This window comes from Xyrauchen texanus, chromosome 34 (assembly GCF_025860055.1).
Source record: "Xyrauchen texanus isolate HMW12.3.18 chromosome 34, RBS_HiC_50CHRs, whole genome shotgun sequence".
NCBI lineage: Eukaryota > Metazoa > Chordata > Actinopteri > Cypriniformes > Catostomidae > Xyrauchen > Xyrauchen texanus.
Genome location: NC_068309.1, coordinates 21897079 through 21968008, shown reverse-complemented (window position 1 = coordinate 21968008; position 70930 = coordinate 21897079). Strand labels below are relative to the sequence as shown.

Sequence of the window (70930 nt, the reverse complement as noted above, 5' to 3'; positions counted from 1 at the left end):
TTTCATTTTACAAACTCCTTTAAGAGGGCTATATACTTTTGTTGTTTAAGTATTAAAAGCCTCACTTTCTTACATTAATCTAAACTTTAAAAGCTATACCATTTATCCAGAAATCTCAACCAGCTTACATAGCAACCACAAACAAACTTAATCAAAATGTACATACAGAATCACTGTATTATGCTGTGTGAAGATTTTTTTTCAAATATAATAAAAATTGAAATTATTTAAATATCCAGACCCACACCTATTTCCTTTTGAATGATTAAAAAACTGCTTGCTTATGTGTGTGTGTTGTTCTAGCTGATCAGTTTGCATCAGTCTTTGTTTAGTTTTTTTCCTGTGTGCCCTGAAAGGAACAGGATTTCCCATAAAACAGGAGAATAACAATGAATATCCTCACACACATGATTTTTTTAAATGTCGGGTTCTGCACTGACAATGATAATTAGCATTCATTTCTCTCCATTTTATTGAACCGTAATTTTGGATTTATTTGTTTTGTGTCTTGTCAGGTGTTGTGCTGTGTGATGTGCATACACAAATCAATATAATTTAAATGAGACTAATCCAGTTCTTCATGCGTCCTGCTTAGAGAAGAGCACAAAAGAACTTTTTCTCTCTGAATGGGTTTTCTGAAGTGGGCACAGGGGTGATGAAAGGGTCCTCACATGCATGGGCATCACAGTAGGCCATCAAGTCTGCTGCTGCCTTAGAAACCTAAGAATGCAGGATAGATTGTTAGTGCTTATATTAAGCGCATTTAAATATAGGACAGTTATTGATTTTTGATGAAACTGAGGATAATGATCTTAAAGGGATATTCTGGGTTCAATACAAGTTAATCTCAATTTGAGCAACAATGTTGATTACAACAAAACATTATTTCAACTAGTCCCTCCTTTTCTTTAAAAAAAGCTAAAATTTGGGTTCCAGTAAGGCACTTACAATGGAAGTGAATGGGGCTAATCCATAAATGTTAAAATACTCACTGTTTCAAAAGCCACAAGACATTAACCATATGCATGTGAACATGATTTTAGTGTGATAAAATCAGTTACAAACGTTATAATTTTGCAACTTCGTTGCCATGATGATGTAATGCTATAAACATTAAAACCACCGTAATGTTCACCTTAAAAATTTATTTTAAATTTACAGCTCAAATAATGAGTTTCAACATAATAATTAATGTAAGTGCTTTTATACGTGGCACATTTTTGCCTTTAAACCTTCCAAAAATTGGCCCCATTCACTTCCATTGTAAGTGCCCCAATGTAATCTCAATTACTGCTTTTTTTGCAGAAGATGACAGATGATTCAAAATTATAATTTTGTGGTAATCAACATTATGCCACAAATGCTGTAAATTGAGCTAACTTGTACTGAACAAAGAATATTACTTAAGTCAAATATACATTTGTCATATGAGAATTTGTACCATTGTCTTGTTATAATACAGACCGGTCTTTGTCATTGACTCACCCTCATCTTGTTCCAAACCTGTATGACTTCCTTTCTTCCATGTAACACAAAAGTCAGACCGAATGTTAGGAACTAAAAGCCTCTGTTACCATTCACCATGCAAAGAAAGTGAATGGTGACTGAGGCTGTCATTCTGGCTAAGATCTTTTTTTCACGAAAGAATGAACATCATATGAGATTGGAACAACATGAGGGTGAGTAAATGATGAAAGAATTTACATTTTTGGGTGAAATATCCCTTTAAAGTTTTATGAAAGGAAGCATAATTTGAGAAATACTACAGATAGAGTTTATCCTTGACTCTTTATGCTCTTTTTATTAAATATATTTACAATACATTGCTCTGTACCTGCACCTTAATTCATTTGCAAGGTTGAGGTCAATGTTAAAAGATTTTTAAGCTTCAAATTGTACTTGTAGGACATCCTTTACCATTGGGGATTATAGAATTATAACATACCTATTAACCTGATTCTAGATCTTTGCTCACATATGATACAAATCAGTCTTCTGGTTACAGACTGATATAATGTATTCGTAGGCATGCAAAATTATAATTGATCTGATTCTACTTTGCCACATTTTGCTGTTGTTTCACATTGCAACTCTCACCTTGATTCTGCAAAAACTGGCTTCAATCTTCAGCTGTTCTACCAGCTTCCTAGCCTGACCAACGCTCATGGTGCTGTTCACAGGGGTGTCTCCTTTCATCCTGCCAAAGAAACAATTTTTATATTTGGGTGAGTTTTCTCTTTAATAGCTATCTGCAAAATAATAAAACATAATCAAGAGCCGACCAATAAAGGTATCTTTTTTCTTTTTCTTTTCTCCCCTTTTTCTCCCAATTTGGAATGCCCAATTCCCACTACTTAGTAGGTTCACGTGGTGATGCAGTTACTCACCTCAATCTGGGTGGTGGAGGACAAATCTCAGTTGCCTCTGCTTCAATCCACACATCTTATCACGTGGCTCACTGTGCATGAGACTCACAGCATGTGGGAGCTCATGCTACTCTCCACAATCCACGCACAACTTAGCACGTGCCCCATTGAGAGCGAGAACCACTAATCGCGACCACGAGGAGATTACCCCATGTGACTCTACCCTCCCTTGCAACCGGGCCAATTTGGTTGTTTAGGAGACTTGGCTGGAGTCACTCAGCACACCCTGGATATGAACTCACAACTCCAGGGGTGGTAGTCAGCATCAATACTCACTGAGCTACACAGGCCCCCAATAAATGTATCTTGATTAATGCCGTACAATGCTACCACTATTAATATGCTGTTTTTAGCAGGGGTGTGAAAAGTACTCAGAAATTATAATTAAGTGAAAGTATGGATACTGAATGAAAATTGTACTCAATTAAAAGTTGAAGTATCTAGCCAAAAACATACTTGTGTGAAAGTAAAAAAGTATTCACATTCATTTTTACTTAAAAAAGTAAAAAAAAACTTTTCTCCCAGCTAGAGTGAAATCAAGAGAGGAAACTGTGTGAGAGAGGATGTTGTTAAATTCAATTGGTTTGTTAAGACTTTTTACTGTCTCTGACGACTGTGGCATTTGCAACCTGGTCATAGAATCATGTTACAGTAACTACTTTTTTGAAAAATTATTTTTATGTGGCCTGTTGTACGTAACACGGCAATTTCCTGGTGGAATGAACACTAGAGGCGCTGAAACAATTATGAGTTAATTCCCGTTTCACTCAAATAAGGAGTAAAACTGCAAATTATCACTTCATAAACACTTTCTTTTTGCCCTGTTCCTCACACGATGCTATCTTATGACATCTTAACACTTTTACTAGAGCACATGACTTATTTTAATATTTGCATTACATAATCAACTACATTTACAAGCTTGTTGAATTGTTATCAAATTGTGTGGTAGCTTAACTGATAATGTTGCATTTGTGATACAAAGGACCGGAGTACGAGTCCTGAAGAGTACCCGAGTCAACACGTGAGCCCAAAGTTTCATAGAAGCACCACAAAATGACATGGTTGTGTTTTTCATTTCACGTTTGCTTTTTGTGACACTATCGGTTAGGTTTAGGTTTAAGGCTTTGGGTAGGGAGGTTGGTTTTGTTGATTTAAAATCTTTTAGAGCATTGACTAGAGCATTAACCTTAAAAACCTCATCCGTTCGGGAGAACGTTCCACTTGCTTTTAGAGCCACACAGTGGACGTTTCACTTTAGAACTACCCTGAGAGGTGTAATGTAATTTAGCAAAAATGTTGGCACAGTCACCCAATGTTCTTTGTATGGGAGAAGGCACACACAAATTGCGATGTCATACAATTTCAAAATAAGCTTTGAAGAAAGTTAGTAATGTTATTGGTTTAGTGAATTGTTTTCTGAGGTTTGCTACCAAAACTTGCTGTTGAGCAGATGGATGAATTCAATAAAATTCATAATTATTTTTTTATTCAGATTCCATTGTTTTTATTATCATTATTATCATCATTATCATTGCTGGTTTTGTGGTTATTATTAATAGTAAAACAACAATAATAATTCAGCAAATGAGTAGAAATTAATAGATAAGATTTAAATATGAAGGCAATTATAGAAATAAATGGCATGTACACATTTAATTACAAAATCCTTTTGATATATATATATATATATATATATATATATATATATATATATATATATATACATACATATACTGTATATATATATATATATTTGCAACGTGAATGATAATTTATGACTTCATAAAGTTTAGGACAAAAACTGTAAGTGTTTCTCAATTCGTGCTCATAGTTTTGAATACATCACATTCAGTTGGGCAGGCTTGTCACACAAATTTTTAAAATGCGTTCAAGCTCAAATCAGATCCAAATTTCCACCTCTGCAGATGGTCGGAACTCCACACAGCCACCGTGTAACACTGTGTAATGATTGACCCCTGGTCAAATTCAGGTATATGAAATTACAAGTATTCCATTTAAATTGCACTCGAATAAAGTACAAATCTCCCAAAATAATACTTAAGTATTTTTACTCAATTATTTACACCCCTGGTTTTTAAGAAACAAATTATGTGCAGATTCTGTTTATAGTACACAGACTCCAATAGAAGCCTCTTGTATTTTGAAGCTCTCATATACAGTACCTCTGCTTCACTTCCTGTCTTTCATCCCTTGGTATCATTTACTAATGCTTTGCTAAAAGCTGCTGCCCTAGAAAACCAAAATCTCACCTTGGATTGCAATAATCTGATAGCAACACATTTCATTATTCTGAAACCTCAGTGGATTCACTGTGATTTTATTCATTTCCAGTTCATGATTAAAAATAATCATGTACAAATTGGTATGGAATTATTTATTTTTATCCAAAATATCAATATAGCAACCTAATGTGATCTTTAAGTAGCCTTCATTTGAATAGTATTCCAGGAGTGTATTGGGGCATGTCGGCCCCATTTTGCACATACTGAAGGAAGTGCTCACAGGCAAACTGATCACCACATGAAATTTACCATATTATTTGAGAAATTACACACAAAATTCCCCACGTTTGATTGTAATCTGATTAAATGTAATGTGTTTGGGTGGGTTGGTGTGGTTTACAAGGACATTTCCAGTGTCCCCATGATTTAAATCACCTTCATGGGGATATTTCATGGGAATGTTTTTTGAAAATGTAAAAATCCAGAAAGTTTTTTGTGAGGTTTAGGGGATAGAATCTATAGTTTGTACAGTATAAAAATAATTATGTCTATGGAGAGTCCTCATAATGATAGCTGCACCAACATGCGTGTGTGTGTGTGTGTGCGTAAAAAAACTAGACCAAATACATAAATGTCAAACATCACAGCTGCTCAAACAGATATAAGTAATAATTTAGAAGATCAACTAAACCATTGAATATAATGTGGAAAAATAGAAAATGGGAGTAAATTGAGAGCAAGAAGCAGAAAAAAAGACCACAGGGGTGTATTTGTCTATTTCTACCATTCTGGGCCTTTAATATTACCCTCGATCTCCCTTTTCCCCCTTTTCTCCCTCTTTCTTACCCTTGATGTATTCCTCTTGTGGTGATGTCTCTCTCCTCTTCTTTCCTTATTCCTTCTCTCTCTCTCTCTATCTGTCTGTGTTGTTGCTTTGTGCAGCCGGACCGCACCCTCATAGACTGTGTGGATGCTCCCCAGTTCTGTACAGTTCTGTGCACTGCAATTCTGCTACAGTGAACACCAGTCTCTTGGTACATCCACAAACTCCCCTCTGCAGTGAGTGGAATGTGCCAAGCAGAGGGAGGGGGCTCTACTGAAAGTGATATATTATGTGGGGTTGCTCATACCATTTCTACAGCTGCATGGAGTGGATGTACTGTAGGGAGAGGTAAATGTAGTGATGGATTTTTTTTTTTTTTTACTAAAATCTCACAGAATAGATTTGCATTGTAAAAACAACACACTTGATAGCTATATTTCTTTTGATAATTGTCTGTGCTCTCTTGCTGAAGCTCATGAATCAGTGAGCCTTCATTCTCACTACAATGTTACCATGGGAACTGCTGCAGTCTCAGTCTCTTTGTCTTGTACTGTGGCACCATTTTGACTCAGTGGTCTTGCCCTACCTTGGTTAAGATCTAATACCCCCCTCCACATCTTTACATCCCCCTCCCACTCCATTCATTCTCATGTTACATTCACATTGTTACAAATCTGCCCCCTAGTTTCCTTCTGAGAAATGAGAATACACTCTTGTGTGAAATGTTTAACTGGGAAAATAAAAATAAAAATCAGATAAATTCTTAATAGTCCTCACCAATCTTAAACATTAGATGTTTTGATATAGATTTAAGGTGAAGCATTTGTAATTAAAACAAATCTATGTAAATGATAAAAAATTGACATATACTGTATTTATCATATTTAGAATACCTTGCTATAACAATAGGGGAACACCTCATTTGTTTTTCCATCTGTCTGCGCTGTTTTTCTATATAGCTGTTCAGCTTGTAGTCCGAAACGGTTTCCCTCTGGATTTTCCTATGGGCCTTTATAATGGGATTATTTAACGGGACTGGGTGCGTAGGATCACGACCCGGCCCTGCCCTCCGCCCTGCCACATTCCTCCCTCGTTCTCTCAGGCTGGGGAGCCCCTGCCCCCCCCCCAAAAACCCTGTAAAATAAAAAAAAGGGAAAAGGCCAACGCAGAGCGACAGTGAGAGAGAGAGAGGAGAGAGAGATGAAAAAAAAAAAAATCTTACTCGTCAGTTCTCCGATACGCCGCAGCTTGTTCCTCGGCCACTCCTCCACCCTCTATCGGACGACAGCCATGCCGCTCCGGGCGGATCCGAGGCAGTCCTCCAGCCCCTGGCGGACGGAACAGCCCGCCGCGTTCTCGGGGAACAGAAGGGGTCTCCCCCGCCCCTGGCAGCATTTCTCTCGCTCCAGGCGGTCGGCAGCGAGCCCCTCCCCGCTCGCGGTTGGCGGTCTTAAACCCGTCGCGTTTCAGTGGCCGGTAGGCGATTCCTCCGCCCCTGGCAGCGGCCCTGACCGCTCCAGGCGGTCGGCTAGGAGCCCCTTCTCCCCTCGCGGTCGGTGGCCATCGTCCTCGTTCAGGCGGCTGGGCTCCTCGTCCCCCGGCAGATGGCCGCGGCTGCTCCGTTGGGGTGGACGGTAGTGGCGAGAACTCTACTACGGCGTATCCCTCCTCCTTCCCGGGCTTCGGCACCAGTGTAAAGGTATTCAATGGAAAGGAGGAGGCGAGAACCGGCTTTTCAATATAAATAATAGTTTAATGATAAACTTAAAAGAAGACACAAACACACACATGACGGACATGTCCGCTAACGATCTCTCTCCCCCACGACACCCTGCAGTCGACCTTTATACCTTGGAGGCTTGATTAGCCTAATACAGGACCGGGTGCGTAGGATCACGACCCGGCCCCGCCCTCCGCCCTGCCACAGTGAATTTTGAAGCAGTATTGAATTACATACTTAAACACACACACACACACACACACAAACACACAGAGCGACTTCAAAATTCATGTTTGAGGTATGACTATAGTTAGAAAGTATATACAGTAAGCTAAACAGATAATTATGTTTTATCTTAAAGCAAATGGTGAAATAAAGAAAAAAGTAATTAAGACAGACAGACAGACTGAAAAGAAAGAAAAAATAAAGATAGACAGGCAAGAAAAAAGAAAGATAGAAAGACAGAAAAGAATGACAGACAGAAAGGAAAGAAAGACGGACAGAAAAAAGACAGACAGATAATGATATTTGTGCTGGTTATTAATTCTGTTGAGAATACTGATGTATGCTGTCCTTTTTGCAATAGTAATTTTAAAACGTGGGATATAGACTTCTGCGGTGGTACATCCAGAATCTGGTTATTTTGATCCATCTGTACAAATCTATATAAATAAATTAAAAAAACTCAGAGTCAGAGGGTTAGACTCAATCGCAGGTTTTATTGATGAAGGGAATGGGTGAGAGGTGAAACAAACAGGTGAGGTAAATCCTAACACTGGTATGGCATGAACAACAAGTGAGTAAACTTCAAACAGGGTATAGTGACAATGCACAGATGATCAGAACACTCACAACAGTCTTTTGATCTTTGTAGGAAACATTGTAACAAAGAGGAACAGAATGCGTTGCTGGAGGAATACACAGAAGATGAAACATGTAGTAAACTCGGGAACAGGAAACAAACGACAAGTTAAGTATTTAAATGGGCAAGTATAGAAGGGCTAGGGAGTCCGTAGTCTTTGTGAGAACATTGAAGAGAACAGACAGTGACTGAGATTGTCAGCGGGGTATATAAGCAGTCCATGATTGGCGTTCTGATGACGAGTGAGCGCAGTTAGGGAGAGGTGGAGAGAGTACCCGGTGGATCCGTGACAGTACCCTCCCCTTCAGGGACTGCTCCTGAGGGCAGGAGCCTCCGACATCGAGGTCGACCTCGCCAAAGCAGAGCTGGGCGAGTGGGATTCTCCGTGTGAAAAGTGGTAAGCAAGGTCAGATCCAGGATGTCATCTCAGGTGACCCAGGACCTCTCCTCAGGACCATACCCTTCCCAGTCCCCCAGGTACTCAAGATGTCCTCTCTGATGTCGGGAGTCTAGGATGGCTCAAACCTTGTACACTGAACCATCATCCAGGAGAAGAGACTGAGGGGGTTCCTCAGTCACACCAGGCTCTGAGGAAGGAGACAGAGAAGGATAATGAGGTTTGAGGAGGGAGACGTGGAAGGTGGAGTTAATTCTGTATTGAGGGGGAAGTTGTAGCCGGTGTGTAACTGCATTTACTTGGTGGAGTGTAGTGAAAGGACCAATGTATCTGGGACTTAGCTTTCGACAGGGCAGCCAGAACATGATGTCCCGGGCGGAGAGACAGACCTCCTGCCCAGGATGGTAGGTAGACGTTTCAGATCTCCTTGCATCAGCCTGGCTCTTCTGACACCAGACTGCCCTTGGAGATGAATATGAGCTGTGTCCCAGAACCTCTTGCTCTCCTCGAACCAGTGGCTCACAGCTGGAAACAGGGGAGGTTGGAAGCAGAGTATGCACTGGAATGGGTAGTCCAGTGACTGGTTGACGAAGGGAGTTCTGGTTGTACTTGGCCCAGGGTAGGAACCGGTTCCAGCTGTCCTGGTGGTTGTGGCAGTAGGTCCGCAGGAAGCGGCCAATCTCTTGGATCTTCCGCTCCATCTGCCTGTTAGACTGCAGATGATATCCAGAGGTTAAACTTACTGACACATCCAGGAGGGAGAAGAAGGACCTCCATACCTGTGAGATGAATTGGGAACCGTGGTCAGATAAGATGTCTTCTTGGAGGCCGTAGTTCTGGAAGACTTGATGGAATAAAGCTTCCGCAGTTTCCAGCACCGTGGGGAGGCCCTTCAAGGGAACTAGTTGACATGCCTGGGAGAATCAATAAACAATGACTAGGGCACAGGTGAAAGGATCTGATGCTGGTAAGTCAGTTATAAAATCCACCCCAAGTGTGACCAGGGGCGCTGAGGAACGGGCAGAGGAAGGAGCTTACCGGATGGAAGATGGCATGGAGATTTCGAGATGGAACATTCTAGGCAGCCTTGGATGTACCGCTGTACTTCCTGTGACATACGGGCCACCAGTATCGATGTTAGAGAAGCGAGATGGTCCAAAGGTGTGAGGTGATGTATTTTCTTCCCTCGAGGCATGCTGATGGAGCTGGTTTTTCATGGGTGGCCTCTTCAATTTGGTCGTCCAGGGCCTACTAGAAAGGACAGATGATTAATCCGGGAGGTAGTACTGAATCAGGAGTTCCTGTGGGAGGTTCCACAGCATGTAGTTGGTATAAAGCATCCGTCTTGGTGTTTTTGGACCCTGGACGATAAGAGACAGAGAAGATAAAACGTGTGAAGAACAGGGCCCACCGGGCCTGGCGGGGGTTCAATCATTTCTCATCGCTTCTCTAAAGCATGAAGCCTTGGTAAAAGTTTGCAAAACTTAGGAATCTCTGTAGCTCCTTTATTGTGGTGGGTTTGGGCTAGGAGTGAACTGCACTAACCTTCCCCTTGTCCATTTACACTCCTCTGGGACTACTGATGTACCCGAGGACCTGAATTTATGGTCAGTAAATTCACACTTTTCCAATTTCAGGTACAATTGGCAGTCTCTAAGCTTTTCCTGTACAGACACTACATGTTGACAATGGTCGGTCTCATTCAGGGAGTAGATGAGGATGTCATCGATGTAGACATCAGTGGAGATACTCCTAGAACACCTCATTCATAAAGCTCTGGAATACAGAGGGGGCGTTGGCCAGGCCATATGGCATGACCCGGTATTCATATTGGCCAGTTAGGATCACGAAGGCCATCTTCCACTCATCCCCCCTCTGGATATGAATGAGGTTGTAGGCAATACATAGGTCAAGCATAGAGAACACAGTGGCTCCTCTCAGGAGTTCTAGCACTGCTGGGACCAGGGGAAGGGGGTACCGGAACTTCAAGTTGACATCGTTGAGGGAATGGTAGTCAATGCATGGCTGTAAGCCTCCATCATTTTTGGCCATGAAGAAGAACCTGGAAGCGACAGGGGAAGTGGAAGGGAGGATGTAACCTTGTTTAAGTGCTTTATCGACGTACTCCACCATGGCCTTCTGTTCCGGAAGTGAGAGTGGATAGATCCGTCCCCTGGGCAATGGTGCTCCTGGCATCAGGTCAATGGCACAGTCCCGTGGTCGATTAGGTGGTTAGGTGGCTGCTCATTGTGGACTGAAGACATATTGGTATGCATGATATTCCTGGGGAACATCTATCTGAAGCTCACTTGCGGGATTTATATAGAGGTGGCACACACCGACATGGGAGTGTGGGGACCAATAGGATGGGGAAATCGTAAACATCCGTGGAACCACCCTCCACCCCACGCCAAAACCTCTCTGGTAGTCCAAGAGAGCAGCGGAGCGTGTTGTTGTAACCATGGACACCCAAGATGATACGGTGGTGGAGCCCTCCAGAATCAGAAAGGAGATGTCCTCAAAGTTGGTACAACCCACTCGAAGCATCACAGGCAGGGTTCGATGAGTGATGAGTCCCCTTCCCAGAGGTTTTCTGTTTATTAAATGGATGAGGATCGGGGAGGAGCATTTGATTGTCGGGAGTTGGAGCCGGTGGCTGCCTGCTGCCCCAGAGTCAATGAGGGCCTTGACTGAGTGAGAGATATGTGGACAAATCACTGAGACCATAGTAGACAACGGGGCATGTATATCAGGTTTGGTAATAGTCTGATTCACCGTAAGTCGTAAGGGGCGAACAGGACATTCAGCGATCACATGCCTGCTGGCTCCACAATACAAACACAGTCGCTCACATAATCTTTGTTGATGCTCGAGTGGGTTGGTCAGTTACATTTACAGTTGTTCACTCACCAATGAATCACCCGCGGGTAATCCAAAGACTTCCTTGAAGTGCTTGAAGAAGGTTTTCAATGACTGAGTGACTGGACCATCCTGATGCCACAAGGTGTTTGCCCACTGCAGCGTACGTCCGGAGAGTAGAGAGATGATGTAAGTGATCTTGGCTCTATCTTGGCTGGAGGAATACACAGAGGATGAAACATGCAGTAAACTTGGGAACAGGAAACAAACTACATGGTAAGTATTTCAACAGGTAAGTAAAGAAGGGCTAGGGAGTCAGTAGTCTTTGTGAGAACATTGACGAGAACAGACAGCAATTGAGAGTGTCAGCGGGGTATATAAGCAGTCCATGATTGGCATTCTGATGACATGCAGGTGCGGGTAATTAAAACTCAGGGGAGAGTGTGTGCAGTGCCCGCAGTGAGGGAGAGGTAGAGAGAGAGCCCGGTGGATCTGTGACAGTATGTCTGATTTAAATATTTTCATGCTAATATGTTAAAAGGAAGGCACCATTCTTTGTTATAAACTACTTAATGTAGCTGTAGGTTCAATTGAGGGCATTTGAAAAAGCCTAGGGAGTGTTATTGACACAGCCTCAGAAGGAGCAATATCAATGAGCCCGTTTACATGCACCAATATGCCGATTACTCTCTAAACAACACGGGGTAAGGTGTTTACATGGCACACGAAATTGGTGTAATGGGCAAAAATCTACATGTGTCAACCGAGTTATTCATAAGCTGTTTATGGCCTTTACACCCATAAAGGAACGTGGTTTATTGTGTTTACATGACCGCACGTGTTGTCGGCTTATTAAGCATAATCAGTGTAAGAACATGCATGTAAACACACTTAATATTTATTAATTCCAGACACCGTGCCTCCTTATTGACTTATTGATTGTAATCTTGACCAGCCATTTTGGAGATTCTGTTCTTTTCCCATTCGAGTAGATAAGAGCTGTACTATTATGATGCATGTTTCCACAAAAAATAACTGCCTAGCCAGAGATTATTTTATTTACTGGGATAACAACCTCTATCATAGGAGTGCATAATGGTCAACTAGTGTGTTAGGACCAGTGTTGGGTGTAATGCATTACTAAAATATTAATTACTGTAATTAAATGACTTTTTCATTGAAACATGTAAAATAAGGGATTACTCTTAATTTTTCAGTAATTTAATTACAGTTACCTCTTATGTAATTTTTTAAATACTGTAGAATAATTTTAAATAAAACAATAGTGAATTAAATAGAAATGTAACATATAATGTTAAAATGTATGTTTTCTAATTTAATGTAGCCCGCTTCAATTCTTTTGAAATATTGCGACATGTAGGTTTCAGTCTACGGTTCTCTCATTTTATTTGTATGGTGTCCGCAAACCTTGACGTACTGTCGTAACACGCTTGTTGACCGTTAAGCTCTCTACTACGGTATATCGGAATTAGAAAGCGCGAATATATATATTATCGATATATATATATAGGAGATTTCTGAAAAAACGGCCTTTGCCTCCTCGCCAGTGTACCGCCCATAGAATTTATATGGAACCGCCGCGTTATGCTATTCTATGCTAGGCTTGTAGGCTCTCAATTTGATATAAAAGTTCCAGCCGCCGATTGGACTGAGTTGCCTTGAAGTCAACTTTGGCCGTGTAAAGTTAAAAAGCGTTAACTTTTAAAACTCGTCACGAGACGAGTATAATATAAATCTGTAGGTTTTCTAGATTTTTTTTGTTTGTTTTTTTGCGCAATAACTCGTTCGCCCTCTAAAATAGCAATCTAGCTTGGAAATACATGACTGTATGGGCACCACCTATTCTGAAACGCATTAAACTAAGATGAATCGAAACCTCTTGAGGCGCCGTATGTGTGTTGCTCTCACACCAGCAGGGGCGTGACGGTGAAACGCAAACATTTGTTATTGTGGTCTGTGTACATTAAATGACAAACATTCACTTTTGTTTTGCCTAAAATATGTTTTGGAGATCTGCTCCTCTGCCAGGAAATGTGAACTATGCGTCACGCCAACCAATAAGAGGAAGAGGAGAGGAGTTGCGCTACAGTTCGTCCGTTTGATTCTGAAGCATAACTATGTATTTGTCCATGGCGTGTTTTAGAATTAAAGGTGAGCTGTCATTTTCTCCCCTCCTTAATAATGGTGCTTAACAGCAGTTTAATAGCAAGATAAATGCAATGACAGGGAGGTACTGTAGCTCAAAGACACAAAAAATCATATGTGTATGTGTTTGATGTCGTGGGCTTTATTTTTATTTTTTTTATATATAGTCAGCAGCCTATATGTAAACACATTTGTGCTTTTCATACTCTGTGTATTGTTTTGCACAGTTGTCTATATTGTCAGTATTATTAATAGTCCTGTATTCCTAAGGGGAAAAAAATTATATACTCACTAATTAATTTGGTTAGTGGATGTATTACACTGTTATTAAATGCACTGTAATTATATCGCAATTTAAGGGTTAATAAGTATATCATGTTTAATTCTGTCCTGTTTCTCTTGTTCCTTTTTAGGGCACTGTAGGATTTCACCAAAAATAGCTGAAGAATGGAAGAAATGCAAATTAATTTTGTCAGACAAGAAACTGGCAAATCATATACTCAATGTATTAGGATCCAAAGTTGATTTTTTTGTTTTTTAATTTTGGTTTTGGTCATCTTGACCATTTAACCCCCTTAATATTCATACCGTTAATTCTCACTAGATGACAAGTTTTTAATGTAATGATGCAGGTTGGATTTGTAAGTGGATCGTAGTCTGGGGTTGTGTGAAGAGGTTTGTATGTGTGAAGTGGGGCAGAGCCCTTTGCCTGCAGTAGAAAGGCTGACAGGCAGACACAGTGCAGAGATCAGAGGACCCCAGCCCAGAATTGCAGGTGAAGGTTTGGCATCTATGTACGCTGAAATGGGACCATTGCTGCTTTGGCTTCAGGACGTGGCAGCTGTGACCCTGCTGAAGGCACGCAGGACGCTACTAAGGGCTGCCATCCTTTCCTGTGTCCTGGTGCTTCTCCTCTGGGTCTCGGTGTTCCTTTATGGAAGCTTCTACTATTCCTACATGCCCACTGTCAGCTTCTCCACACCAGTACACTTCTATTACAGGTGCAGATACAGCAGTGCTAATCAGGAACATTCCTGTTTTGTTCTGTCAATGGTCTTGCGCATGACTGAGTTCTTAATTAGATCGGTCCAGTGAGCAAATACTGTTGGAGGCATTTCTAGATTCTCTATTGCATATGATGCTAATACCTGAAATTATATGACTGATTCTTGTTGATTTTTTTCTATGCTCTGCTGTTTTTAGAACAGACTGTGATCCTTCTGATTCAGTCCTCTGTTCTTTCCCCATGGCTAATGTCTCACTCTTGAAGAATGGCAAAGACCAGGTACACAATCCCATAATCAGTAAACTGGTATCATACAAGGGTAACATTTTATTAAATCACATTATCATATAACAAAATATCAAACCAAGTAGCAGCATTTATTTTAAAGAAAGCTTTTAAAACAAAACTTAAAAAAAAAAAAAGATGTTTGTTAGGTTTAAATGATAAAACATTGATATACTGTTCAAAATGAAGTAAAATGTTCATGGACACTTTCTGGTTGTTAATCTTGGTAGAAACGTGATGAACTACACCTGTGGTTACTTTATTAGGGCACCTGTGTGGGCACACTAGGGGAACATTTTAAAGGTTATTCTGGGTTCATTACATGTTAAGCTCAATTGACAGCATTTGTGGCACAATATTTATTTCCACAAAAATTATTTGGACTCGTCCCTCATTAAAAAAAAAAAAAAGCTAAATTCAGTTTTACAGTGAGGCACTTACAATGGAAGTGCATGGGGCCATTCCGTAAACCATAAAATACGTACTTTTTCGGGGCCTGGGTAGCTCAGCGAGTATTGACGCTGACTACCACCCCTGGAGTCACGAGTTCGAATCCAGGGTGAGCTGATTGACTCCAGCCAAGTCTCCTAAGCAACCAAATTGGCCCGGTTGCTAGGGAGGGTAGAGTCACATGGTGTAACCTCCTTGTGGTCGCTAATGTGGTTCTCGCTCTCAGTGGGGCGTGTGGTAAGTGGATGCCGCGGAGAATAGCGTGAAGCCTCCACACACGCTATGTCTTTGCAGCAACGTGATAAGATGTGCGGATTGATGGTCTCAGATGCGCACCCTGTTTGAGACGAGTCACTGCGCCACCACGAGGACTTAGAGAGCATTGGGAATTGGACATTCCAAATTGGGGAGAAAAGGGGAGAAAAAAAAATACTTACTGTTTCAAAAGTATAACCACATGACGTAAAAAATCTGCACGTTAACATGATTTTAGTGCTTGCTAAGCTTTTCTGTGTAAAGTTATATCCAATTATACAACTTCGTTGCCATGACGCCGCAGCACCGTAAACACTAAAACATTAAATGGCCACAAAAACAACAGTTTAAACAACTTTACAGCTCAAATAACACACAAGTTTTAACAGAAGAATTAATGTAAGTGCTTTTATAAAATTATAAGCTTCACATTTCTGCCTTTTAAACCCTCAAAAAATTGGCTCCATTGACTTTCATTTTAAGTGCCTCACTGTAACCTTAAATTTTGCTAGTTGACTTCAGTATGAAAGTGGATCATATTTACAGATAAATTAATTAGTCTTTTTCTGTCTTATAGGTGATGATGTCTAATCAGGCCTACAGGATCTCTCTAGAACTGGAAATGCCTGAATCTCCAGTTAATGAACAGCTTGGTATGTTCATGGTGAAAATTACCTGCTATACCAGAGATGGGACAGTCATCTCCTCTGTGGCCCGCTCAGTGAGTGAAGAAAAATACATCTAAACTCACTGTTGTTCATTCTGTTTGGATAATTAATGGCTGATGTTGATTTGTCAACATACCAGCAACTTTCTGTGTTTTAAAGGGATAGTTCACCCAAAAAATGAAAATTCTCTCATCATTTTCTCATGGCATGCTAGATGTCTATAACTTGCTTTTTTTCTGCAGAACACAAATAAACATTTTTAGAAGAATATCTCAGCTCTTTAGGTCCATACAATGCAAGTGAATGTTGATCAAAACTTTGAAGCACCAAAAAGCATATAAAGGCTGCATAAATGTAACCCATACGACTCCAGTTGTTTAATCCAGTGTTTCCCAAATTAATAAATGCATGAAAAAAAAAATTATTTCAGGGATCCAAACTTCTCCCTTTTCGGCAAAATTAGCAGTTTTGAAACCATAATTGGTCACTTTTGTGATTGTGAAGAGCAATGATTCATGTTTAAAAGAGTCGCGTTGAGGGGCTTTCAAATGACACACATCAGCGCTGCAGAATACATTGAAGTCAATGAAGTGACGCCACTTTACACCAAAGAGTTTTTCACACAAATAATGTCTTTGAGAGTACTAAGCAACAAGAAATATTTAAAAACTGTCCAAATTTGTGAAGAGATATTAAATGTCTCATAATTTCTTTTAATTAAGTATTACCTTCTCGTTCACGAATATCAGAGACCCCAGTTATTGAATTCACCAAGAAAACGCTTAGACCTAAACATAAACAAGTAAACTCTCTGCTATCAAAGCAACTGCAAGCTTTTTTTTCTCTCTTCCAAATAAATGTTTTCAATGTTTATTTTGCACACCTCCCACTTTTTTACATGGCAAACTCGTATAATCGCTCATGTGACGCTTTCTGCAACTCTTGTTATGTGGAGGGCGATGCGGCACTTGACGCTGGCATTGAACGGAGTGTTGATGCTTCGAACGACACCTTGACGAAAGAACATTATTGAAACTCAAAATTATTATTATTTGTCTATTATTGTAGTCTTTTCTGATAAAAGCCATGCTCAGCAGTTTAAATAGGCTACTGTAGGAAAATGATACCATAGATCTACTTTGTGTTTATAATTATTATACTGAAGTCAGTAGATTTATTGCTATGCAAGTTTTAATAAAGGAGAAGGTAAGGACGTTATTGAAACTCACTATTATTAGACCGTTATTGTTTTCTTTTTGCATGAAAAATAATGCTCAAACTGAAGGAAGACTATAGATCTGCTTTTGTCTTTTAATGCTTAAACACTATAAATTCTCTTGGTACATTTCGGTCATGAACGACTCAAAATGATTCACTGACTCACTCATAGCACATAAGATGCTCATTTGTCACACCTAGTGACATTTCCAGAAGGGGTCACTGAACTAATCAGTTAATAAAATTGAACAAATTTGTGACAAGCAAGTCACACCAAAATACTAATTTTTGCAGATAATTTTGTACAGTTGTGCAGCTAATTTGATATACTTGAATCACTATCATCACTGGATTTGGTGCTTTTAGCTTATATAAAAAAATATCCGTGGACCAGTGATTGTCTTACCTTTTTCGATCCTCGTGATTTTGCATCCCTGTAATTTGTTGTGGCATTGCAAGAACAAATCTACAAATTAGAAAAGAAGCAAATTTGTTGTGTTTTCATTACGCATGTTGCGCTCTTTCCACCTGTGACCTCACACAGCATAGCTTTCCTATGTGACTTTTTTTTTTTTTTGCATAGCTGAATTTCAAACATTACAAGATACTAAGACAGACAGAAAACATGAACAAGTTCTTGAAAAGGAAAAATATTGATGATGGCTATGTGGGATAGTGTGTGCCATGGTGTTTTTATTCATAAAAATGTGCCATGGCAGAAAAGAGGTTGGGAAACACCAGTTTAATCCATGTCTTCTAATGCGATCCAATTTGTTTTGGGTGGGAACAGACCAAAATATAACTCCTTTTTCACTGTACATCTTGCCATTGCTGTCTCTAGGCACAATCATGATTTCAAGCTTGATTACACTTCCTAGTGTTTTACGCATATACAGACTGTATATTGTGTATTATAGTGAACATTTTAAAGTTTTTGGTCTGTTCTTCTCACCCAAAACCGATTGGATCACTTCAAAAGACATTGAATAAACCACTGGAGTCTTATAGATTACTGTTATGCTGCCTTTTTGTGATTTTTGGAGTCTTTAAGTTCTGGTCACTGTTCACTTGAATTGTATGGACCTACAGAGCTGAAATAGTCGTCTAAAATTCTTTGTTTGTGTTCCGCAGAAGAAAGTCTATCATTATGCATGTTGAATTTTATTTTTGGGTGAACTATCCCTTTAAGAGTTTGGTGGCTCTGGTTAATGGATATTATATATCTCTCCTCTGTTTATTATAGGAGAATTTCTGTTTTCAGACACACATCCAACCTTATATCAACTCTCAATAAATGGGCATTTACCTCAAATTAGCACTCATTTAGTTGTTCTGTGTTTTCTTTCCCATCAGACAATGCTGCACTACCGTTCTAATCTGCTGCAGACCATGAGCACACTGCTATTCTCCCCCCTCCTGCTTACAGGTGTGTCTGAGCAGAAACAGCTCATTGAGGTGGAGCTCTTTCCTGATTTCAGATCAGACCTTGTGAGTTATCCTTTGAATATGTTACAAATCTGACCACAAGACTGACAACAATTATGTGATTATGAGCTTTGAGATTTTTAGTTTTGAGAAATTCTGCATTCATGACATTTCATACAATTCTACATTGTGTCAGTGGTACCTTTCACATATACAGTGGAGTCAAAAAGTCTTAGACCACTACTGAAGATCCTGGCTGTATATATCAATACATTTATACAATGTAGCCAACATACATTATAATACAGTCATTATGTTGATCTGCCCCCACAATACTAGCCTGCCATTGGTGCTGTGATCGAGATTCAGTCCCGCAGGGTCCAGATTTATTCTGTACAGCTCAGGATCCATGCCTACTTCACTGGCATTAGGTATATATGCCATTGTTTGGTTTTATCCATTTATGTGACTGTTAGCCTTTGAGGCATGGTCATATTTTCATTCACATTGACCAAATGTACAGTAAGCAAAGTTTTGAGAAAAATGTTTAAAGCGAAGTGACCATCCTGTAATTTTCCCTGTGACCATCCTCTCGCAACAGATATCTCCTGTATAACTTCCCTGTGATGTCAGCAATCATTGGAGTGGCCAGTAACTTCACCTTCCTCAGTGTCATTGTGCTCTTCAGTTACCTGCAGTTCATCTGGGGAGGGCTTTATCCCCCAGACCAGGTCAGAGTGAGGGTACGCCTGCCTGATCTATTTAAAGGGACAGTTCACACAAAAATGAATATTCTGTCATTTGCTCCCCCTCATGTTGGATCAAACCTGTTTTAGTTTGGAACACAAAAGGAGAAATTAGGCCAAATGTTAGCCTTAGTCACCAATCTTTTTCATTGTATAGAAAAAAAGGCAATAAAGGTCAATGGTGATTGAGACTAAGCGCATACTGCCTAAATCTTTTTTTGTGTTTCACAGAAGAACAAAGTCATTTGAGTTTTGAAAAATATGAGAATGAGTACATGATGACCAAATTTTCTTTTTTGGGTTTCAAATATCCCTCTATACCTTTTCTATCACATTTCCATTGTGTACGTTCCAAATGTCTGCTTATGTCTCATTTATGTATGTAGGTTATGATGGGAGACTCAACACGTCTTCAGTGGAGGAGGGAAGAGGCACGTAAACGCATGCACTCATCCTCTAGCACTCCCAGTAAGAACACAGTTCAGACTTAAATATACTGTACCATATCAGAGCAGCAAAACACATCAATCACTAATACACACTTCTCCAAATGTCCCCCTAGACATGACATATGGAAGAGACACCAGTGGACCAGCAGACCCTTCACAACAACCCAAACAAATGGTTTTGCGTAACAAAGGTTCGCGAGAACATGTCTGACAAAAGGCATCTAAAGACTGCGATGCAGTGGATGCTGCATCTCTAATAGTACATTATTTACATTTCTTATGTAAGCTGATTTTATGCACAATAAGTGCAGTGATCAACATTGTTAGGGAGAAAATAACACAATTAATAACACAATAAATTAATTGTGCCTACTGCAAACTGGAATACTATGTTGAGACTGTAAAAGATCGATGCTGCTCTTTAAACCCTTGAAGTTGTGCTTAACTGTATCTGTACATATATCGATTAGCCACAATATTAAAACCACCTGCCTAATATTGTGTAGCTCCCCATCGTGTCACTAAAACAGCACCAACCCTCGTCTCATAATACCATTCTGAGATGCTATTCTTCTCACCACAATTGTACAGAGTGGTTATCTGAGTTATCATTGACATTGTCAGTTCGAATAAGCCTAGCCATTCTCTGTTGACCTCTCTCATCAACAAGGCATTTCCGTCCTCAGAACTCACAGTCGCTCACTGGATGTTTTTTGTTTTTGGCACCATTCGGAGTAAATTATAGAGATTGTTGTGTGTGAAAATCCCAGGAGATCAACAGTTACAGAAATACTCAAACCAGCCCGTCTGTCACCAAAAAACATCCATGTGATTATCTAATCAGCCAATCGTGTGGCAGCAGTGTTGTGCATAAAATCATGAAGATATGGGTCAGGAGCTTCAATTAATGTTCACATCATCCAGAAGAATGGGGAAAGAATTTGATTTCAGTGATTTGGACAGTGGTATGATTGTTGGTGCCAGACAGGCTGGTTGAGTATTTGTGTAACTGCTGAGCTCCAGGGATTTTTACGCACAACAGTCTCTAGGATTAACTCTGAATGGTGACAAAAACAAAAACATCCAGACAGGGGCATCAGAAGAATGAGTAGAATATAATCTCATAATGCTATTCTGAGATGCGGGTTAGTGCTGTTTTGGTGGCAGGAGGGGGAGCTACACAAAATTAAGCAGTTACTTTTAATGCTGTGGCTGATGTGGCTTATGTGCAGTTATAAAACTCTTGTCCAACATTTGATGAATTATAGCCAAGATAACATTTTTAACATGCATCATTTGGTGAAATTTAATGTAATGCCAAAGAAAATGTACACAAACATCTCTCTGAGACCCGAGCGAGACTGCTATGTCCATTTTACATTTCATTTTTTGATTTGTAACTAGTAACCCCTAATAGAAATGCAGAAAAAGAAATACATTTCTAGAGCAAATACGTTTCCTAAAAATGTATATCAAGCGGAGACTTTGTTGTACCAAAAAAAAGAAAAGAAAAAGACAGTACTCAATATTTGTGTTATTTGCTTAATGCTCAATGCAACATTGATGCATTACATAATTTTAAAGTTTTGTTAATAAATTCAGCAGGCTTATGCATGAATGTGAGACCAAACCTTGCGTTTCTTGAATTCAAGCAGATGGAAGGCTATATCTGGGGCCTATAAAATTAAAATGCAAAGACAAACTAATAATAAAAGTGATATTGTTCAAATATTTTACATTTGCCTTTTTGAAATGTTTAATTTATTAATTAATTTTTTATTTTTTTATAGTTTTAACTGTGGTATTTGTAACAAGACCATAGTAAAATATAGTTATTCACTACCATGCTTTCTATAAAACAAACTATGGCACTTTTTTATTGATAAACGGTAGACCTACTCTAAACACAATATATTTAAAAACAATACATTCAAAATATAAATATTTATAAGTTGTAACAAAAATGTATTATTTTCCCTCACTCCCCTAATGTAGGTACTGTCAAACAAATAAGAGATAGCCAGTGCTGAAGCATATTATCAATCAGAAATGATCATAATTAATTCTAATACAAGTAAGGCCAGCATCATCCAGTTATGCCAACCATGTTAAAATAAAAGTATACATTATAAATTCTGAATCTATGTACTGATTACCATTGCCCTATGTCTGCCAAACATGTTGAGTGGTCCAAACATCATCTGCAGCCTGAAACTCAACTTTTGATAGGAAGTTTGGATTGAATGCACTTGGCTTCATAGTAAAAATGTATAAGATGTTCCCCATTTAGTAAATGACTTGGCTCTCTGTCTGCACTGGTCTCAGAACAGTTCAAAATGCACCTTTTTTCATCCTAACTTCATATAAAGTCTCTAAAAGCAAAACATTTTTCTCAATGTGAAAATGCACAGTAAATATGGGATTTCTATTGAAAACCTTGTGCTATTATCCACTATAATGTATGTTGTGTTTAGCAGCTTGACATTTCAAGATAAATCACTCAAAGTTTTGTTGTAGTTTCTCCCAAAGACAAATTCATGATCAGCACCATGTTGTTTTGTCACATGACTCCGTGGGTTTTAAACTTTTACTGACAGCACATAGTCTTCTGAACTGATATTAGTCTGTTTAAATTAAATTATGCATTGCTTATAGCAAAGCCAAAATACAATGTCCACGCATGTTCAGCGGGGTCGCACGTGGGTAAACAGTATTCTGTTTACCGTCTGCTCTCTGTGGGCAGAAATAGTGCAACATTAAATGTGCCAGGCACTTTTTTGAGTAAGGCACAATCTATAATTGCTTTATTCTATATTAAGAGCCTTATTTGCATTTCCTAATTGCCATTTTTACTGAAAAGATTGACAATGACTTAAATATGCAAGGCACAGAGTTATATCAGTCCAGATTGCACCTGGTTAAACAGAATTACTTGAATATTATTTGGTGCAACCTTTTAGTGAATTGGCCTCTATGTGTTTCTGTAGGTGAGCTGGACACACCTAGTGTGATTGGTACAGATGACCTGATTGACCTGCAGGAAAATGAAGCTGGTAAAAATATCAACTTGAATCATTAAGAATAACATATTTTCTGGACCAGGTCAATTATCAGTGCTCAATGATTAATGTTGCAATGTCTCTTCCCTGCTCCCTTAAATAGTTCAGGACTCTTCTGACACTCCCATTTTCCTTGCATCCCCTCATATTGCAGAGGCCAGTTTGAGTGAGGAGGACCCAGATCATGAGCAGAGGGAAGCAGGAATGGGGAATGAGACCCAAGAAGAAAGGACAGCCCAGCCACAATCCTCAGACACCAGCCTTAGACAAAGGCAGGGACCCAAGATGGGGCTCTGACCAGTGTGGGCCAAGCTCTGAATTCAACCAACCAATCAATGCATTCTGTTACAGCACAGCATTATGTCACTTATACATCTAGCTAGCGCATCCACTGGCTGATGGGCACTAGCAAGAAAGTGCAGTTGAGACGTTCCCTCTGCGATGCAATGTATTATTATTTATAAGAATTGTTTGGATGCATTTAGAAATAAATTTACCTTATGAAGCTGATGTGAAACTCCATAAAGAGAATTTCCTGCTCTGCTGCTTCCCTTAGGAATACTTCGTAAAGGACGTGAAAGGCAAATTTTAGAGATCTGTGATGCCTAGAGTGCAGCAGAATGCATACATTTTTTCTTTGCAAAACAGCCTCAACCATATTGTCTCAATCTATTTAGAGGAAGTCACATATATGGGATCTGCACAAAAGTTTATGTTTTAATGTATCATTACTGAGGTTTATGGTTAGGTTACGATATCTACAGTGTAGTGTAAAAAGCCTAAAATTCTGATATTTCGCATTATACGAACATTAAAAGTTGGAAGCAGTTTCACATTAGGAAGGGTATGGAAGGGTTTTTTATTTTAATATTTATGCAAATTATATAGTTATATACAAAGTTATATATATTGTATTGATACTCTAATAATCTGCTTATTATAACTTGTGCTTTCATGTGGCTTCTTTGAGTACCTGTTCATGGGTTATGTTTCAAAAAGTTCATGAGTTATGTTTCTTTGAGGGCTTTTTTTTTATGTTTGTCTAATAAATCACGTGAAAACTATTGCTTTTCCATTGAGTTGCATACCACAATATATACTCATTACAGACAACAATAGGCGGCGATGGTTGCCAGTAATAGAACGTTGCACCAGGGGTTCGAAGAAGAACCTTAACGCACGCGCGTTAACGCGTAACCGATTAAGACATTAAACCTTGCTAACAAAGAATCTGTGTTCCAGGTTCTAAGTGTTTCGAAACGTTTATCTTAAGTTCTTCCGATTTCGATTAATTTTCAAAAGAGGGAATCAACGACTGAAAAATCTGTTTTTTTTATTCAGAATAGCCTAAATAGGCTTCTTAAAATATGGCGACAGCAGACGACTCGCACTATTATAATGGTGAGTTTGAGCTGTTAGCATTCTCGTTCACATTAGTTTGTGTAATCTAACATTACTGTTATTTGATTGTTTATTCGCAGTTTTATTGCATCTCGTATTCCGTTTTCTCGCTCTCGGGTTTGTTGTTGCTTAACGTTGATTTGTAGTTTACATAAGCAAGATTTAGCAAACTAGCTTGTGTTTTGTTGGTGCGTGCTGTGTGTTTTTATGAACAGTTAGTTTAGACAAATAATCGTGCTCTCAAATGATTATTAATGCGTTTCGTTTTTTATTCAGGGATTTAGCTTAAGACTGAAAAGTCAATTTAGTAGCCAGACTAACAGGCCTCGTGTTGCAGTGGTGTGGCTTGGTCACTTTCAACATCTCTAATATGTTTTTAATAAAAGGAACACGAAATCTAGAATCAGTTAGGGGAGTTTAAACGTATTGTTGCAAATTTAGATTATCTGCCATTTACACCGTATTCAATTGATAAGTAGTAGAATGGAGTGCTCCGTGACCAACAGGCACGCGGGGGGCATCAGGAGCAGAGGCCGATGTTGTGTCGAACTCCGTTTCCCCGTCGGAATCTGTTTATCCCCAGCAAATCTGTATGGGGGTAAACAGTATCTGATGGTAACATTGTCCGCTGTCAAAATGCGTTCACCCATACCTAACAACACCACAAACCTAAGCCTAACTGTTCCTTACCCTACCTACCTACCTACCGTACACCACTCTACCTACCATAACCTATACTACACTACCTACTGTTACCTACACTGCACCACTCTACCTTCCATAACCTATACTACACTACCTACTGTTACCTACACTGCACCACTCTACCTTCCATAACCTATACTACACTACCTACTGTTACCTACACTGCACCACTCTACCTTCCATAACCTATACTACACTAGTGTGAGATGTGTTAGTTTAATGACATTAACCGTCAAAGGAGAACTGACTTGCTGGTAACCATTTGATAACTTTTAATTTATAGGAAAAAGAAACAAACTTATGGAGACAAGAGTTGTATGCTCTTGTTGAGGAAATTACTGCAAGGAAGCTTGATAATAATATCACGTCGGAATGTAAAAGTCTCAGCTTTCTAATGTTATAAATATGTTTCTGTGAACACTATAAAGATGGCGGAGAGAACGCTATATGCAGCACATCCGTTTGAATGGCATGATTGGTCACCACATTAATGAGATTCAAAACAACATGTTTGAATTTGCTGATAACATTTACATGATTTACAAGCTGAAAATAAAAATATAATTAAACACAAAAAGTAAAAAAAAAAAAAAAAAGTTTTTCGGTCTAAAATAATTTTTTTACGTAAACAGCCCATTGCAACTTCAGACTCAACATGATAGAACACATCACATTTAAAACAACTCAGTACATTACATTTTTAGAATTTAAGACCACGTTTAGGATATCCTAACTTTAAGATGTTATTTATGACTATATATATATATATATATATATATATATATATATATATTTATTTATTTATTTATTTATTTATTTTTGAGAATTTGAATGCTGCTTACGTTTTTTTTTTCTTGAGAAAAAAGAAAAGAACATTCTTAAGAAGATTAATTGGGAATACATAATATTCGTAACTTTTTACTAAAGTTACAAATTAAGAAGACCGTGGTAGTTAAGAAGAAATTTCTTAAGAACATTCAGCATTTTGTGAATCTGGTCCTTGATTTGGGAAACTGCTACACATACAACATCAAATCCTTACATGTATTTATTAGTATGCCAGAAGCACACCTTCAGTTTCCGTTAGTGACCAAGCAATGGCATCAGCACTGGTTTGATTAGGGATTAAAGCATGAGCCCTTTGTTTGTTAAAGACACATTATAACACCTTTGACTAATTCATCTAACTAGTCTCCTGCTGTCTTTCAGAGCATGATGACCGCGTTGGAGGACCAAAGCATCGTAACCGGAAAGGCAGAGGCCCTTTCAGAGCACCCATGCACAGTGATCAGATGTCCAGACCGAGGCATCGAGGGGGTCACAGTGGGGGTGGAGGGCCTGGTCCCAGGTCAAGATTACAGGATGATGATGGAGATGTAACTATGGCAGAAGGCTCACAAGACTCCCAGCGTAGATTGTAAGCACTGTATTGCATGATTATAAGTAATTGTTAAGGTACATGTCAGGAATTTAGATGATTAAAAAAAATGTTTATTACAGTAATCCATATGGGCGGCCACAGAATCGGCGTGAGGATCGTAATCGTAAGGGTGGACGAGGAGGAAATGGAGATAGTCGGGGTCACAGAGGTCATGGATCCAGAGGAGGAGGAGGAGGTGGCGGTGGTGGTGGTGATGGAAACCAAAAGAATTGGTTTAAAATAACTGTTAGTACATTAGACATAATTAATAAATTAGTTAAAGCTGCACTACGTAACTTTGTGCTCTCTGTTGACATCTGTGGTTGAAACTTAAAATTGCAAGCACTTTGCAGAACAACACTTTGCAGAACAACACTTTACGTAATTTGTGTTTTGGCTCGGCACTGCTCTTCTGGTGGATGAATCTCATGATTTGAGCTTACCTGGACATCGCCTTGTGTGATCACTATTGGGAGATATCAAAGCTGGAGTCATAATGTGCTATTTTCATGTTGATATAATGTTATACAATTAAACATTTTCAACTGGAATATTACTTGCTTTGAAGAAGATAAGAAACACTCCTATTTACATATTTTGAATGAATAAATTTACACTTATAGCACTTTTACATAGAGAACAGGGGACTCCTCAACAACCACTAGATACTGGTATATTTTAATATGATTATTCAAGTGTTTTATCTAACATTCATGTTTGTATTGTACTACACATCAATTTAAGAGATGAAACTTGTGATATGGCTGATATGAGTTCAATAGAAGACTGTATTATATTGTACAGCCTCAGTTGATAATGCAAGTGAACCGTAATATTACAATAGTATGCCTATGCAATGCACCGCTGTAAACTAAAAACCTAAAATGAGGATTTAATAATGATGGGGATAAAATATACTTTATTAAACATGAAAATAATATGCTTAAATGTGCAATATAACAATTACAAGAAGTCAATTTCAGAAGTCATAAATATTAGTAAACATGTCACAGTAACTTCACCGGACAACGTAGATGATTCACGAGTGGATAACACATGAGTAATGTTTGATTTATGCAAGCATGACAAGTAATAAAGCTTCAACAACCCTACCTGACAACAAATCGAATCATTATGGCAGGTTAACAACTTCGCCAAACAGATAACCGATAAACATCCATCTAGACTGCAACGATACTGTCCTGAACTGTGTGACTGACTAAATTGAACATAGATTCTCCAGCTGGAATATGAGACAGCCAGTGGTACTTTCCTGTTTTTACTGACATGACTTAATGATGCAAGGATGAATGTCATGATTTCATGCCAAATCCGATCTCAAAGCTCAAATAAGTTTTAAGGGCTTACCTAGAGAATCAGGGTAAGGTAAGACACTGTTTTGTTTGTCTGATTGTTTATGTACTCCATCAATAATGACAATTTGTTAATTTTTAATTAACAACTCTTACATAGTGCAGCTTTAAGCAGTTAAAATTTTGGCTTTTAAAGCATGTTTATAACATTTTCTTAATGGAATAATTATTTGTACTTTTGACCCTAGATTCCTTTTGGGAAAAAATATGACAAAAATTGGCTTCTGCCAGCGCTTCAGAACCTCTGTTCCATGCCATTCCATGCAGTTCATGTAAGTAACTCTTGTTGTTAAAGCACTATTTCACCCCAAAATGAAAGATCTTTTTCATGAGTGAATGAGAAGCTTGTTCTCAGTGGCTTGCGTGTTCATGCTAGAGCTTGAGTTGTTTTACATAAAACATTTCTGTGAAAAAATAAAAATAAATATATATATATATATATATATATATTTTTTATTTTTTTCAATAAGTATAAATTTAATATTTGCTTTGCATAGTAACATGCGCTATGCCATAGTGTGCTAAATGTCTTTGTCCTCTCTTTTTTTTACTGTCACAGTATCACACAGATGGCAACAGGGCCCAGTTTTACATTGAAGATTCCACAACTGCTAACGCTTTGGTTAAAGTGTCTCGGAAAATAACAGACAAAGATGGATACAAGGTAAAATATTCATCTTGACTACACCAGAATTACCATCAAGTCAGAAAAGCAGTTGCACTACTGTAGCCATATATATACTAAAGATGTTAATATTTTTAAATTTATATAGACCTGATTTTTAAATAAATATGAAAATTGTATGTGCAGATTGGGCAAATGTCTAGTGATTGTGAGTGCAATTTTGTCTCATTCTCTTTGATTGGTAGGTGTCAGTTCTTATGAACAGCTGCCCGCCACCCACTTTGATTAATGTTGATCTGAAGCCTGAAGATCTGGACCATCTGAAGGTGAGTGATGATTCCTTACTGTAATCTAAGAGAAATATGAGCCTAGAGGTCACCGGAACATGCAAATGCAGATTTATCAGGTGAATTCAATATAATCCCATTTATTTACTGGGGTTCATCTACGTATATGCAGCAAACCTTTGATTTTCTTTAATGCTTGGAGCAGTTGTTCTAGTTTTTGACTGTTTCAGTGTTAGTGTCTACTCTGAAATGACTGATTTAATATACTATAACTGACTGTCCTCTGTACTTTTTTCTGTTACTTTTATTTTTTTATTAGCAATGCATGGCAAAGCGCTTTGATGGATCTCAACAGGCTCTAGATCTAAACAACATCAGAGTTGACCCAGGTAAAACTTTCCTACACCCTTCTTCCTCCAAAAACAGCAACTTCTATTTGATTAGTTAAAAGGATTGTTCACCCAAATATGAAAATTCTCTCATTTACTTACCCTTTGCCATTCCAGATGTGTATGACTTCTCTATATTCTTAAGAACACTTTGTCGCTGCAGGTCGCCAGTGGCTGGTGGTTAGATCTAGTAACGGTTTATAAATGACATTCCCAGATGCCATTCCATTGCTGTTGACTGCGAATCAGTTTTCTTGCCGCTAAAAACAAACATTTTGGAGGGAAAAGACTAAATATAAATGGAATCAGTGACCAAAGATGAACAAGAAACAAGGCGTGCTCTTTGCCATAGCGGCTGTTTATCTGTGGCGAAAATGCAAACGCCGGTCTGTCTGGGTCCACAAAACCATTCAATCTCGGAGTCAGCACGGTGAGCACCACCGGCTGGCGCAAGAGCTGCGGATGGATGAAGTCGGGTTCCAGCAGTACTTCAGGCTTGACAGGACCCTGTTTGATGAGCTGCTGCAGAGGGTGGGTCCCCTGATATTCCATTACTGCAGGAGCTGAGAGAGAGAGAAGGATCACATGAGCTTCTCTCGTATTGGCTGTCGCTACCGTAAGTCGCTCTTCATTTGAATAAAGTTAAACTTGTCTCAGATTTGTTGCGTCGCTGGACACGCCCACGTCTGTTGCCAACGGTCGCGCGACAGCTCGTGTCGCCGGAAGTCGCTGTGCTCTCATTGAAAATGAATGGGATGGTGTCGCTGTCTCGTGCAATGTCGCTGGCAGTGTGTACGCAGCTTAAGAAGATTTTAAATTTATTTATTTCAGCTCTGTAGTTCCATACAAGGCAAGTGAATTGTTACCAAAACTTTGAAGCTCTAAAAAGTACAAAGGCAGCATAAAAGTTATGCAAAAGTCTACAGTAGTTTAATCTCGGTCTTCAAAAGTGATCCAATCGATTTTGAGTGAGAACAGACCAAAATACAACTTCTCTTCCACTATAAATCTTGACATCAGCAGTGTCCTTGACGATCATGATGTCAAGATAGATTACACTTCTTAGCATGCTCTGCGCATGCGGCAAGCACTAGGAAGTGTAATTGAGCCTGAAGTTATGATCGTGCCTAGAGACTGCAATGGCAATATGTACAACTGGATTGCTTCAGAAGACATGGATTAAACCACTTGAGTTGTATGAATTACTTTTATGCTGCCTTTATGTGCTTTTTGGAGTTTAAAAGTATTGGTCACCATTCACTTCCATTGTATTGACCAACAGAGCTGAGATATTCTTCTAAAAATATTTGATTGTGTTCTGAAGAATATAGAAAGTCATACACATTTTGTGTGGCTTGAGGGTGAGTAAACAATGAAGGAATATTAATTTGTGGGTGAAATATTCCTTTAAGGGCTGTTGCTCAAATGTTTGTCCTTTTCTGTCAGATTTGGTTTCTCAAAACATTGAGGTCACATTGAATAGAAAGAACTCCATGCAAGGGGTCATCAAAATCATTGAAGAGAACATTCCTGAGGTACAAAATGAAGAGATTCTACTCCTACATGATTCCCCAAAAACATTAATTCTCTCAAAGCTCAGTTCGTTATTTAAATAATTTAAAAATGTTCCCCATTTACAGCTGTTGTCACTCAACTTGAGCAACAACAGGTTGTTCAGACTTGATGACTTGGCTGATATTGTCAACAAAGTTCCCAACCTGAAGATTCTCAATCTTTCACACAATGAGGTATGATTTTGCTCAAATAAATCTGTTAATTTATATTTCACTAGAATCTTCTCCAATATAACACTTACTTTGTTATGTCCTCATATGTTTGAAGCTCAAAACAGAGCGAGAACTTGATAAACTGAAGGGTCTGAAGCTGGTGGATCTTTCATTGGGGGGGAATCCTCTGTGTGGCCACTTCAAAACCCATGCGGACTATGTCAGGTCAGTCTTCGCTGCAGTTTGTTATCTGTGCAATACAAGACACAATAGCAGAGTATGTGTGTATGAATGTATTCATGTACACATGCACAAACACATACCCCTTGTAGTTTACCTCAATAGACCCACCTTGATAAGAGTAAACAAGACTTCTGAGAGGGGGTGATAATGGCATTTTTAAAGATAATGGATAGAGTACCAATGTGATGCAATGTTTTCAATACCCCTTTAAAGATTTGACCAGTCCACCAATAAAGTGTATGATTTTTTTAGATCTGTAACTGGTGCCTAAATTCACCCAAATTCTGCATTGTGCTTTGAGCATAGAATTGAAATTCATCAGCTCATCTAGAGTTATACAATAAAGGTCAGGCAGGAGTAAGGATAAGTAAGGAGAGTCCTAGTATCCTTCATTTATTTAAAGACCACATGAAATCAAAATTGAACATTTCTTAATTGCATCTGGTCAGAATAATGCACATTATTCTAAAGAAAAAGTAATCAGTCTCTAGTCTAAATGTAATAACTTTCTCTGCCTCTGAAATTACCTTTCTGCTGAAGGCTGTCTAGGTGGGAGAAAATATCAATCAATAATATGATTTAATTAAATATTTTGCTTTGTTGGTATAGCACACCCACTTTACATGATATAATCAAATCCTATTATATGGATGAACCCAAGCCCTCCTTTACATTATTTTGAAGTTAAATAGGGTTAGGGATGGAAATCATAAGGTATTTAACGATTCCGGGTCCTTAATGATTCTTTTAGTACTTTTTGAGGAAGAAATATGAAATGCTATTATGATGGCATTTACTGCTATCAGCAGCCTGTTGCTAAATGAGATTAATTCAGATTTCATCAGAACAGATAAAACTAAATTCTTGCAAATGTGCATTTACATAGACTTTTTAACGTGGCACAGAGGCAGCACAAATGCAATCCAACGTCCTAACTATATGTGTAAAAAATAAACATTTTATTTTTTATATATAATTTTTTTTTTATAATAATACCACAAGCTAATTTAATAAGCATCTTTAACTAAACACCGACATATGAACAACCAGTCAGTAATAACCCTGGTTTAAGTCTCAAAAGTCTTAATATCCTATAACACCGTGACAGTTCTTTTTCAAACGTTTAACCATTGTGCTGTCACATTAGTGTAGAATTGCGTGTGTGCATTCCAGTAATTTGTTGTAGCAAGACTTGTCTATCTTGTTGTTCTTTGTATTTTTCAAACTTTTGCTTTGCTTAATCTCATTGTTGCCAGCATTTCTCGTCTATCCATCTTGATTCAATCACTCATTTGTTGGCCCTGTAGCACTTTTTACAGAATGCAGCTCATCAACACCTTTTAGAAGATACATTTTAGCATATTTGAACCCTAATTACCAGTATAACAGAAATATAATAAAAAATGGATGTAGGGAGCAGCTGTAACATATGTGACCTCCCAGAATGTCCATGGATAAGTTGGCAGAGAAGAAAAAATGTACCCCTGGAAATGATGCACTTTAAGTACATGTACTTTTAAGTACTCCATCTTTGTAAAATGCTGGGACCCTCCTCTCTCCACCCACCCTGCACTGCGTCTAACACCTGGAGCACGGATGCTGAGTGGCCAGTGAGAGGCTGGTTAGCCAAAGACGGGTAAGATCCCACCTTTTAACTCCGGGACAACCTAAGGCAGGCACAGCTGCAAAACTGGCCACAGCAAGTGAGTTGGAGATGAAAATCACAACCAAGGGGAGAAGAATTTATATGTCTACGAGGAGATACCATGGGTGGAGAAGGAGAGGGAAGGTTTTAAGAAAAACCTTGTCAGGCACTGCTCAGAAATTGAGCTTTGGTGCATGGTGAACAATGTTATGAATATTCAGAGAGCAAAGGCAGTTATATTCTCTCTCTCCCCATTTCTATATTCTGAGATGGAGGATAGTTGGTCAAAGTGTAAAGTGTGCACTGTGACTACATTCATGATCCTTGTCCTTGACCACTTTGGAGGAAAAACATCAGATCATCAATTCTTAAAAAAAAATCCAATCATACTGGAGGAGGATCACAGGAAGCAAGTTTCAAATGTCAATTTCAATGTAGATATAAACAAAATAAAACCGACTTGGTATAAAATTACAAACATGAAAAGGTGTCTGGGCTCAATTAAAGCTTTAATTATACTTGTGAATAATTTCCCTGCTATTCTTACATTTAATAGTAGGGTCCAAATTAAGTAGGCCGTAAAACCAATACACCTTTTTAAGCTTTGCATTCTTATTTATGACTGTGTTCTGTACAGAGGCTCAGGGTTCAACTTTTGTACTTTTTGACATTATTCTGGTCTGGCCTTTAACTGTATATCTGGTCTTTGACTTTCTCTCTATGACTGACCCCTGAAATCTTAGCACCTGCTCCAAATGCTGCCAGAATTTTTCATGTTTTAATCCCATTGTATTCACAAATCAGTCGTAAAAGCAGGTCAGAGAAAAAACAATCGCATCTTAGTTACCTGTACTATCATGTATTCCTCTTGCAATAGTCATCTTCATCACTCTGGTGCTGCATTCATTTATAGATATTGAAATGCACTGTGAACAAGCAATGTCAGTTTACCTTTTAGTTTTTAAGAACTCAACGTACCAACAACTGTGGATCTAAATGTATCTATGCCGATGTCCTTCATTTAAAAAAAAAAAAGTCTGTAGAATTTTTGCAGGGTATTAGGGCCTGGTTATATCAAGAACATCTAGTCACACTAAATCATATTTATCCCGCCTCAATCACCAAACTCCCCTTCCATTCAGTACACTCCCGAAAAGCACAAAAAATACTGATTGAGTGATAGTGTGAGTTCAACAACCTACAACCCCTCACAACACCCCACCACCCCCCTTTCCTTGCCCCAAACTTTGCCAGCCTGCATGTGTCTATTTTGGCCTGAAGGGGGGACCGGTGGTAAGTATTGAGGATTGGTAAGTACCATGTTCCTGGGGGGATGGAAGGGATTTGAAACAGGATTTTGGCTATGATTAGCTCATTGGTGCCATGGCTCAATGTCCCAGATTTTCATTCTCACAAATGCAAATACTTTATTAATTACTTGAAATGGTTTTCACATGTAAATTTGGTTAAAACCTTAAACGTTTGTAGAAAGCTAAATTCAATGAATTACAGTACATTGTCAAACTGCTGATGAATAATCATCTGTAAGTAAATGTTTATCATAGGCTGTTCTGATGGGCCCACATTTAATATATTTGTTTTGCACTTAAAATGGACCTGCTCACATATTGTTGTGTCTATGTACATGAGTGTTTGTGTGGGACAGTCTCAGAGTAAAAATGAATCCATGATCTCAAATGTGCACTGTACTAATTGTCTTTCTTGTGTTCTGTCTTTGTGATTGTTGGACAGTGCCATTCGGGAACGATTCCCCAAGCTGCTCAAACTGGTAGGAAATACACTGTTTATCTTTTGGTGTAACCAGAATTTGAAGTAATTTGCGCATTGACAAGTGTTCATTATGCATCAGATAATTTGTTTTTGTCTGTTTAACGTCTAAACAATAGGATGGACACGATCTTCCGCCTCCCATTGGTTTTGACTTAGAGGTTGCTCCCGCTGTTCTACCCCCTTGCAAGGTGCTTGAAGTTTCAAACCACAGTGTGAAACTAGTTTGATCATATTTCCTATATGTGACACCCACACTTTAATACTCTGAGCTTATCCTCTTTTTTTTACATTGACCACAGCCTAGTTACTTCTGTTCAGAGGACATCAAGAGCATTATCCTTTGCTTCCTGCAACAGTATGTATTCTTCAGCATTTATATCGGGCACCAGGAATGAGACTGATATATTTCAAAATTCTCACGTATCTGAACTTGTTACTGTCCTACAGGTATTACAACGTATATGACTCAGGAGATAGACAGCCCCTGCTGGATGCCTATCATGATGGAGCTATTTTCTCTCTCAGCATTCCCTACATCGTGCAGAACCCTTCAAAGTACAGTACATTTTATCCCTTCGTTATCTCTACCGCTGTTGACTCCTATTGGGCGATATGATCTATACATCTTATCTGTATAAACTAATACCGGTTACCTTCTTTTTGATTTGTGACTTCCTCTTTTTGTTTGCAGGAGTAGTTTAGGGGAGTATCAGAAAGACAGTCGCAATATTAGGCGCCTGAAAGACCCCAGTAAGTAATTTTATGATGTCACGATTCATTAAGCATATTGACCAAACTACTTTAGTGGGTTTTTTGAGGTTTAAAGCAAACTCTGAATTCTGTGTAACGGTTGTGCTGTTTTGTCTTCCAGCTTCACGGCATCGTTTGCTGAAACATACACGATTAAATGTGGTGGCTTTCCTCAATGAGCTCCCCAAAACCCAGCATGACATTGCATCCTTTAATGTGGATGTCAACATCTACACAGTGAGTCAAACTCTCAGTTTAGCTCACTAGCTTTATCTTTTGACATTTTGATTTGTTGTGATTTCTAATGTTTCTTTATTTCCAGGCAACACTATTGGCATTTACAGTCAGTGGAGTTTTCAAAGAGGGTGAGTTCCTCTCTTACATAACATCTGTATCTTCAGGTTCTGATCAGTGATTTGAGATACATCCTTATTTATTTTTTTCTGTCCTTTTTAAGTGGATGGCAAATCCAGAGATTCATTCAGAGCTTTCTCTCGGGTGTTTATTGCTGTGCCTGCTGGAAATGCAGGGTAAGATTTTGAATGCCGAATTCTTGTTTCATACAATAAAGTTGTTAAACTACTACGTGGGATATCTTTGGCTTTAAAGATGCTTCATTGATCATGTCATCAGTCTTTGTTGTAACCTATGTTTAACCCCTCAGTTTGTGCATTGTGAATGATGAGCTGTTTGTTCGGAACGCAACTACGGAGGAAATTCGGCGGGCTTTTGTTGCTCCAGCCCCTACACCATCCAGCAGCCCTGTACCCACTCTGTCTGCCCCCCAACAGGAAATGCTTGCTGCCTTCTCCCTAAAGTCTGGCATGAACCTGGAATGGTCTCAAAAGTAAGGATTAAAGGCCATTTTATACTTGCCTACTCTGTAGGCTCATGGTTTGCATTTCTGTCAATCATTTTGCACGTCATCATTGTATTGCAGTTGTAATGAATTATTGAGGCATAATGCATTTTTATGCCATGTTGTTCATGAGTTTTCAGTTGAGGGCACTATTTTGTTGCTATTTTTAACAACCATTTTTGAATGATGTCATCTCAAAGCTCATTTTGATATCTTTGGTGTGTTGGTTTTGGAAAGAGGGGGCATGTCTCACCCAACGGTTCAGTCTCATGGAAGTAAAATGGCATATACTGTATGCTTGCTCTTGTGTTTTAATACATAAATATTTTGGCATACTTTTGATGCTCTGTGCTGGAAAAAAAAAAAAAATCAAATGAATAACTACTCACTTGACCAACAACAAGAAAATGGGTGTTGTTTTAAAGCATAGTAGCTGGATTTTTCAATGCATATAGGCAATTTTACCAACTTTTTAACAGGTGCTTTTTAATTTGCATGTGTTCCTGTTTTCATAACTTATCAAATATATTTACTCTACACCATACTGTCAAACATGCGGTCAAGACATTGTGCAGATCGGAAAGTTCTTTGGTAGAATAAATCAATACTGTATCACACACATACAAAATAAATATAGAGTAAAAGTTGCACTTTAGGCTATAGTGCAGGCATGTGACATAGGTTTGTTGCAGAAGTATAAATTAGCCTTAAATTGCTCAAACTGTAATGCACTACAGTAGAAGACATGTTATATCTACTGCTTGATTTATAAATTCATGTTTGTTGATTTGCATAATGATTACTTAATTGTGTATTGGCATGAATCCATATTTTGAATTTAGGGCTATTAAGGACAGACCATTAAGACTTTCTTGTTGTTTCAGGTGCCTGCATGACAACGATTGGGATTTTGACCGAGCTGCACAGATTTTCACTGGGCTTAAGGTACTCCAGCATTGCCTTTTTAACATTGTTCCAAAAGTAAATCTGTCTAATGCAGACAGTTTAGAGAGAATAACAAAGCATTATTCATCATACATGTCTATTTTTATTTACAGGCCCACGGGAAAATCCCAGACGTTGCTTTTGTAAAATGAAGAATGATTGTTTGAGTTTTAATTGTGTTGTCATGTCTACAGATGTGACTAATAAAGTACTTGTTAATTACTTCTATTTGTTTTAAAATAAATGTTACATATGTAATTATTTGTAAGTGTATATTACTGTGGCTGCAGCTGAGAATATAAAACATTCAGTGTAACATCTCTCTCTCTCTAAAAACAAACAAACAAAAAACAACTACAATAAAGCCAAACACATCAGAACTACATCATAGGAGCGCAAATAAGCTGTTACCTTGTTACCTTTATATGACAAGTAATCCTTCGGAAATGGTTCTAAAAAAAAAACCAAATCACTCAATTGGATGCATTGGTATGCAAAAACTTTATTACAGCTAGGTTGTAACAGTTAAATCTTGTAACAGTAAGAGCCAGGGAATTGTGTGATATACAACCAAAAGTGCATTCAGAATTCACCCAACCTCACTCACCAAAATAAGAAGAACTAAACTATTGCTCCCAAGTAAACAAGTCAGTTTCTCACTATGGATTCATCACAGCATATGTAATAGTGTTGTTCTCTGATGAGTTTTTCCCATTACACTGTGTTTTTGGAATGACAATTGGTCTATGAAATGTGTGTCTTACTGTTAAGTCTACATTTGTTTTTAAATATCCCCCAGAAAGTTTGAGGCCAAGCTGCAGGTCAGGCCTGTCCCATCAGGCTCCACGTTGAGCTTCTTGACCACTCCATCTTCAATTAGCATGGAGTACCTTCATGCATACAAATTACATCAGCACCATTCTTGTACAGACAATTCAGGAGAACTGAACGTTTTACTTCCAAATGAAAATATAAGTGTATCTGAGTAAGGATCAAATTAATGTACTGTTCAGCATTTCTTTCTAGTTATCATTTGGCTAATCATCTAGATTCTAGAGGGAAATCGACCTTTGCTTTAACTGTAGCTGTCAAAACTTTACATTTGATGTTTGTCAGAATTCAGGAAAATAATCTCACCTTTGAGACCTCAAATTCCCAAGCACCTCCATCAAATGATCATTGTCCAGAAAGAGATCCACTGCCTTAAAAGGATAAGGACATGCCGTCTTGAGGACAATGGTCTCGCAAAGCCAGATTACATAATTTTCCAGTATAAAATGTTAGGGAACAGCCCATGGGTGTGTCGTCTGAGGCTGAAACTATGACTACGGTTTGTTCTGGGCTGGTAATCAGAAGGTCACTAATTTAATCTGAGCCATGGTCATCACAATTGTGCCCTTGATCAAGACACTTAACCACAGGATGCTGCACAGACATTGCTCCAATAACAGCTGTAAAATTTACTTTGGATAAATGACGAGGGAGGCTTATGATGGCGCTTAAAGCAATTCTCACCTTTGTAAAAGCTCCAGTGGGGTCAGCCAGCATCCGCACCTACATTAAATGGATCAAAATGACTAAATAGATAAAACATTCTGCCTGTCAAATGTCAAGAGTTAAAATTATGCTAATTAAGGGGAGAGTATTTGGCCACCTTGCCATCTGCTCCACTCTCCTTGCCCCAGGCAGACATAACGAATACATCATTGACAGAGATGCAAGCAATCTCCTGCACACCTTTGGCCTTCAAATCTGCAGCCATCTCTATAAACCCTGGGAGATGAGTCTGAGAAAACATGAGATTGTTATAAATATGCACTGGAATTTCTGCACGAAAAGAAACACATGAACACTCAAAACATTGATTTAAAACAGTTTAACAGACTTGGATGTTTATGATAAACAACATACATCTAGAATTGTGAGCATAAAAAAAAAGCATGAAAGTTATCCATACGACTCTAGTGCTTTAATCCATGTCCACTAATGTGATAAAGTCGATTATGGATGAGATAGACAAAAATATAACTCCCTTTTCTATGGATAGCATGACAGCAGTCTCTTTGGCAATCATGATCCATGATCATGAATCATGACACTTCCTATAGCACCATCTAGCCCCCTGTGGATGCCTCAACAACTAGGAAACGTAATCAAGCTAGAAATCATGATCGCCAAGGAGACTGCAATTGCAAAATGTACAGTTAAAAAATAATTTTGATCTGTTCTCACCCAAAATGTATTTGATTGCTTCTGAAAACATGGAGTCTGAAGGATTACATTCATGCTGCCTTTATGGAGCTTCAAAGTTTTCACCTACAGAGCCAAGGTACTCTTAAAAAAATCATAGTTTGTGATCTGCAGAAAAAAATAAAGACATACACGTCTGGGATGGCATGAGGGTGAGAATATTATGAGAGAATTTTCATTTTTGGGTGAACTGTTCCTTTAAGGGAGGGGCTGAGTTTAGGTTTTGTTAATGCCAGTGGATCATATGTTAGTACCTTTGAACATCCAGGAGTGAATGCCCCTGGAACGCCAAACAGCACTCCTTTTTTGCCCTTAAAGAGGTCAGACATTGAGAGCTTATTTCCTGGGTCTTTCTCATGGACCTCTACAGCAGGAAGACGTTGACCAACCTTAAAGAGATTAAAACAGCACAAATATTGCAAAGCAAAACAGATTAAAAGTTAATCAAACCGTTTCATTTCTGAATCAATTATTGATTTATTGGTGAGCACAATTATTGGTGAGCACAATTCATTGCCACAGCAACACAACCACAGACACAAAGGCTCTGTTGACAGCAACTGCTCCAGTCAGCTGTGTCCAGTTTCAGAGATCATGTGCTGTCATTCACCAGCAACATATGTAAAGTTTTATATTTTGTTATGCCTGAGTTGTGCTATGGCTTTAAGTCTACTAATGTTGTTGGGTAAATCTTATGGTACAACAACAATAACAGCACGTATTACTTTCTCACAGTCATTGGTCATTTTACAAAATTATTATAATGGTTAATAAATATTAAACAAGTAATCTTAAATTATCTTTGTTGTTTTTACAAATATATATTTACATTAAGATGAACGTCTCACATTCACTGTACGCGCGTCAGCTGTTGTATTGGTTAAGGGGCCGTTCACGTCGAATACATTTTAACGCCTCGCTAATTCTTGATTGTTTGGCGCAGGAGAAGTGCATTTTTAAAGGTTAAAATTAACTTTAACTCGTTGCGTTGAGTCAAGCCTTTATTTATTTATTTTAATGTAAGAGCGCGTTCGGTCTGAACGGCCCCCAACGCACACGTTAATATCAAAACTGGATAGACAGCTTTATTCATTACAGTTGAAGCGTTCTGGTTGCTGGTTTTGAGGCTATGACTTCATGTAGTGTGGGTGTCAGGACTACCAGCATATAGTTTACTTCCTCAATAATAAACTCTGGTGTGACGTCTGATCGCTAACAACACATATTTGAATAGCCTATAAGTCAGGAAAACAAAATCGCAACAAATATCCGCCTCCTAATTTTAGACACGTAATATCACAACCAACATAAAAAAAATAATACGTGCTAATGACATATGAGCATTAAAATATTAATGACCGCTACACTATTCAAGAAGTGATGCTTTTATTTTAAAGGACACCGTGAATTAGGCGAAAAGGTGTCAAGGTCACGCGCTGACGAATGCATGTTTAGTCAGATTATTTATGGTTTGATTGTTTTCTTACCTGAATCGGCATGCTAGTGATGTGTGTAGAGTGTAGCAGTCTAATGCAGAGGGAGGCACGGGCGCCCTTCTGAAGCATCGTAGAGGAAATCATTGGTTTATATCTGCCGAGACTGGCACAAGAGAGCAACACAACAGCGCCTGCAGGAAAACAGTCATCCAGCCCCCTCCTCCACCTCCACCTCCACCTTCCCCTACCCGTTCAGTAGGCTAAAGATGAGATAAAGCGACGACTCTTTATTATTAACTTTATTAACTTAATTAGGATAATATCACTGTTATTATCAACGCAATTAACTGATGCACTATCTAATTGTTATTCAAGTTAAAACTAAAAAAAATAAATAAAATAAAATCATGTTGAAATCACTGACTCCTCCCTCACTGTCTGACTGAATGACGTTATTTTTTCATGACTTTAATCATCCAAAATCTCCCTTTTTTATGCTTAGGATACAACGGGGACAAAGTCGCTTTTGATTTTATTTTCTCCCAAAACACTTTACACTGCAAAATATTCCTGAACCATGAGATTATTGCGTGCAGTGTCTAAAGTTTGATTTTGAGGTAATTTGATTTAATATTTCATGATTTTTTTTAAATGTTGCAAATGTAGCTCATGAGAATACCTAATATTATCATCACATATATTTTTAGTCAAAATACTTATTTATCATTTTCGTATCATAAAGCACATTGTTTTTATTAAGTGTGGAGAATTAATTTGTCATGAAAATGTTCAAAGTGGGCTCACTTTAATTGATCCAATCACAGTGGAGATTCATTTGTTTATACAATACTTGAGATGTTATGAAATGCCAAATGTGTTTGAAACTAATAGAAAATGTTGAACCCTTTTATGGAGTGGTTATTTTGAATAAGTATTATATTAAATCTTGTTGTCTCAAAAATTATTTGGGTAAGATGAAAAACGTTGCACTATAACTATTGTCAATTTATTTACACAATATAATTTCAACCCCCCTGGGGGCCTTTTACCTCAAGTGTGGGGTAAAAGTCTCCCTCACCACCTTAATAAACAAACAAAAAAAAAAAAAAAAAAAAAAATATATATATATATATATATATATATATATATATATATATATATATATATATATATATATATATATATATATATAATTTTAATCGAAACAACCTTCTGGTATTATTTATTTTCACACAAATTATGTTGCTCAATCAATATTCAAGAAAAATGTATAAATGTTTAAAATCCTAACACACAGAAAAAAAGCTAATGAAAGCTAAAGGATCCTTAAGCTGAGCCTTTAGACCCATTATTCCCCTTTTTATTTTTGTCTGTACTGATATAATTATTGTTCTTGTCTGACTTTGTCTGATGTGCCTATTCTTGCTTACTTTTAGCCCCATTAAGACAGATATACAGTGACCTCAAAAGGTTTTTGGATGCTTTTGAACACTTTTTTTGACACAAATAAAAAAATAAAAAATCACAAAGCTCCAAAAAACACAAAGTCATCCTAAAAGTAATCCAAAAGACTCCAGTGGTTTAATCCATGTCTTCTGAAGCGATCTAAACGATTCTGGTTGAGAACAGACCAAAATTGTACTCATTTTTCACTGTACACCTTGACTTTGCAGTCGCTAGACACAATCATGATTTCAAGCTCAATTACACTTCCTAGTGCTTGACGCATGCCCTGAGCGGTGGATGGCGCTATCGGAAGTGTAATCAAGCTTGAGATCATGATGGCCAAGGACACTGCTGTCAAGATGTACAGTGAAAAAAGAGTTATATTTTGGTCTGTTCTCATCCAAATCCAAATGGATTGCTTCAGAAGACATGGATTAAACCACTGGAGTCTTATTAATTACTTTTAGGATACTTTGTGTTTTTTGGAGCTTCACAGTTTTGACCACCATTCACCAGCAGTGTGTTGACCTACAGAACTGAGTTATTCTTCAAAAAAATCTTAATTTGCGTTCTGCAGAAGAAAGAAAGTCATACACATCTGGCATGGCATGAGGATGAGTAAATGATGAGAGAATTTTTGTTATTGAGTGAACTGTTCCTTTAAGTCACACTTTGAAAGTTTGAATAACATTGCTTATAACAAAATATTAAAGCAAGCTGCATCGACATCAAATGATATTGGCCTTTTCTGAGAGCTAAACATTTCTAAACCAGGTTTTCCAATTACTGATGAGAAGGTGATTTTTAGTGGATGTATGAAGTCAGATTCCCTTAGGTTTACACAGGTGTCCCAGTAGATTAACCACAGGTGTAGTTCATCACATTAACTATGGACACATTCTGCTATGTTTGCCAAAAAAATAAAAAATAAAAAAATAAAAAATATATATATAGGGGCCTATATATATATATATATATATATATATATATATATATATATATATATATATATATATATATATATATTTAACAATATATCTATTATAATGCAAAACCTAACAAACTTCTATTTGTGAAGTGTTTTTCTCTATTTGTGTTTTTTGCACTAAAATCTAAAAATCTTTTTGAACTTAATGCCAAATGGTTTGTTAATTTTTAAGTTATATTATGCAAACACAATGACTCAAGAATAAAAACAGAAGCAAGACACGACATGCAACAATGCTTTTCCATTCACTTTGTTTGTTTGTTTGTATAATACAAAACAAATACTGTAGCCTAATAATGAGAGCAATGGATTGGGATAGTTTCATAGGAATATCGCATATTTCTTAGTCATATTGTTTTTTTTATTTTTTATTTGTTAATCTGTAGTATCTGTAGTTTTAATAACGGTCCCTCTAACATCCCCTTATCCTCTAAAGTCCGGTAAACCTTTCTGAAACATCACATCAATGAGTCTCTTCGCCATATCTTGTTTTGATCTATTGTTCAGCTACTATTTTATTATTATTATTTATTTATATATTATTTATTATTGTGCTATTTACAATAACCTGTTGAGAAATTTTTTACAAAATAGTATTATATTAAATATACAATATAATTACTAACTAAATAATTGATCAGCCTCTTTCTATTTAATGAAGGCCTGCTTAAAATAATTTTCAAAACAAGGTAACAGTCTGTCATAAGTGGCCACACGGTGGCGCTGTTTCTTGGCTGACCAACCCCCGTAATTGTTTTACGTCAGTGTAGTATACAATGTAGCCGCAGGGGGCGGTATATAGGTAAAAGTATATGCGGTCGTATGGCCAGTCACTCAGGCTGATATTTATGCAAATAATATGGATACATCGCTGAGTGCTATTAATGAAAGGTTTTCACCACTTTCAAGCATTGCCTACAAGACAATAACTGAATGCACCAGAGATTTCCTATGAATGGTGTTTATTAACTGTTTTTTCTCTTACTAATGGATACATGAGCATTCCATCTAGTGGACATTTGTTTTAAAGACATTAGAGGACAGACAGGATGACAAAACGACATAGAAATCCAAGGACAAGTGATGACATGTGCCAATTTATTACAAAACACATTGACACTGACAAAATGTTAAAATACCTCTATTGTTCCTGTGGTGGTTTAGTGTTTGCCTTTTCTTCAGTGATTCAATATGAAAAAAGTGTTGAAATAAGTTACTAATGCAGAACAACTGAGGTTTAAAAAAAAAAAAAAAAAGCACATACATTTACAATCATATGACTTAAACACAAATACCAGAACAATAATATTAATAAACATCCGCAAATTGAGTAAAAAATAGATTTTAATCTTTTAAATACAACAGTTTTGAATACAAATAATGATTTGTTCTTTACTGTTTGTATTACTATTGACTGTTATCACTAGTGTTACTTTGAGGTTTGATTTACAGTATATCAATAAAAACGTCAAAACAAAAATTTTGGTAAATTCTGGTATTGCTCATTTACATAAATACACACAGACACACAAACACCAAGCCATGAATTTAATTTATCCCTCAATCATGTTACACTCTAATTTCAACAGACAAAATGGCTTTTTATAACGCTTAGCCTTATCAAAACACTACTGTAATATCATTATTATATTAGTTATTATTGACACAAACATCGACATATTTTACAGCTGTCTTTGAATGGACCCACTCATCCATGGTTATGTACACATTCCATGACATCCCAAAACCCAATGAGGAGACATTAACTCCTGTGTACAAAAGAGAAAAACATACTGAAAAGGTTAAAAAAAGAAAAGAGCAGCTAATATATATATATATATATATATATATATATATATATATATATATATATATATATATATATATATATATATATATATCTATATATCTTTCTTTTAGCTGTATAAATTGAATTGAAAATTAAACTGAATATATTGAAGATTGCCAAAGTTCTCTTAACAGACAGACTTGGTGGTATGTTTGTAAAAGAAAGAAAGAAAAAGGAAAGAAAAAATGAGAATGTTTTGCAGTCTTCTGTAACACTGTGTTTGTTTTAGTACATTAAATCTGCAATATTGCAAGAACATTTTTGCAAAGAGAGAGAAATATAACTTCTACTGGCAAAGTTAGTATGTAAATCACAAAAAGAGAAAGGAAATCTAAAAATAATTCAGTACAAAACAGACATTTCATAAGATTCTCCCAAATGGATTGCTTTATTTCAACACCAAACCTGAGGCCAAGCTTCATGGTGGATATATGGAAAATAAAAATAAAATTCAGCCAGAAATAGATATTAACCAATTCAAAAAATATTCTAAAGGCCTTAAAAATTTTTTTTGAGTAATAATCTGCAGACCCAGATTTATCCTAATCTTGAGCTGAAAGTATTTTTAAATAGAGATCAACCTTGGATTGTTCTTTTCAGTTCAGAATGCGATTTTATCTGTGGCCTGATGCTGACGTATATTTGCTATTAGCTGACGTGCACATACAATCATTGCTGCTAACAGTATGCAGTGAAAAATCACCCTGAAGATGTGGCGTCACCTCAGAGGTCCAACTCTGTAGAACATTGGTTTTCATTTCTGTACTTAATGTGGTAAGAGGCCAAAGAGGCAACTGGCTTTCCTCCTGTTTTTTAAACGTGTATAATAAATAAAAGGTAGCGGAGTTGCAGCACTCTGAATGGAGTATGATTGCATATAATACCAGATAACTGTCTGCAAACCAACAGCAACGAACAGACCACACAAAGCAGTAAAAACAACAACCATCTTTAAAGAACCAAAAAAAAAAAAAAAAAAAAGTCTCAAACTGAGGGCTCAGGTTGACCGCTTATAGCGAGGCTTTCCAATTTGAATTAAATGTTGCTCTGAGACGCAGAAGCTTTCAGTATGAATATCACACAGACTTAAAACCTCCTGGTTTAAACGAACCGACAGAGGTCGTCCTGCTGCATCCAGGTATAAATGGAGGATTAGAGTACGGAATATTTTCTTCTCACCGAGGAGTAAATGAAATTGTCTTTCAGTCCCTTGAAATGTTCCAGAATGCATTTGAGCTGAGTGACTCCAACAGTGATGGCTCAATCTGTCACTAGCAGGCCAGTGTCATATTGTCATCTGAAGAATTGAGGACATCATCGATGCGAAGAGGTCCCACAGAGTCTTCTAAATTGGAACCAAATGCAAAACACTCACAGCAAAACAGCAAAAAGTACAGTAGTAGCTTGAGCTAGCTGACCTACAAGAGCTAAAGACTCCTCATTTACCCTGATTTAGATGCAAAATCGTCGGTTCAGTTCAGCTCAGCATATGCACTTTGCATTTTATGTACCCATAATCTCTCATTCACACAATCCACATCTAAAACTGAAGATGGATAATCTATTGGAACAACTGGCAAATCAACAAAGAACGAAGGTGTAGTATGAAAACCATTCTCTACAATCCTAACGCAATGTCCTTTTTTTTAAATAAAATTGTCTTTGCAATGAGACTACACCACTACTAAATTGCGCTTCCAAGCAGGACATGGCAGGCCAGCTCAGTGCAGACATTTTTTAAATGGCTGACATCAAATTAATGATATGAAATCTTTAATATTGCTTTCCATAATATTAAATGTTGCAGTATATTTGCTTGTAGTACCAGCAGTAAACTAAAAGAGTAGTTTGTGTAATCGCTCCTGTAGGTCTTCACTTATGTTCATCAGTTTTGCATATTAAACCAAGAAAAAAAGCTTTTGTAGTGGGACCAAGTTAAATAGCACTTGTAGTATGGCGAGTGCATAATAAAGACATTAATAACTGTACATAAGTGCCTTTTATGCACATTTTGAGGTGGAAATGAAAGCTTACTGTATTAATTATTGTAACTTGTAGTGCTGTGGTTTCAGACACGCTGTTTTGCGCATGTCTCACAGATTGTTTCAGTGGCCAATAAGTAAAGATGGGAGATATCACAGCGATATCACTGAATCAACTGTTCTTGTGATCCCGTGAAGAGTTCATATTGCTGCAGTCTCAGTAGGCGCTCTTGGCACGTGAATTTCTCTGAGTTTACAGTAATGGTTAAATTCTATAAACACTTACTGTATCTTGAAGAAAGAGGATGGCCATGAAGTGAGAGAATGAATTACACATTGTCAGTGGTTCCCCTAACACTGATAGAAATATTATCTTTATCTGAACTGACCCAAATGTTTTCTTTTAAGTTTGCGTGAAATGGTACCTATTGAATATTTTGATAGTAAAACCTAATGAAGAGGAGAATTTTTTGTGAAAGACCATTCCTAAGGAGTATCTCAATTTATTAGAGGACAGCTACAATTACACAAAGTGACTTCATATTCTTCGTATTCAAAAAAATTTCTCTTTTGGCTTTATTAGCCCTTTTTTTTCTCCACAAAAACAGATTTTGGGCTATCTTTTGCCCATTTTCTTCATCCTTTCTCTCTCATTCATTCATTCATTCATTCATCTATCGGAGTTTCTTCTCTTCTCTAGGGTGAGTCCATCATGGCCTCAAGCATCTCCAAGAAGAGCTTGTGCATTGGCACCCCACCGCGGGTCTTGATGCTGTAGAAGGTGGTGAGGGCCCGGCCGGCAGTCTGCCTGAGGAGGGGCAGAGTGAGAAGGAGACGTCCGGCACGCTGGGGATCATCAGGGCGTCGCTGGACCTCCAGCTCCAGAAGAGCTTGGTGTAGAAGGTCCCTCAATTTCTGCACAGCTTCCATGTCCTCAATGTAGACTGAATCTGAGAGAATAGAAGAGAGAGAAGACTATATTAAGGTGGATGTAGAGTAGGGATGTACACGAGTAATTGATTAATCAAGTAGTCGTTAGGCTTTAAATATTCGACTAGTAATATTTTTTTCCTTTGCACTTTTGCCAGTCATGGTAACAATGCTTTTATCCTCTAAATCTTGCCGTTTCAACTCCATGCATTGGGTGCTGCTGTAGACACATAAACTCACTGAGCATATTATTAGAAATACTATTGTCCTAATAAAGAGCCTGATGTCGTCTTCTTCATAACCCATCTGCCTCAAAGTTCGACGTGTTGTGCATTCGAATGATGTTATTCTGCTCACTACAATTAGTGTTTATCTGAGTTATCGTATTCTTTCTGTCATTTTGAACCAGTCTGGCCATTCTCTGTTAACCTCTCTCATCAACAAGGCATTTTCATCCACAGAACTGCTGCTCACTGGATGTTTTTTTTGTTTTTGGTACAATTCTGAGTAAACTCTAGAGACTAAAAATCACAGGAGAACAGCAGTTACAGAAATACTCAAACCAGCCCGTCTGGGAACTAACAATCATGCCGCGGTAGATCACTAAGATCAAATGTTTTCCCCATTCTGATGGTTGATGTGAACATTAACTGAAGCTCCTGACCCGCATGATTTTATGCATTGCACTGCTGCCACATGATTGGCTGATTACATAATCACATGGCTAAGTAGGTTTACAGGTGTACCTAATAAAGTGCTCAGTGAGTGTACAATCATTTATAAATGCAAAGTACACACAAAAATAAACATTTTAATAGTGAATAGTGACTGGAGTGAAGAGTGACCGGAGTGAAGAGTGACCGGAGTGAAGAGTGACCGGAGTGAATAGTGACACTTACAGTATGACAAAAAAAAAAAACCTATGTACCATTTGTGTAAATGTGTTAGCCTTCATATTGACAGTTTGTATGTGCATTATTCTGATGGTGGCTATTTATTTTTCAAATTGCCGTTTATGTAAGGTCTGTGCGAGTGTGTTATTTTTTAATTATCATTTTGGAATATAGATGTTGTTATTGATGCATATGATGTAACATTTCTTAATAAAACCCAATAAGCTATACATGTCACTCTCTTTATATTTAACTTATATTTTACATTTCAAGTAATACACGTGTTAAGAGTATTCAACTACTAAATGTTATTAAATGCCTGACTGACTACCGTAATTTATCTCTCTCTATTTTTCTTCTTTTGGAAAGCAATGTGAATGCAAAATTAAGAGTTGCTGTGTCAAATAGTTTACTTCTGCGTTCCAAACCCGGAAATGTGAAAAGGGTTTCTGTTGGTTTCTATATCAGCTATATTCTATATCTATATCAGAGTGCTTATGTTTTTTCAAACATTCATTTTTGAATCTAGATGTTATTCATGAATCATGCATATTGCAAATTTTTTTCAGAAGAAAAACATAGGTTGTTTAAGTTAGCTTACAAGGGTGACATTTGTAAATAAATCCAAATAGGCCATAAATTAAAATTAAAATAATCTACATTTCAATATATTGTTCTTTTTTTGTGTTAGAGTACTACCATAGTGTAGAGAGCAAGTGGTCAGACTGTTGGTGGGGGTTCATGTTTAGCATGTATACACAGATATGTGAGGCGTAAGGTAGATATCTCGGGCGTGTTCTTTACAAAAAGCAGGATCCAAAACATGCGACTCCTGGTATTTGCATAACAAAGAGATTCTGTGGGTAAAGCAGAGACGAGGGTTGTATTTACAGTTTACAGTAATCAAAAGCTCCTTGGGTCTTTCCGGTTGGGGGGAGAAATTCGTACCACCGGGCAGTGACAAGACTGGTAAGTTTACAATTCAAAACAGAAAGGGGTCTGGTCTTAATTAGGTGAAATATGACTCAGGTCAGTCTGGTTTTACATCAGAGGGTAACCATAATAGAATCAGAATGAATGAGTCATTAATAGGAAAACATTGAGTGCAATAGGATGTTCACCTGAGTTGGTAAGTGCAATGGCCTTCAGCATGACGAACTCCTCACGGTCCAACTGCAGGGCCCTGAAGCGCCGCGCAAGCTGGCTGATGGCGGCATTGAGTTCAGTCAGGCCAGCCACACGAGACATCTCCTCATCCAGCACAAAGTCCTCTGCAAACACCACCTCATCCTCACAACCAAGAGAACGGTAAGCCACCCCCAACACCAGCACCTCCAGCCACACCGACTGCAGCACAGACATCTGGTCTGCCAGGGACAGGGAGAGGAAGCCTGGATGGGGGATGAAAAAGAAAGACAGTGGTTAACGGTATACAGTATGTCCACTGGCACATAAGAAATCCACTCAATAACACTGAGGTCTTTAAAATTTGTGTAAAATGTGAGGTTATCTTCAGAATGGTCTATGACTGCTTTTAATACACAAAGTCATCACACTGAAAAAAAAATGTAATCAGTAAAAATATATCAAGATTCTCCTTTTAACAATACACATTTACTTAAGACGACAACTTTTATGCTTCAAACAAATAATAATTTATTGCGACATATATGCGAAAGGTCTGGTCAGATATTTTCTACTGGAAAATAAGACCGCAAAATGATAAAGAAAATTATTTGCAGTGCATATATGTGCGTGATTACAGTTGTAAACCAAAGTATATATGAAACTGTGCAGACTAAATATTATGTAACAATACGGTTTAAGCACTTAATATACCAGAAAATACAGCTCTTTCGTCAGATTTTGAAACGCGTATTAAAGACATTGCTGCCTTTTCGCTCTGACCACTTGCCCCCTCTGCTAACAATCCTAGTATCCCCTGCACAAGAGAGAGTGAATTGAAGACACCCACTCATCTCCTTGCCAGTGGACACATGCAGTAAGCGACGTGCAAAGAACAGGATAAGAGTTGATGATTACTACCCAGACACAACAGCCACTCACAATTGTGCTCTAAAATTGGAGCTCTTGAAAATAGCCTGAGACTGACAAAAGCAGTTGATATTGTGCCTTCCAAGGCAATGCCCTGGACAATACTCGTTGTGGACTTGGACAGCAATTAGGAGAAAAGACTTCCACATTCTGACTCAAACTCAGACTCACCCTCTCCCTTCAAATATAATGTTTTCTTTAGGGATCGGTTCTCTTCAGACAGGTGTGATTGATTAGCACTTTTCTGCACTTTCAGGAAGTACAGAAAAGTGAGTACCATCAAATATGAATGTCCAACAAGCTCTAACGGTGTTTTGAAAGCTGCCCTTTTCACAGCCAATGGAAATGTTAGCCTGTTATCAGCACATCCGATCTGTTATCCCTCCCAATTCCATCCTGTTTTTACTGGTGAAAAGGTGACAAGTAAAGGAGGTAACAAAACCAGGAAGCAACACATTTTCTAGTAAAAAGTGGCAGTATAACAAATACACAAATTACTATTTGATGAACAAATTTAATAACAAAAGAAGAGAGGATTTTTAACATTAGTACTATTAAACCAATTGTTCTAAACCGATGGGTCAGAGGTCTGTTCTGATAGGGTTACACACAGTAGGGAAAAAACAATGCTAAAAATGTAATACAATGTTACTAACCATAATCGTGCATTAAGCATTGCAAAATTATTAGGCTTTTTAACTTCTAAAATGGAGAAGAAAACATTTCCCATTTCTTTTATTTTGAATGTCAGATTGTGCAAATTCACCTGTCACTTGGTAGAAGCTCACTAAATTATGTAGATGTCAGCATGTTGCATTAATACTCAGATTACATTAAATAAGGGTTATGGGTTTGGTCTTGTGTTGGGTCGCCACTGTCCAATGTACAATATGAGTCCTGAAGCAAAACCAGTAGAAATCATTAGACTACTTAGTTCTATTGGCCCTTAAAAGCAACTGTGACTGACAGGCATAACCAAATGGTAGCTTCACCGTTGCTTAACATCAGTAACAGGACAGCGAGTAACTCGTAGATCGAAACAAGAATAGCCTCCTTGGCACGGTCTCCTTGCCAACCCTCTTGCTGTTCCTCATTTTGTTCTCACTTACCAGGAATGTGCTTGGCCCAGCCGATGATGACAACTAGTTCCCGGTCAGCCAGGTCACAGAGAGTGGTGAGCGTGCGCTGGGCCGTGTCAGGCTGTAGGGGGTCTGGCATAGCAAACAGCTTTTCTGGCTCCGCCACCAACAGATGAGACACAATAATGCTGGATGAACCTGAGAGACACAGTATTAACTTTATTCTGTTGAACGGTCATTGTAATTAGGAAACAATTATATTATGACGATAAGGAATGAGCATGAGTGGGGCCTGTGTAGCTCAGGGAGTATTGACGCTGACTACCACCCCTGGAGTCGGATCCAGGGTGTGCTGAGTGACTCCAGTCAGGTCTCCTAAGCAACCAAATTGGCCCGGTTGCTAGGGAGGGTAGACATGGTATAACCTCCTTATGGTCGTGATTAATGGTTCTCGCTCTCAATGGGGCATGTGGTAAGTTGTGCGTGAATCATGGAGAGTAGCATGAGCCTCCAAATGCTGGAAGTCTCCGCGATGTCATGCACAACGAACCACGTGATAAGATGCACGGACTGACTGTCTCAGAAGCGGAGGCAACTGAGACGTGTTCTCCGCCACCTGGATTGAGAGGCGTAACCCCCCCACCATGAGGACCTACTAAGTAGTGGAAATTGGGCATTTCAAATTGAATGGATAGAAAAATACAAATATATTAAAATAAATAAACAAAAGGAATGAGCATGAGTACCCGAGTACAACAAATGTCATAGTGATGATCGATCATGAAAACCATAATTGCAAAATTTTGAGATGCTTTTTTAAAAGCTATTGTAAACTTTTTTTCACTTGATATGCCATCTTAAAAACCAGGGACTGAAAACAGTTCAAGCAACAAAAAACGGACACCAAACACAGACAAAATCTTTCACAGAACGTAACTGGACATGGAAACGCAGTCCCTTTCAATTGTTCTGGAGTAAATACATAATTTTTAAATGCTGGCAACTAGGGACTAAATACAACATGTATTTCACTTTGGTTCGTTCTGAGCAGAAACTGTATTTTTTAGTTCCGGTTCAAGCGTTCTGCAGCCTCCTTTCCTATTGGTAACTGGTACAATGAAATAAAAGAACAGTTAATAAAATTCTTTTTAAAATGACAATACTTTGTGCTATGGGTGGGTAATGCACCAGCTGCAATATTGCCAGATCTCTAAAGATAAAAAAGGGACCTGGTCTGGAAAAACATGCTCAAAATTAGTGAGTTGTCTCACCCAATATAAGCAAAAATATGATATTTTTCCCCTTGTGGGGGAATTATCAACATAGCAAGCATAGTATACAGTAGCCTATATAAAATAACGTCTTTTCAATAAATGTATTCTTAATATTAAATATATGCCAAAAAATATTTAAAATACATTCGGCCATCTAAAATCAATGAATAGTCTAAATCTCTCTCACCTGCATACACGCACACACTGCATGGGCCGTTTGGACAAAACACCATCTTATGTGGGACAAATTATTTTTCTTAATTATTTAATAACTGTTTAATTATTTTATTTTATTTTAATTCATTGTTTTAAGTACAGATCTGCTTCATCAAATCTGTATCAATGCATTATATTTAACAATAATTCAGTGAAGACTAGGAAACAACTGAGAAATCTGAGAATATTTTTCCTTGCATTTGATTAATCATGCATGTATGTATATGTAGTAATTATATATAATTGCATTAAAGGTACATAGGCTATACAGTAGCCTATGTAATATAATGTATTTTCAACAAATGTATTCTGAATATTAATATATCCCCAAAAATAATAGGCTATTGTTATTATCTGTTCTTTTATTTCATTTTATCCGGTTACCATTTGGAAAGGAGGCTGCGGAATGCCAGAATGAAAGAATACAGTTTCTGCTCAGAATGAACAAAAATGAAAAACATTTCATTTTCAATCCCTTTTAAAAACACAGCACTCATGTACTGAGATGCTGAAAAAAACAGCAAGATGCAAAGGCCAAGGACATCTGTCATATGCATCTCTATAAAGACCAACCTAAAACATTTTTTTAGCACAAACAGAACTTGCTCCACCTGCCTGAGTAGATTTATCTTTCGAGCACTCGTGTAGTCAAAATATCCAAAATGCACATCACTAGTTATGAAATCATTTTAAAACATTACATTTAATTACCTTTCTCTCCCTCCTTCCTTAATGGTACTGGTGCACTCTGGTACGTGGCATTCTCCACCTCTGGACGTCTCTTGTATTTCTGCCGGCCGCCTCTGACCCGGTCCAGACGAACTCCTATGACAAACACACACAATAAAGAGAGAAAGAGGATTAGGGCATTCATTGGCATTGCCTTTGGATATCACTGTACATTGTAGAGGTACTTAGGTATTGTAAGACAGAGAGAGGATTGTTCGTGTTGGCCACCTCACCTTCTTTGAGCATGCCTACTTTGAGGCACTTGGTGAAGCGGCATGCCTGACAAGCTTTCCTGCGGCGCTTGGTGATTTCGCATTCATTGGAGGCTGGACAGCTGTACTCAATATTGCCTAGAGTGGATGAAGGTAATGATGTTAGACAAGCTTTCATGGACTCAAATAACATATGTTCACCTGCTATTAAGATGTGTTTTGGCCAATCCTAGTCAGATCTTTATACAATCTGTAAATGGCACCAAAGATACAAATGGCTGCTTTGACTCAATGACAAGTGAATCTGTTACACAGTATGACATGCTTACCCTGTATGGTTCTTTTGAAGAAAGCCTTACAGGCTTCACAGGAAGCCACTCCATAGTGGTACCCGGAAGCCACATCTCCACACACCAGGCATAGCCTTTTGGGAAGTGTAGTTAGGGCATACTTGCAGCGACCACCCCCGCTACCTGTAGAGCCCTCCTCGACTCCATCTGCACCCTCCTCCTTAAAATGGCATCGTAGTGCGGGTGTGTACAGTGGCGGGGAGTAGCGTCCAGTGCCTTCTCCTCTGGATCCGCCTCCTCCACTTTGTGAGGAGTCTGAGGAGGCCCCTCCCGGGCTGGTCCTCCCACCAACACCTCCTCCTCCCTCGGGACTGCTGGGTTCAGCCTTTATGTACAGGTCGGAACGTCGCTCTCTGGAAGACATGATCCCTGTGAAAAAGTGGAGAAAAATGTGAGACAACAGGAAGAAGAGGGACCTTTGCTTTTTTAGCTTCATCATCACTTGAAGGTCATAAAGACTAAAACAGGATGTTTAAGTGACAGGATCAAACATAAGCATTTACTAGGGATGTACCAATACCATTTTAACCTCATGGGATCCCATGCACAAATGCGTGGAAGTTGTATTTTGGGCTTCGCTATACGCAACACATAATTTAAATTCATATAAACCCACTGATCTCAGTCATGTGAAAAAAACAACATCGCCAATAAAACTACACCTGGTAAGAAATCGAAGTAGGTTTTTGAATTGAAACCTGTTGGAGTCAAATGATTTGTTTCTAGTTTCATCCAATATGCAAATTTGACAATTTTAGTGATTTATCACGAAAGGCTATGCTGCTAAACGCAATGTACACTAATGTGTACTTAAGCAAATTTAATTTACTGGGCATTACCATATTGAGAATCAATGGGTAAATCCAAATGCTGAAATATTTAGTTTTCATAGGCTTTTATGGAGTTAGGATAAAAATAAGGTGCATTTAAAATTGTTCTGAGACCAGTGCAGACAGGCACACTGGAGGTTAAGTATTTTAATATGTAGTCCATTCAGTCCAAACAACCTTTCAAAAATTCAGTTTCAGGCTGCAGATGCTGTTTGGATCACTCAACATGTTTGTCAGACATGGGGTTATGGTAATCAATATATTGATTCACATTAGAATGTATAATTTTATTTCAGTCCTGGAAACATAAACAATTTGATAAAAAAAGATAATCAGACTTACTTTAGCTTAATTTTACTATTGCTACTATAACTATTATCTAAAATTTTACAAATGAGTCCCACTCCACAAATGTTGCCATCAATTTTTAGGAAAACTATTTGCTCTAGATTTTTTACTTGTGCATTAGGTGCTAATAATTACAAATCAAAAAGGGAAATGGTAATGCACACAGCAGTTACACTCAGGTCTCAGGAGGTTAATAAGGAGACAATGTATAAGGTCATAATCAGTTTATGATATATGTTATGTATGACCTTGTCTTGTTTTACCGTTGCCCCTTTGTTTTCCATTTTTGTCCCTTTTGTTATTCCATAGTTTTGACTGTTGTCCCTTTTGTAGCTCCACAGTCTTGTTAGCGTTCGTGTTTTCTGTCATTGTTTTCACCTGTCCTCATTAGTTTGCCATTTGCTTCTGTTATCATCTTGTTATCTTGTTTTGAGTTCTGTTTGTTCATTGGCCCCTTTGTCCCTTGTTCATGTATTTATACCCCGGTTTTTGGTTCAGTCCTGGTCTATTGTTGAATGTTTGTGAATGTAGTTAGCCTGGTCTGTGTTCCCTGCCTGAGTTCTCTGTTCTTGTTTATTTCCCCATTGAGGGCTTTTCTTTGTATTTTGTTAGTAATAAAGTAAGCTGCATTTGGATCCTCAACCTTCGTCTGCCTTCATTGCCTTACATTCGTGACAGAACAATAGACCATAAACATGGATCCAGCGGTGTTACGAGCAAGCAGCAAACTGCTTAGCCTCATGCAGGGAAACCGTCCGGTGGAGGACTACACCCGCGATTTCCTCGCAATTGCGGATGCCACTGACTTCCCAGACTCCGACCTGGTAGTGTTTTTTCGGGCCAACCTGAGTTGTGCGCTCCAGGAACGGTTGCCATCGACGACGCATGGCTGGACGCTCCAAGACTTCATTGAGGAGACTCTGCTGGTCTGCGCTTCACCATACACTGTGGATGTCATCGAGGAGAGCCCTGCCACCCCTCCCACGGTGTTGGTACTCCATTCGCCCGTGGTTCGTCCCTTCATGCCTGCCACGGCCAGCGAGCCAGTACGGTCCACTTCGTCTGCCCGGAGGAGGGGGAGAAGACAGGCTTTCGCCACCCGGCTCACGCCGATCACGGTGAGCGAACCAGTACCCACACATCACTGTGAGCGAGCCAGAGCCCACGCATGTCACGGTGAGCGAGCCTGTAGCCTCCGATGTCAGTGAACCAGTGCCTGTAGCCTCCGATGTCAGTGAACCAGTGCCTGTCGTCATCCCAGATGTCAGTGAACCAATGCCTGTCGCCTCAGAGGTCAGTGAGCCAGCGCGGCCCTCTTCGTCTGTCCGGAGGAGGGAGGGAAGACGGGCTTCCGCCTTCCGGCCCTCGCCTGCCCCGGTCTGCGAGCCAGGGCCCTCGCCTGCCCCGGTCTGCGAGCCAGGGCCCTCGCCTGCCCCGGTCTGCGAGCCAGAGCCCTCGCCTGCCCCGGTCTGCGAGCCAGAGCCCTCGTCAGCCACGGTCAGCGAACCCAAGCCAGCGCATACCACGGCCACCCAGCCAGAGCCTGTCGCCTCAGAGGTCAGTGAGCCAGCGCCTGTAGCCTCGACCGTCCCTGAGCCAGCGCCTGTAGCCTCGACCGTCCCTGAGCCAGCACCAGTAGCCATGACCGTCCAAATGCCAGCGCCAGTGGTCGTGCCCGTCCAAGAGTCAGAGTCTTCCAGGGCTCCTCTCGAGCCTCCCAGAGCTCCGCCTCCCGAGCCTCCTACGGCTCTGCTCCCAGAGACTCCAGAGCCTCCTACGGCTCCGCCTCTCGAGCCTCCTACGGCTCCGCCTCTCGAGCCTCCTACGGCTCCGCCTCTCGAGCCTCCTACGGCTCCGCCTCTCGAACCTCCTATGGCTCCGCCTCTCGAGCCTCCTACGGCTCTGCTCCCAGAGACTCTAAAGCCTCCTATGGCGCCACCTCCCTCGGCTCCGCCTCCCGAGCCTTCCAGGTCACTGCCTCTAGGGCCTCCTCCCAGGCCCCCTGACCCCGCCCCTGACCCTGTTCCTGACCTGTGGCCTCCTCCCGGGCCCCCTAACCCAGTCCTTGTCCCGTGGCCTCCTCCCAGGGCCCCTGAACCTGTTCCTGTCCTGTGGCCTCCTCCCAGGCCTCCTGACCCAACCCCTGTCCTGTGGCCTCCTCCTGACCCGACCCCTGTCCTGTGGCCTCCTCCCAGGCCTCCTGACCCGGCCCCTGTCCTGTGGCCTCCTCCCAGGCCTCCTGACCCGGCCCCTGTCCTGTGGCCTCTTCCCAGGCCCCCTAACCCTGTTCCTGTCCAGTGGCCTCCTCCCCGGTTCCCCAAACCTATCCTTGCCCGGTGGCCAGCTCCCAAACCTCCTGAACCTATCCTTGCCCTGTGGCCAGCTCCCAGGCCTCCTGAACCTATCCTTGCCCTGTGGCCAGCTCCCAGATCACCTGAACCTGTCCTTGCCCTTTGTTGCCCCCCAGGACTTCCTGCCTGCCCTCTGTGCCCCCCTGGACTGCCTGTCTGCCCCTCGTTGCCCCCTGGACTGCCTGTCTGCCCCTCGTTGCCCCCTTGGACTTCCTGCCTGCCCTCTGTGCCCCCGGTGCCATCATTTTGTTTTCTGTGGGTTCCTTTTTGTCTTTTGATGTTTTTTTTTCTTTTAGGATCGTCTGGGATCTGATACTTAGAGGGGGGCTATGTTATGTATGACCTTGTCTTGTTTTACCGTTGCCCTTTTGTTTTCCATTTTTGTCCCTTTTGTTATTCCATAGTTTTGACTGTTGTCCCTTTTATCTAAAACTATTAATAATAACTATTATCTAAAATTTTACAAATGAGTCCCACTCCACAAATGTTGCCATCAATTTTTAGGAAAACTATTTGCTCTAGATTTTTTTACTTGTGCATTAGGTGCTAATAATTACAAATCAAAAAGGGAAATGGTAATGCACACAGCAGTCACACTCAGGTCTCAGGAGGTTAATAAGGAGACAATGTATAAGGTCATAATCAGTTTATGATATATGTTATGTATGACCTTGTCTTGTTTTACCGTTGCCCCTTTGTTTTCCATTTTTGTCCCTTTTGTTATTCCATAGTTTTGACTGTTGTCCCTTTTGTAGCTCCAGTCTTGTTAGCGTTCGTGTTTTCTGTCATTGTTTTCACCTGTCCTCATTAGTTTGCCATTTGCTTCTGTTATCATCTTGTTATCTTGTTTTGAGTTCTGTTTGTTCATTGGCCCCTTTGTCCCTTGTTCATGTATTTATACCCCGGTTTTTGGTTCAGTCCTGGTCTATTGTTGAATGTTTGTGACTGTAGTTAGCCTGGTCTGTGTTCCCTGCCCGAGTTCTCTGTTCTTGTTTATTTCCCCATTGAGGGCTTTTCTTTGTATTTTGTTAGTAATAAAGTAAGCTGCATTTGGATCCTCAACCTTCGTCTGCCTTCATTGCCTTACATTCGTGACAATATAAACCAATCAGCACACGTAGATTTCTGCCCATTACTGATTTCTCTCCATTCTTATCGGCTTATCTAATGTGCGCAAATGCTGCGCGCAAACATTGTGCACATGACTGTTTACACTTTGACGTCAAAAGGAAAGAAATCTTATTATATCAAATCTCATTTAAACTGAGGTCTCTTATGTTGCTTTTAATAAGTTTATGTTTTTATCGTTATCAGAGTATTGTTGCTGTTTTCAAGTACAGTGAGACTGATGATTTGAGGATAGTGTGTGTAATATTTACACGAATGGTCAACTCCACTATTAATACCATCAAAAGGAGGACACTAGCTGATCAGCAAGGCATAAAAAAGAGCTTTATTTTATAATTTTTTACATAAAACTATCTATTAAATAAGAGATAGACCAGGTGGCCTAATTAGTTTAGTAAATACAGAAGTCAAGTCAAGTGGTTTTTATTGTCGTTTCAACCATATACAGTTAGTACAGTACACAGCAAAACGAGACAACGTTCCTCCAGAACCGTGGTGCTACATAAAAACAACAAAGGACCAACACAGGACCACATGAGACAACACAACGAAATAAAATACCTATATAAAAAACCTATATATACCTATATAAAGTGCACGTGCAAACATGTGCAAAAAGTACAGGACAGTACAACAAATTTCTGACAATGAACAGGACAATAGACAGTGCAGCGCCGACCAGTACTCAGTAGTGCAAAAAGAAACTCCTTTTTAACATCAGTTTCATGCATAACAATAAGAGCTCATGCTATTTTCACTGGGTTTAACTCGTTATAGCATCAGTTCAGTGTTACATACATGATCTATACAGTTTGTTTTAATCAAAATGATTGCACTCCCTTTCATTTGGTTGTCGTGCATGAGCGAACAGACAGCAATTGAGTGCAGCAGAGGCACTGAAGTGTAAGTACCCTATGCATTTTCACTTGCAAGTAGAGTTGCCAGTTGCATTTTTTTTTTTTTTTTATAAAACTAAAATTAACCAATTCACTACAATTAATCAAACTTCCAAACATTCTAGGAAAATACACTCGCTCATGAAGTTATCTGCTCACACACAGCAGCTCTACACAGGTAATGCATATAGATGCCTTTAATCTTGATATGTCTCAGATTTTGTTCTGCAGCAGGTGATTCACTGCATAGTAATATTAATATATATACATAGGCTGCATTTTAACAAGTACGAGTACATGAACACAGTATTGAAGCTGATACAAGAATTGGTATCATTGCATGCCTAGCAGTTACAGTTCAGGAACAGCGGGACACACATACTGTCTGTCAAACCTGGCATTCAAAGAGAACAGGATGGTTGTCAGAGTAGACACAGCAGGTGTGAAGTGAAAGAAATGACTTAACATGTACATAAACCAGACGGTAACAATGACCTTTCAACGTTACACGTCCCTAATCGTTTACTAAATATTATGCTTACTGTACAAAGAAAACAGAAAGCATGTTATGCATGTAAAAAAAAAATAATTATAATAAATATAAATTAACTTTAAATATTGCTGTGCAAATCCACCAAAACTCAAGATCAAGACACTAGATTCTTGAAGAATCAGCTACAAGGCAACTTGTTACATAAATTAAAATGTATAAAACTGTATCAAAAGGGCTCTCCTAGTGAGCAGACAGCACATGTGCATGGCTGAATTCTGCTCAAAGTCTGTCCATAATCCCAGTGCCACAGCCTCCTCCCAAACCAGATTAGGGTCATTAATCCAGGAGTGAGGAGAACCAATCCTCTAATTATACACCAAAGAGATGCCCTACTATGGCCCCCACAGTTCATGAGCCCCTCTCAGGGACAAAATTACATATGATGCCATTTCTGAAATGTGCTGATTTTACCATTTTAATTATTTAGCAAAGAGCCCACCCCATTAGCACATACAAAATTACCCAAATTGCAGAATGACTGCCAAGTAGGGAACGCAACCAGCCACAATAGCAGCTCCTCTTGGTTGTGGATTTGAACAAATTTTGGGCTGCTAGTCATACAACAAGTCTACTGTACATACCCTGTCTTGTATTGTGGCCATGAATTGTCTCCATTCACCTTCATCTGTCCTCAACCCACACAGTATCTAAATGGGGACATAACATGGACTTCTATTGTTTTTATATAAAGCAATCTATAATTACTATAAACTAACCCTAACCATATATTATTAAGCAAAGACAGACCACTTCTATTAAAATGAATGGGAGAAATTGGAATGCCCAGCAGTCAACAGATGTAGAAAGGAAGTCCCACCATAAACGTAAAAGAGACAATCACCTTTTAGATACAGGCATATTTTACTGCTCAATCAACTCGAGAACGCACATGTGCATTAGCTTTTTTTTTAGAATAATACGAGGTAAAGAAGAGCAATTTATGATTCCAATGTTTTCATATTTTACTGCTGATTTGAAATATGTTATTTGATCGTAATCTTGACCAACCATTTTAGAGATCTCTGTCTTTCCCCATTCATGTAGAGCTGCTCTTGTATGCCTCTTGTTTACAAAACAATCGCTGTCCCAGAGCGTTCCAAAGATGGCCACCAGTGGACTGACTTGCTAGAAAGACTTTGTGGTCTATCCGGAGACCTGCACATGGGCGGGTACCAGCAGGTACCCGACGGGTGAACCACAAATTTTTTATGTAACGGATGGAAAAAAATATATATTGTATATATATATTGTATATTGACTGTGAGTCAAATAGCCAAGGCTATTTTTCTAAATGTCAAATAATGTTAATCCTTCTCATCTTTTTTCAGTTAATTGTCACTATAATGTTATGCAACGTGTCTATTTTTCCTAAATGCTCCAACTCAGAGTGCCTAGTGTTAGTTTGATTGCTTGAGTGATGTGAGCAAATAAACAATTTTAGTCTACCCGATGAAGGCCCTAGTAGATTTATTTTAATGCAGGTGCGGTTCGGATTGCGTGCCATTGTTAAACGGGTGGGGTATGGAATTCAATTTGTGCTGCTGTCGGATAACGGGTCAGGTGTTCTTTTAAGTACTGCAGGTGCAGGTTTACAAAACCAGAAGTGTGCAGGACTCTGGCCCTTACCCATACCTTAAACCTTAATCTTTTAGCATTATTAGAATACTAAAAATTATTATTTAACTATTTCATTATAATTTTTTTTTAATTAGGACATTCCAAAATGACCCCAAATAAAGGTTTGGCTTACTTGCTGGTACAAATTTGTCCAAAAACTATAGCGAAGCACGCACGCACGCACGCACGCACGTGCACACACACACACACACACACACACACACGCACACACAATTCCCCTTTGTGATATATTGCAACTTTGCCCAGTGTGCAGAATGCAACCGTGCTGAAATGCCTCCAAGTCAATTGTACTTTCTGCAAAGCACATTTGGTTCAAGCACTTACATAACACCTGAACTTTGACCTTAAGCTATACACCCCATCCCAACACAGATGCACCCTCTACTAGAACAGAAAGTTTAAATGACAAATATGGGACAAAGGAGAAAACTTTGTTTATTAATTGAAGTAAAACCACAGGAATAGTTCTGGAATTAACCTTTAATTAATTCTCATCCCTTAGGTTTGGCTGTTTAAAGAGTAATGAGAAAAAAAAATGCTACTGAACCTAGTAATGATCATATGACTCCAGTGAGGTTCAGGCGGGGGTGTGACTAATTCAAACAGCGATCTCCAAATCCATCTTCAAATGAAAGAACCCGGAAGAAAGAACTATCACGTACAAACATATGCAAATAAGGGAAACCCACAAAAATATGCGTTAACTGATTGCGTGGCACTGCCAACGACCGTCATCATACACGTGTGTCTGTGCGGCAGGGGTTCACGCGACCCTCACCGACGTGCCACTTCCGGTTCGGATCATCATCATCACACAGTGCCAAAGGATTTTAAACTGTGCAATCGTTTGAAATTTAAAACGTGAAATCGGTGATATTTTGTCCGCTACTTTGCACCTTTATAGGCAGTGTCAAACGGCTTTCTAGACGTCTATATATAGCTTTTACAGCTTAAATGTATTCGCAGTTTGTCACAGCTACATTTCAGAAGCGTTTGATGTCCAATTATTTGCCACTCTTTAGAACCAGCCAAGCTAGCTTTGCCAAAATGAGCTTAGCTTTCGCTAACTTACCTTTATATACAGCTAAGATTTATCCCACATCCTCCACACCTCTTTACCGATGTAATGTACCCCCTCCAAAATAGATATTTATTGAAGTCCTGGCTTTTTAAAACAGATTTGTTCTTCCATAAACATGGCTAAATAGGCAGGTTTAGTGAGCAGTGCTGCTGTTGCGCATCTTTGAACTTCACTTTTCCCCCCAACAAACGCGAGTCATTGGCTGCCTTCAGGAGGGAGGAGAGTTACTCTTGGGCAGCCACACAAACAAGCTCATTTTTACAAAATGTATTAAAATAATTAAGGGAATTGATTGATAAAGACAAAACCCTTTGCACTGCAGACAGATTATTCAATAATACAGTAAAAGTGAAGAGAAATTAATGAGCCACTGATGAAAGTAGTGTATTTGTCTTGTGCTTGAGGCATTTATGTTAATAGGCTTGATGTAGCCTACTCATAAACAGAAAAGGCCAGACCGAGTCAGAAACTTAAAATATAGCAATTATAAACATAACAAAAACGGTATTGTAACACTTACCAATGAGATTACACTTATTAATCTTGGTTAATGTTAATTACAACATATACTAATACATTTTTAACATTAAAAGTTGTATATGTTAACATTAGTTAATGCATTATGAACTATCAATAACAAATGGTAAATTTATGAATTAACCAATATTAATAAATATTGCGAAAATTTTGCTCATTGTTAGTACATGATACCTAAAGCATTTACTGATGTTAACAAACAGAATCTTTTTGTAAAGTGTTACCAATTATATGAAATTAAAGACTGATCCATGCTCATGTACATTGATTTGTCTTTATACTTAAGATGCATAACTGCTAACTTAAAATCCTCAACAGTTTAGCAACAATTAGCTTACCTTTTCACTCGAGTAGATGGTTTTACGTACACTGAAAATCTCTCTCTTTTGGTGTCAGAAGACTACAGGTCAGTTCAAACTGGGCATCAGGAACCCTGCCAAGAAGAGAAAATTAGTGAGACATTAACCAATTTAAGAGACTGAATAAACATTCAAGTGCACATTATAGATGTATTCCAAAATAAGGCCTATCAGTGCCAGCCTTATTAAGCGACACTAATAGCACTGGCCGTATATACAGTATGCACACCAATAGTCCTATGGAACCTTTTAAAATTGATGCAAGCGTTGAAGAAAAGGCATGGAGACATAGGAATGTGAATTTGTCCATTATATGTCAAGGAACTGCCATGCTGATATAACTAAGACTTGCAGTGCAGGTGACCAAGTTTGAGTCCCCCTTTTGCCATTTTCATTCTTCTCCCCATATCCGTGAAGTGCTTCTACAAGCTCAGACCCAACAAAAGTGCCTCTGGTAAGTAACCTCTAAGTTTTTTCATTGAAACCTGTTTGGGTCTAAAGAGTAGCATCTCTAGTTTAGTTTGATTTGTTTCTTTAAAAAGAATTATTTATTTTTCGAGCTTAAGCGCGATGATAAACATGATGTACACACATGTGTATTTTGGGACATTCCCCAGAAAAAACATGTTAGTTATTTTGAATTACTTTCCATATTAACAAATCTGTGGGTTATTTCGGTTCATTTTAAAATAAATGTTGTTAAATTTTATTTTGTTATCACTGTACAATACAGTTCTCTTCATTAACATCAGTGAATACATTTCTATATATTCAATGTGCATTTTCACATGAGTTCATCAAAAAGTTGAAAAGGCTTTATATGGAGTTAGGATGAAAATATGGTGCATTTCGAACTGTTCTGAGACCAGTGCAGAGGGGCAGCACACTGGAGGTTAAGTCATTCACTAAATAAGGAACAAGGGAGCATCATATAGCTTTCTATGCAGCTAAGTTTATTCACTCCTAAAATCCAACCAAAAGTTGAGTTTCAGGCACCAGATGATGTGTGGACCACTCAAAATATTTGGCAGACATGGGGAAATGGTAATCAGTACTTAGATTCAGAATTTATAATGTATAATTTTATTTGAACTGTATATTTTTTATTAAAATGGTTGGCAGTAACTGGACGATGCTGAATCAGAAATATTTATGTTAAATTCTCATGTATTGTCTGTAAAATCTCAAAAACATGAATAACGTACACTTCTGGAAACATAAAAACTATTTGATGAAAACAAAATCAGACTTTCTATAGCATGGTATTATTTAAAATAATAATTTACAACTTAGTCCCGCTGTCCACATATGTGGACATCAATTTTTAGGAAAAATATTTACTCTAGCTTTTCTTTTCTTTTTTTTTCTTTGCTTGTTTATTAGGTGCTACTAGTTACAAATCAAAAAGGAAAATTGAAAATGCACACAGTCACACTCGGGTCTCAGGAGGTTAATTTGGCAATTAAATTATTTCTTATTAATTTGCACTGTCATGGAATTTTATGAAATATATGTATTAATTTGTGCATGTGATTGGTGTTTGATTAGTAAAAAAAATATATCTTCTTCCATTTTTGTATTCTGAAGCAGTTATGCCTGTGCTAATAAACTACAGTTGATATATTTGTATTTTTAGGATTTATTCTTTTGAATACATTTTACTTTTTAGACTTGTTTATTTGCTCAATTTTAAGCTTTCTTACTTATTGATGTTGGGTGTGTTTGGTTAGGTGTACCTGTAGGCAGGGGGCCCATTTTGAAAATCTACTAGGGGTCCCCAAACTGCTAGGGCTGGCTCTGAGGCCCATAAATGATATTTCTAATTGTATCAGCAAGTCTAATGGCATAGGCACAGTTTCCTAACAAATGGCTAAATTATAAATAAAAGAGAAACCAACATTATCCTGAACCATGTCTTGAAACTAAAACAAAATTAAATGCCCAATAAAAGCTGTGCACGTATCCAAAATGTATTTCACAATGCCAGATTGAATCGAGACAACATTAATGGTAATAATGGTTTCAGCATTTGGACTTGCATACTGATTTATATCTCCATTGTTTAAATAAAACCTGAGAGCCTGGTCAATGTCACAGAAACCTTTTGTAGGACTGTATAGCCTGGTTTTAACCTCATAATAATCTGTGTCTATTACACCATATCCATGTTTTTCCCACAATATGCAGACCGAGAAATAAACCATTTCATGTCTTCATCCCAAGCACCTATTTGCTAGTCTTGCTCACTGTCATGCACTCTTTGCACACATTCGGACACTTGGATACTCTCATATGATTTCTGTACACAACATTCCCCCTCCCCCTTCCGCGCTCTGACACATTCCAAAGGTCAAAGTCACTGGAGGGGTTTGAAGGACAGGCACAGTAACTCCAAAAGGTTTCTGTGTGACAGCAAATATAGATGAAAAACAATGTGGTTTACAACTGAGGGATCATTTACTAAGTTCAAAGTAACGTAATAATATAGAACGCAAGATGAAATATGGGCAGGCAATAGCCTGGATATGTCTCTAGCACTTTTTTTTTTGTTTTACTTTGATAAAATACAACAGGAATTTTTGTACAGGCATATCTGAAATGTTTATACTTTATAGAGGGTTAAACATTAGAACATACCAATAAAAAGGTTATATTGTAATCTGACAATCTGAGTTGGCAAAGTTGTCTTACCATTAACAGAGAAATCCTTAAAGACTAAAAAATGTGCACAAATACATCCACTGAGAAGACTCAGGTTATAGCACCCCCCAATATATCTTTTAGTAACCCTTATTTCTTTGAAGATCATCTACAATAAATTAGGCTAAGTCACTTGGCATGACAAACGGCATTAATTAATTGTTTTTAATTAACTAAATATTGTTTTATTCTATTTTTAAATTTGCAAAAGTTTAATAAAGTGAATTGATTAAGATTTCAATGTTGCAGTTCTTCTTTAAGGTTAGATAAATACTGCTTTTTGTCTTTTTATGTCAAGTGAGGTTACTGATTTATTTTTGAAGTACACTGTTCAAAGAAGTATAGGTAGGGACAGGTCTACTTAAGATTGTGCCGTGTGACATTTCATATCATAAGCATCATAACTTCTTAATCTTCTATTCTTGTAATTGTCATTTGGTGCTATGTGTCAAATTAAAGCATAGTAGCAGTGATCAATTGATTTACTACTTTAAAGTTTACTGGATAAATCTGATACTCAGCAGGGAAATCGCAGATAAGTAGAGTGTGTTAGCCTTTAAACTTCGGATACAAACAATGTGAAAGCATGCAACTGTAGAGCAAAGACTGTCAGAGCAGACCAGAAAAGGTGACCTTGTTCACCGATGCCTTAACCATTGAAAGGTTAATTGCTAAACTGGATTACAACATCTTAAGAGCAGAGATTCTCCATCCCGTCCAAGAGGGGCCAAGTGGTCACCATGCAGCACTTCAAAGAGAGTTTCTACACAGCAATTACTAAAAGACACATTTTTTCACATATCACCTACCCACCCAGTAGACTCACATGTAACTAATCTCAGTATTTGAATACCGGTCTATATCAATGCAATATGTGTGACACACAGTCCATAAAGCTGCTTTGGAAAAATGACCATAGTCTTGTCCTCTCTTTGAACTCTAAAACTCTAATTGAATTCCTCCTCAGTTTTTGTGAGAATAGCACTACTTTTCCAAGTAAAAACTGCACAAAGAGTCACTGATTGGCTAAGCATCTGACACTTTCGAATAATTGATTACAATGCTTTTACTTCCAATTTAATATAAATAACAACTTTTGATTAGGTTGAACTGCGTGACCACTGAACACTAAAGGCAGATTCTCAGAGAGCTCCTAGACTTTTAATACCCAAAGAAAAGTATTGCATTCTTGTACCAATTTTATAACGTCAGTCACGACGTAAAATGCCTTGAATATAAGAATGCGAAACAGATCTGTCGCGGCAGTTGTTTCCAGACTGAGGTGCTGCTGTACTGGCAAATGCGACATGACTTGAGTACTAGAGTCCGAGGTAAAAACCTTACTCGCTGACACAATGTAGGGGACACCTCGATCAAGGTCAGCCTACTGCAAAGTGTTACTGCGGACTTTTTCTTTTTTATCCCCCATAGTCAAAAACGCATCAGCACCTCTCATTTATATGCAATGATTACAGTCAAGAAATACAAATGTTATGGCTTAAATTGAATATAGCAAGACATGTTCTAATGTTGATAGTAGTCTTACAAGCAAACTATCCGAACACACTGACCTATTTATAGTGTAAAGTTTTTAGTGTCGAAAGGAACAGAAATATTGGTGACGCCAGTGATAGACTGTATGACATCAGAATTATGATTATCAGTCTCAATACCAGCGATCAGTTACACGCACTTTAAACTGAAACGTGCTCCGTCCATCAGTTTAAATGTGAGCTACGCTCCACTCGCATACAATAATAAAGTACCATTGCGTGGCTCGTTACCGGCTGAATGCATCTACTTACCAGTATTTCAGAGCACATTGCTGGTGTGAGATGCCTTGAAGCCAACCAAAGAAAGTCTTCAGCAAAACAGTCAATCCGATTTTTACATATATATTATCACATGCATAGTAGCAATGTATCTGGTCATAAAGGCCGATTTACGAGCAGATGCTCTGCCTATTTGCTGAAGTGGACTGCTACCTTAAATATGCGCTACTTTAGCGCACGTTAATGAGTGAAAAAAGAAGGATATGTGAAATCAAATAAATGCAAGAATTCGTCGATTTCTTGAATGAATGGCGGCGCCGTGGATACAAGTACAATCAATTGAGCCAAAGTGTATGTTTAATCCATATGTTTGATTCGCTCTTCCCTGGACTAGTTCCCCACATTGCTGTTTCGGTTGTCACTGGAAGCCTGAATCCTGCCTTCCGCTAATACAGCTGAGATCCTGGTTACGTATATCCTCGTTGTTTCTCCTCCCTCTCCCCGCTTGCGTCTGTTGTTTCTCCGTTACGTCCACTCGCGCTGCCAATCACGCTTTCTCCGTCACCGGCAGCAGCGCTTGAAACAATAAAGCAAATTTGACCTACTGTATGTGACTCATGAGTTAATACACTTTTGATACATTAGCTGAAGCCTTTTATTTAGGTTTCTCACAACCTGGGCTATTTTAAGGACTGCTCGAGGGGTAAATGAAACGTGGAAACATGCTAACTGTCAGATTGCATTTGAAGGCAGTTTAATCACCCTTACGAAATAAATGTCATGATTCGTGACTTGAAGTTTGTAATTCTGCCTTCTATTGGGGTTCTTGAAAGTTGCGCTATAAACATTGAATCCCATCCTACCCAGCTATGAATTTTTATTTTTGTTTAATTTTTTGTTCCCAGAACGTTCGCTGATTGTTACAAAAATAGAACCTATAGAAAACGTTCCTAGAACGTGATAAATAAATAAATAACCAAAGGGGAACCAAATGCTAACGTTAAGGGAAAGTTCTGTGTTTGCATGGTAGCCTGACTCTAAGCTGCTGTTAAACAGTTGTGGTCTAATATTGGTGTAGCCTATTTCAGTTTTATACATTATGTCATTTATGAAAGGAAGTTACACCATTAAATATTTTCCACGAACAAAAGGGCCATCTGAAGCCGCGTTTGTGTTCGTCTGAGCTCCTTTTACAATATTTTTCTATGTAAACGTGCTAGTGGACGTTTTGGGCCACGGTCTTCTTTACAGCATCTCGTGCATGATTGCCGCTTTTAGAAGCCATTTTATAAAATCTGAAGCGGTTGTTGTCTGATGTATTTCACTTTTACTTAAAGGAAGTCACTCAATTAAAAAATGTAAACGAACAAATGGGACGTGTGAACCCGTTTTTGTGTCCATCTGGTCTACTTTTCAATTGTTTTCTATGTAGGGTAATCATGCGCAGATCGGACGTTTTTTTTTTTTATCGCGGTCCGCGCAGGATCGCCGCGTTTTTTTGAAGTCGTGCTGGGTTAAAAAAAAAAAAAAAAAAAAAAAAAGGAATATTTTAAAAGTGCGCGAGACACCTCTTCATTATCAAAATCACACAGTCTACACAGCCTTTTATAAACGGAACGCAATTGGGTATGCTACTTATTTAGGCTATTTGAGTGTAGCTCGAATGCATTTGTCTCACAGAAGCTCACGACACAACTGTAAATCACACAACGCTTTAGATGGCATGGAAAATGTCAGTATGCTCTCGGTCTTGTGACACTGACCCAACTTGCTGCTCTAGGCCTCCCATAGTCAGCTGGTTCGTAGTTTTGGGCTCTGGGCCAGCGGC

General features: G+C 38.6%; 5 protein-coding genes across 8 annotated transcripts in view; 2 read left to right on the top strand and 3 right to left on the bottom strand.

The window, feature by feature from the left end:
• Positions 1-5665, bottom strand: part of LOC127628247 (guanine nucleotide-binding protein G(I)/G(S)/G(O) subunit gamma-3-like) — a 5804-nt gene extending 139 nt beyond the window's left edge. The window contains exons 1-3 of the mRNA XM_052105026.1: positions 5519-5665; positions 2098-2197; positions 1-720 (exon numbers count right to left, since the gene is read on the bottom strand). The exon at positions 1-720 is cut by the window's left edge and continues 139 nt beyond it. Coding sequence (XP_051960986.1) covers positions 592-720; positions 2098-2197; positions 5519-5631 — 342 coding nt within the window. The 5' untranslated portion in view covers positions 5632-5665 and the 3' untranslated portion in view covers positions 1-591. The remainder of the gene's footprint in view (positions 721-2097; positions 2198-5518) is intronic.
• Positions 5666-12812: 7147 nt separating this feature from the next.
• Positions 12813-24113, top strand: LOC127627825 (seipin-like). 3 transcript variants are annotated; one of them, XM_052104392.1, is made up of 11 exons: positions 12813-13505; positions 13913-14500; positions 14703-14784; positions 16073-16216; positions 18735-18869; positions 19146-19237; positions 19408-19537; positions 19939-20020; positions 20115-20192; positions 22989-23054; positions 23164-24113. In XM_052104392.1, the coding sequence occupies exons 2-11, from the start codon at positions 14181-14183 to the stop codon at positions 23355-23357; spliced, it is 1323 nt and encodes a 440-aa protein (XP_051960352.1). In that variant the 5' UTR covers positions 12813-13505; positions 13913-14180; the 3' UTR covers positions 23358-24113. The 3 variants fall into 3 exon arrangements, with proteins under 3 accessions (XP_051960352.1, XP_051960353.1, XP_051960351.1); XM_052104393.1 differs by having other exon boundaries at positions 19408-19549; positions 23215-24113; XM_052104391.1 differs by having other exon boundaries at positions 19408-19549.
• A 119-nt stretch (positions 24114-24232) lies between these two features.
• On the top strand, positions 24233-37507 carry LOC127627965 (nuclear RNA export factor 1-like). The gene is made up of 21 exons (XM_052104593.1): positions 24233-24461; positions 26376-26583; positions 26667-26832; positions 28148-28231; positions 28519-28623; positions 28830-28910; positions 29191-29260; positions 30707-30795; positions 30901-31008; positions 31103-31212; positions 34628-34664; positions 34783-34854; positions 34966-35021; positions 35114-35221; positions 35358-35416; positions 35538-35653; positions 35739-35781; positions 35874-35946; positions 36081-36263; positions 37160-37220; positions 37334-37507. Exons 1-21 carry the CDS (start codon positions 24428-24430, stop codon positions 37370-37372), a joined length of 1902 nt encoding a protein of 633 aa, XP_051960553.1. The 5' UTR covers positions 24233-24427; the 3' UTR covers positions 37373-37507.
• Positions 37508-37703: 196 nt separating this feature from the next.
• On the bottom strand, positions 37704-41119 carry LOC127627823 (peroxiredoxin-5, mitochondrial-like). Its single transcript, XM_052104390.1, has 6 exons — positions 40958-41119; positions 39725-39859; positions 38875-39006; positions 38736-38774; positions 38358-38422; positions 37704-38110 (listed from the first exon to the last, which is right to left on the bottom strand). Exons 1-6 carry the CDS (start codon positions 41048-41050, stop codon positions 38005-38007), a joined length of 570 nt encoding a protein of 189 aa, XP_051960350.1. The 5' UTR covers positions 41051-41119; the 3' UTR covers positions 37704-38004.
• A 4145-nt stretch (positions 41120-45264) lies between these two features.
• On the bottom strand, positions 45265-69547 carry esrra (estrogen-related receptor alpha). 2 transcript variants are annotated; one of them, XM_052103846.1, is made up of 8 exons: positions 69136-69547; positions 64610-64704; positions 54889-55278; positions 54581-54697; positions 54330-54443; positions 52159-52326; positions 50116-50385; positions 45265-48121 (listed from the first exon to the last, which is right to left on the bottom strand). In XM_052103846.1, exons 3-8 carry the CDS (start codon positions 55271-55273, stop codon positions 47868-47870), a joined length of 1308 nt encoding a protein of 435 aa, XP_051959806.1. In that variant the 5' UTR covers positions 55274-55278; positions 64610-64704; positions 69136-69547; the 3' UTR covers positions 45265-47867. The 2 variants fall into 2 exon arrangements, with proteins under 2 accessions (XP_051959806.1, XP_051959807.1); XM_052103847.1 differs by lacking the exons at positions 64610-64704; positions 69136-69547 and adding an exon at positions 63726-64083.
• Between the last annotated feature and the right edge of the window lie 1383 nt (positions 69548-70930).

What these genes read in the sequence shown, in the direction of transcription:
- LOC127627825 (XM_052104391.1), top strand. Translation starts at nt 14,181, where the DNA reads ATGTGTGAAGTGGGGCAGAGCCCTTTGCCTGCAGTAGAAAGGCTGACA. An exon ending in CTGATTTCAGATCAGACCTT is followed by an intron (nt 18,870 to 19,145) that starts GTGAGTTATCCT and finishes CCACAATACTAG; the next exon opens with CCTGCCATTGGTGCTGTGAT. An exon ending in CTCATCCTCTAGCACTCCCA is followed by an intron (nt 20,021 to 20,114) that starts GTAAGAACACAG and finishes ATGTCCCCCTAG; the next exon opens with ACATGACATATGGAAGAGAC.
- LOC127627965 (XM_052104593.1), top strand. Translation starts at nt 24,428, where the DNA reads ATGGCGACAGCAGACGACTCGCACTATTATAATG. An exon ending in TCAATCTTTCACACAATGAG is followed by an intron (nt 31,009 to 31,102) that starts GTATGATTTTGC and finishes ATATGTTTGAAG; the next exon opens with CTCAAAACAGAGCGAGAACT. An exon ending in ATCCTTTGCTTCCTGCAACA is followed by an intron (nt 35,022 to 35,113) that starts GTATGTATTCTT and finishes ACTGTCCTACAG; the next exon opens with GTATTACAACGTATATGACT.
- LOC127627823 (XM_052104390.1), bottom strand. Translation starts at nt 41,050, where the DNA reads ATGATTTCCTCTACGATGCTTCAGAAGGGCGCCCGTGCCTCCCTCTGC. An exon ending in TCACTAGCATGCCGATTCAG is followed by an intron (nt 39,860 to 40,957) that starts GTAAGAAAACAA and finishes AATCTCTTTAAG; the next exon opens with GTTGGTCAACGTCTTCCTGC. An exon ending in AGAGTGGAGCAGATGGCAAG is followed by an intron (nt 38,775 to 38,874) that starts GTGGCCAAATAC and finishes CATTTAATGTAG; the next exon opens with GTGCGGATGCTGGCTGACCC.
- esrra (XM_052103846.1), bottom strand. Translation starts at nt 55,273, where the DNA reads ATGTCTTCCAGAGAGCGACGTTCCGACCTGTACATAAAGGCTGAACCC. An exon ending in CTTCAAAAGAACCATACAGG is followed by an intron (nt 54,698 to 54,888) that starts GTAAGCATGTCA and finishes CATCCACTCTAG; the next exon opens with GCAATATTGAGTACAGCTGT. An exon ending in CTGGGCCAAGCACATTCCTG is followed by an intron (nt 50,386 to 52,158) that starts GTAAGTGAGAAC and finishes TCCCCCATCCAG; the next exon opens with GCTTCCTCTCCCTGTCCCTG.